Source organism: Vitis riparia, chromosome 7, assembly GCF_004353265.1.
Source record: "Vitis riparia cultivar Riparia Gloire de Montpellier isolate 1030 chromosome 7, EGFV_Vit.rip_1.0, whole genome shotgun sequence".
Lineage (NCBI taxonomy): Eukaryota > Viridiplantae > Streptophyta > Magnoliopsida > Vitales > Vitaceae > Vitis > Vitis riparia.
Genome location: NC_048437.1, coordinates 21080714 through 21152802, shown reverse-complemented (window position 1 = coordinate 21152802; position 72089 = coordinate 21080714). Strand labels below are relative to the sequence as shown.

Below are 72089 nucleotides of genomic sequence, written 5' to 3'. Positions count from 1 at the left end.
CTAATAGAGATTATAGTGCATCACCTCCTAATTTGAGGAATGGCTTGTCTTGGTCATCAGGATGAGTTTCCCATGTTGAGTGCACTAATATATGTAATGCACACTAGACAGGACCTGCAATGAATTATGACGCAAGTTTATCAATTGTCATGATTCACCAAGCTACTATACTGCATGGACTCTCAACCTTGAGAGGATATTGAGCTTATGCCAAAATCAATAGGAGACTTTGACCAATGGGTGAGACCCTAAAGTAATCATTTATCCCTATGGATTTGGTCACTATTGATGGAGGCTGGTGACAACATGTATTCTCAATGAAGGCACTATGATATCTCATGGGATTGAGACAATGTGTCTTTTGGGTGATCTAAAGGACATGTGATCATGAAATCTGTGACCACCGTGATTCCTTTAGTGGAATTTGACTTATGCTCATTGGAGTTAGGCTATGTTAGTTGATCATATAATAAGTAAGATCTGTAACTCAAGGATTTGAGAGGTAATCTTGATAGGTGATAACATTCCCTTGTTAGATTACAAACACCAATTCATAGGGAGTCTACATGTAGTGAATAGTAGCATAGGGAGTCTACATGTAGTGAATAGTAGGTTATGGACCGAACTTCGTCTCATTGTTATTTAAATAGTGTACTAAAGTGGAGTTGATTCTCTTTAGTGGAATTTTGAATCAACTTTAGAATTAGATTATGAGGGAGCTAGTACTCCTATGGGTCATAATGGTCCTCGCTCTGAGCTCATATACCATGATGACATAGTTTATGAGGGTTGGATTGACTCTAGGTTCATTCTTGTGCATAAGGGCATTTGGTTAATTTCGTAAGGTTGTATAGGGGATAACAAACAAGGTCTCTAGATTAGGCTAATTGATTAATTAGATGACCCTATGTGGTTAAATAATCAATTAGGGCCTGTTTTGGGCTAGATTAAGTGACCTAAGCCTTGATAGGCTTAAGTCACTTAAGGCCAATGGACAACCCTATAAATGTAAATATTTGGCCATTTAAAACTCAAAAATCAATATAATTAGTACTAAAAGGTTGTGAAACTTAATAATATTAGAAAGTCATAGACCAAAATTTATTTTAGGACATGGTTAGTTTCTTCTTTGCATATATCATATTTTTACTAATTTTTTTCATTAGACAAATAAATTTCAAATTAAGTAAGACCTATTGAGTTGGATTCATGAAAGAGTCTTATAATTTTTAAAAATAACTTAAAACTTAAATAATGATCCATCAATACTAAAAATTGATGGATAAAAATTGGTCTAAAATGACTCTATTATTATTATTATTATTATTTTTTACATAGAATTATTATTTTTTGATTTTGTTTCATTAGGCAAATAAACTTCAAATTAAACAAGACTTAATGCATTAGATTCATCAATGAGTCTAGTAATTTTTTAAAAAAACTTAAAAGTCAAATAGTGATCCAATCAATACTATAAATTAATGTACAAAAATTGGTGTAGAACGACTCTTATTTATCTTTTACATATAATTATTATTTTTCAATTTTTTTGCTAAGCAAATAAACTTTAAATTAAACAAAACATAATGCATTGGATTCATCAATGATTCTAGTAATTTTTAAAAATAAATTAAAACTCAAATAATAAACCCATTAATATAAAAAATTTATGGATAAAAATTGGTTTACAATGACTATTATTTCTTTTCTACAAATAATTATATTTTTATAAATTCTCTTACTAGGAAAATGAACTTCAAATTAAGTGACCCTTTATATTAAATTTATTATTAGGTTTAACAATTTTTGAAAATAATTTGGAACTCAATAAATAGATATAATGATTAAAAAATACTAATAAAACAAAATTGATAAATTATAAGTCTTGACTTTACTATTTCTCTATACACACAACTATATATATATATATATATATATATATATATATATATACTAATTTTCTCACTAGGAAAATAAATTATAAATTAAGTAAGACACAATTAATAATTTGGTTATTTAATTTTTAATAATAATTTGGAATTCAAAAAACCAATCTTGTTAATTTCAAATTAAATCAAAATATTTTATAATATTATGTTCATAATTGAATACTAAATATGTGCATATAATAAAAAAAAAACTTGGTTCATTTACATGTTAAAAAATTAAACTTTATTTGTTATTCATTTTAAATAAAATATTATTAATAATTATTATTTTAAAATTATTATTATTCACTTTTAACAAAAAATTTATAAAGATGTTAATATCCTTATGTGTCTAAAATTTACTAAATATTACTATTCACGTTTAACTAAAAACTATTTATTTATTAATTTATCTATAATTACAAAACCATTTTCGGTTTTAATAAGATTTAGAATAAAATTTAATTAATATTATATAAATTGAATTTACAATATTTTTACTATATCAAAATAGAAAAATTATTTAAAAAAAACAACTTATCCAAATAAAGTTTTTGTTTTTTATTTTTAAGAATTGTTTTTTAAAAACAACTTGTTAAACACCCTTATTTTTATAAAATATTTAAAAAAAATATTTTTTGTTCTTCAACTTAAAAACAAGTCTTTGAAAACATGGCCAAACGAACTCAAAATTTGCATATCCACAACTTACATGAGGCCTTTTCATCAAGGATATCAAGGCCATTTTGCTTTATACTTGTTTTCTCTATTAGGTTGCAAAGAAAAATTTTGGAAGTGTACTAGGCTTTTGTTTTTTGTTTTTTGTTTTTACTTATTTATGGAAGTGGTTTTGTGTAACACCCCGACCTAGAATCAGGGATATTTATGTAATTTAAAAATTAAACAAAAAATAGAGAGAAGTTAGATGTTTTTGATTCCTATAACTACTTACTATCTTTATCTTGTTATGATTTTCTCCTTTCCAATTCTTCATCCTTGTTATTAGGAACGATAAAAAAATATATATAAAGAGAATAGAGTTTTTATGATTAATCTTTCAAGGAAAGAATCTAACCTATAAATTTAATATTTTGGTTCCATTTTCATGGTAGTGTAAAATAAATAACCTCGAATCTTTTAGGTATTCTCTTAAAAAGATTTGAATTTAGGATTAATTTATTTAAGAAAAAAAGGAATATAGATAGGTTGATTTATTCATGAAGATAGAAAAATTGTATAGATCCAAATCAATTAAAAAAATAAAATAAAAATCTATTGCAACATTAGAAGAAAAAGTACAAACTTGGATGGCCTATTAGTTTATTGTAACATGTTTGAAAAAAAAAAAAAAAAAAGAGATATTTTTATGGGTTTCAAATTTTATGTCGGTGGTGTTAGGATAGAGACCTTAAAAACATGACATGATGTAATACATTTGAAATTTATTATTTATTTAATTATATTTTAGTTACACTTTTATCTATTCTTGTTCTATGCATTATATTTTATGAGTATTTTAACCTGTATTTTTTACATTTTACATAACTCGAGTGTATTAGGAGTTGCACGAAAGATCCAATTCATGTGTTTTTTGTAAGTAAATGATTTGTTCACAACTGAATTGATTCCACGTTATCAAGTTGAAGAATGAAGTCACAAGAAGTATAATAAACCTAAAATCTTCCACCCGATGACTCGAAATTTGATCTTGACATACTTCTGATGGGAATGGAAGAGAGTGTAGAAACTATGACCCCCTCTCTCTCTCTGTAGGTGGAAGACAACTCTCTCGAAAAAACTATGAAAACCTTAACCCCTAAGAAGACTATTTATAGGATTTCCCATTAGGCTTAAGTAACTTGAGCCTACTAAGGCCTAGATCACTTAATGGGTCCTAATTGATTAATTAACCTAATAGACTCTACAAATTAATCAGTTGGCCCAATCTAGAGACCTTGTTCACTTACCCTTGTACAACCTTACGTAATTACCAAAATGCCCTTATGCACAAAAGTAAACCTATAGTCAATCCAACCCTTATAACTTATGCCAACAAAGTATATAAGCTTAGAATGGGGACAATTAGGACCCATAGGAGTAGTGGCTCCCTTAAAAAATCCAATACTAAAGTTGATTTAACATCCCACTATAGAGAATCAATTGAGCTCCAATATCCTATGTAAATAACAATGAGACACTATGTGCTCGGGTCTATGAGTTGTTATCCATTGCGTTCAATCTCTTTATGAATTGGTGTCCATAGTCTAACAAGTGAAAGCTATCAATCTTTCAAGATTACCTCTACTATCTTTGAGTTATAAACCCTCCTATTGTGTGTTTAATTGACATATATTAGCTTTCCAAGAGCATGATGTCAAGTTCCACTTAAGAACTACTATGACCATAGTTTACATGAACACACCTCTTTAGGATCAACTAAGGGGCACTTTGTCTCAATCTTATGAGATATTATGATGCCTCTATTGAGAATACCTATTACTACTAGCTTTCTTCAATAGTGACCCAAACTATAGGGAATATATGATCATCTTACAATTTCACCTGTAAGTTAATTAAAACAATTGCTAACTTTAGCACAAATTTAATATTCTCTCAAGGTTGAGAGATAACACAATGAAACAACTTGGTGAAGTCATGGCTACTTGATAGCCATACACACTAGTGCAATGTGTAACCATATACACTAGTGCACTCATAATGGGAAACCCATATCGATAGCCAATGCTAGCCATCCCTCTAATAAGGAGGTGGTGCACTACAACCTTTAATGGGTTGCCTAGACCCCATGAATCGATTATGAATGGGTCATCTATTCGCAAGGAACTTGTGACTTGGATCTTCCATGCAACTCCTAATGCACCCAAGTCATGTATAATGCAAAAGATGCAGGCCAAAGTGCTTACAAGGTATAATGCATGGAAATAAGATAGTTAAAAGTGAACTAGAACTTTATTAAACAAATAATAAAATTCAAGAGTTTATTACATCATGTCATACTTTTAAAGGCTTTATCCTAACACTTAGGCCATCCATTTGAGGTTGTAGTACACTACCACTACAAGGAAAAAGCTACATGGTGATGTTTATAATGAGTCACCATAAACATAGGGTGTCACTACAACATAGCGCATCAGCTGATCCACTAACACCGTAAAGAGTACCAATTGGTGACGTACTTGGAAGTGATACCAAATTAGATAAATGGTGACACATTTAGAAGTGACACCATATATTTTTTGTGATGATTATTTTGTGTTGTGTGAGATATATAGGGTGTCACATTAAATGCATCACCTTTGAGTTATGATATCACATTAAATGTATCACCTTTAAGTTATGGTGTCACATCATTGTAAATGATTGTGGAAGATATGGTTGCTTTTGGTTGATTAACTATCTGTGGATTTTTGTAATGCTTATAATTAACAAGATTAACCCATGTATATTTTGTCCATAAATATAATAATCATATTAATACATCGCATCATCTAATAATATTTGTATATCAAATGTTCATAAAAGAGTAGTACATCAAACATATCAAACCCACCAAAATTAAAAAGGAAAAGTGAATACATACTAAAACATGATTTAGAAATGTTAAACATCCCAAAATAAATGTATACCTCCATTTCATAAGCATAAAACCGGCTAACTATAAAATGACATAAATGTTTCATTTAAAAACCTAAAATTTTCACTACTAATTAAAGTAATATTTATGTCCTACAATGTATGATATAAGAATCACATTTAAAAACCCAAAATCTTGTTGTCTCCTTTCTTTTTATTCTCCATTCCATCATCCCAAGAGTGTATACCTGCATTTCATAGTTTAATGAATTTTAGAGTTTTTATTGAAAATAAATATGAATTGATGTTATCATAAATGAATAAACCTAAGAACGATTTTTTTTCTTTCATGTTTTCAAATAGAAACATTATTAAAAGAATAGGTAATACTATACAATGCATATAAAAAAAATTCATATAGTGGCTAGGACTCACCATGCATGATCATTCTGCATCAACATGATTCACGATTAATTGTCACACAAAAATAGCCCATTCTCATATAATTTCATCAAATTCTACATGAGAATATGTTTTTTTTTTTTTTTTTTTATCACAAAATTGAAATCAAATAAGAAAATAACATTAATATAAACAACAATTGGAAGCCTAAACTATGTACAATTCACTAAATGAGTAATGCCTTCGACACAATAATTATAGGATCAACAATTATCTTTTTAATGAATCTCATAACAAAGTAGCCACATTTGATACCTCCTTCTTGTCTTGGACACTAATTGATCAATTATAAAGTAACATTAGTACTCTTATATATAAACGGTGCAAATGCATAATTTGAATATGTAAAGCAAAATTTTAGATCTCACTTGCAATAATTGCCAAGATGGCTCCCTTTTAAATGTTTTCTTCGCAAATATTCGAAGAGCCCTTTATTAAACAAGTTCAATGGGTAGTTTTTTAAAATAGGTAAATGTTACATGTTTTAATATATAGAAATAAAAATAAAATGTGTTTGATGTGAATGTCATTTAAAAAAAAAATGCATGGTTCATGAAAAACATGGGGCTATGAAGCCTTTTAGCTGAGTTGGTAGTTAATATATGGGGTGATGTCATATGGCTGGATGACTTATTGTGATGGTGGCATCACATCTAAATTTTTGTGACCATATTTTATATGAAAAGGATATTAAAAAATATTATTTTATTATTTTAAGAAAAATTAATAAATCACTTTATTCTCAAATTATCTAAACAAAAACTTAATAAAAAATATTTCATCCCAATTTTATTTTCAAAACTTTCTTATCGACAATTATCTCATATGTAAATTATTTTATTATACAAAGAAATTCTTATTCTATTTGTGAGAACAATATAGAAAAAGTCATCTTCATTATAGCGTAAAGCAAAACAACAATCTTCTACATTGAAAATTAGAGTTCAAAACAAAGCAAGAGTCTTCCATGTTTAATACACCTTTAGTGAAAGAAATTGGAAGTCTAAAATTCAAAACTCATTAGATAATAATACGAAGAATTTTTCTACTTTTAATGCTCATTTATTTATAGTTTTCTTACTTAATACTTACAATTATTATTTAAAAGTTTTATATATGATTAATGTTAAAACCTGTAGCAAGTACAAGTTTAAGGGATAGTGGATAAGTGCTATGGTAAAGGTTTTGTCAATTGAGCCAAAAAGTCAAAATTTATATGAAAACAAAAATTAAGCTTTAAAAAATAAATTAATTAACACAAATGATTTTATGTAAACTTGTTTGTTAGACATATCAAAGAAGTCTATTTTTATATTATTTTTTAAATCCTCTTATTTTCATATGAGAAATTTTCATTTATAACTAAATTACTTTTAAAAAATTAATCATTGCAAAAACATTTTATTTTTAAAATTATTTTCAACATTCTTATTTTAAAAAAAAATTATCATTTGATTATTTTCAAAAAAGATAAAGCCCTAAAAAACCATTTATAGCCCAATTGAAACTCAAAAATTATTCCCAGTATTATTATTTTTTTACTCCTAAATGCTTTTCAAGCAAAATAACAATTATTGATACATTGGTTCATTTTTAAATACTTTCACAAGAATATATTTTAACTATAAGTTATTTTAATTTATTAAAATATTTTCAGGAAATGAACTATTATCCATTTATTACTATCCTATTTTTCAGAAAATATTTTCAGTCATTTCATACACGTTTTCAACTACTAAAATGATTGTTTTTATAGAATAAACAAAGAAGCATACACTTCTCCTCCACTCACTAAGTCAACTATTACAATCGCCCTAATATTTTATTCACTTAGCAATATTTCATTTCATTTAGGTGACTCTCAACAAAATCATATCTATAATACCCTTTACTCTCTTATGATACCAAGTATTTTATTCCATTTAGGTGACTCTCAACACAAAGAAAGTGGGGAACGTCTTCTTATGTTAATTTAACAAAGACCTTTTTGTTTTTGTTTTTGTTTTTTACTTTCTAATATGTATATAAAAAAAATTATTTATTACAAGGAATGTGATAGAAAGATCATTTTATTTTTAAAGATATATTTTTTTAGAATTTCTTAAGCATTTACAAATAATAGAACCTAACAATTTTATTTTTTTTAAAAATGATCAATTAGAAAAAAAAAAAAAAAAGAATATTATTTTAAGAAAAGTTAATAAATCACTTTATTCTTGAATTATCTAAACAAAACTTACCAAAAAATACTTTATCCCAAATTTATTTTCAAAACTTTCTTATTGACAATTGTCACATACATAAATTATTTTACAATACAAACAAATTCTTATTTTATTTTCTTTAGAGAAAAACTCACTTGTTTACTAGACATCAAAGAATGTATTTTTATGTCTATATATATATATAAATTCTCTTATTTTCATACAAGAAATTTCTATTTATGCCTAAAATACTTTTAGAAAAATCATTGCCAAAAACATTTTATTTTTAAAATTATTTTTAACATTCTTATTTAAAAAAAAAAAGTTATCATTGGATGATTTTCAAAAAAAGATAGTCCTAAAAGAATTAATCATTTATAGCTTAATTTTAACTCAAAAATTATCCCCAATATTATTTTTTAATTCCTAAATTATTTTCAAACAAAATAACAATTATTGATATTTTGGTTCGTTTTTAAATACTTTCACAAAAATATATTTTAACCATAGATTATTTTAATTTATCAAAATATTTTTAGGAAATGAACTATTACCCATTTATTACTATCCTATTTTTCAAAAATATTTTCAGGCATTTCATTCATGTTTTAAAATTTCAAACACTAAAATTATTGTTTTTATAGAATAACAAAGCATGCAAATTTCAACTACTAAAATTATCGTTTTTATAGAATAAACAAAGCAACATACACTTCTCTTCCACTTACTAATTCAACTATTACAATCATCTCAAGATTTTATTCACCTACCAATATTTCATTCCACTTAGGTGACTCTAAAAAAAATCATATCTACAATACCCTTTACCACTATATGTTATCCAATATTCTATTCCATTTAGGTGACTCTCAACACAAACAAAGTGAGAAGGTTTTCTTAGGTTAACTAAAGAAAACCCTAAACAACTTAAGTGCTTTTGGATTAATTGGGCATCATCTTGTAGCACTAGCCAATATGCTGTTGTTAGACTTCATCCAAAAACTCCTAGCATGGTGGAAAAAAGTACCAAATGTAGTCAAGTCTTCAATAAAATATTTTCACATGTGAAAAATTACAACCAATACACTACAGTCAAGTCTTCAAAAAAATATTCTCAAATGTGAAAACTTACAACCAACAATTGTATCTCTCATTCTCAATTAGACAAAAATTTTAAAAATCACTCATTTTTCTTGTTTTCATTCGTTTTGGGTCTTATTAGCAATGAAACGAAAAATATGTTAGAATGTTAAACCTAGTTTTTACTTTCCTGAAACTCAATAAAAAATGTCATTCACAAAACCTACATCATAGATATACTAAATCAAGCAATATAAAACAATTATACTAATAAAGATTTTTGTAGTAATAAAAAATAAATAAAGATGATAGATAAGGGATTTTGACTTACTCGAGATTTTACAAAGCAAAGAATATCAGTTATGGGTGTGTCGACCGTGGGTGTGAGAAAAAGGAGAAGAAGACGATAGTTAGGGTTAAGATCTTTTATATTAGTTAATGTATATATGGAAACAATGGACTTTTCATAAATTGTTCCTACTCACTATTTTAAAAAAGGGCCCATTGAGTTATAAAATTAAATTTTTTTTTATTTCATATGGTGTCACTTCCAAAAATGACACCATAAATATAAAATTAGCATCATCTAACTACCCCAATTGAAGATTTTTTATATGATGTGTTGCCTTTATAAATTTTAAGCCATGTGGTGTCATTATTTTAAATGTGACACCATAAATTATTTTGTAGTAGTGTACCTCTATTGGGATTGAACTCCAGAAAGCAAAACATGATGTAACAAAGTTAGACTTAACCATCCCCTTGCTATCTTTTTGGTGTATTGACATTGATTCGAGCATTCAACTCATGTCTCTTACATTGTACATGACTTATGTGCATTAGGAGTTACACGAAAGATACAAGTCATAGGTTCCTTGTAAGTAGATAAGTTGTCTATAGTCGGTTCATGGATTTGGGCAATCTAATAGAGACTGTAGTGCATCACCTCCTAATTGGAGGGATGACTTGTCTTGGTCATCGGGATGAGTTTCCCATGGTGAGTACACTAGTATATGTGATGCACACTAGATAGGATCTACAATGAATTATGACGCAAAGTTATCAATTGTCATGATTCACCAAGCTACTATACTACATGGACTCTCAACCTTGAGAGGATATTGAGCTTGCTCCAAAAACAATAAGAGGCTTTGACCAATAGGTGAGACCCTAAAGTAGTCATTTATCCTTATGGATTGGGCCACTGTTGATGAAGGCTGGTGACAACAGATATTCTCAATAGAGACACTATGATATCTCATGAGATTGAGACAATGTGTCCTCTTGGGTGATCCAAAGGACATGTGATCATGAAATCTATGACCACTGTAATTTCTTTAGTGGAATTTGACTTATGCTCCTTGGAGTTAGGGTATGTTAGTTGATCATATAATAAGTGAGATTTATAAATCAAGGATTTGAGAGGTAATCTTGATAGATGATAACACTACCTTGTTAGATTATAGACATCAATTCATAGGAAGTCTACATGCAATGGATAGTAGGTTATGGACCGAACTTCGTCTCGTTGTTATATAATAGTGTACTAGAGTGGAGTTGATTCTATTTAGTGGAATGTTGAATCAACTTCATAATTAGATTATGAGGAAGCTAGTACTCCTATGGGTCCCAATGGTCCCCACTATGAGCTCATATCCCAAAATGATACAGTTAATGAGGTTGGATTGACTCTAGGTTCATTCTTATGTATAAGGGCATTTGGTTAATTTCGTAAGATTGCATAGGAGATAACGAACAAGATCTCTAGATTGGGCTAATTGATTAATTAGATGACCCTATGTGGTTAAATAATCAATTAAGGCTTGTTTTAGGCTAGATTAAGTGACCTAAGCCTTGATAGGCTTAAGTCACTTAAGCCCAATGGGCATCCCTATAAATACCCCTTTATCGGTTAGGGTTTCCTAATGACTTTTGGTGAGAGTTGTATTCCACCTTTAGAGAGAGCATAGTTTTCTCCCTTCCAAAACCCATACTTTAGAGTGCTAAGATCGTGGTTCAAGTCATTAGACGAAAAATCTTGGGTGTACGAGACCTCCTTGGATGAAGGGCTACAACATTGGATGTGTACAAGTCACATGCACGAGAAGCTCACAGGACATGGGACGTTCACAAGCCCCATGCACGGGAATCACACGAGACATGCACATTGATAGTAGCATGAGGAGAGAGACTCTCTAGTTTTTTCAAGCATGTTTTTCAACGGATGAATTCGATCTGGGAACATCCAGATCACAAGTATGAGTTTTGAATCTTTAGATCTTTATTCTAAAATGGTTTTAAAGCTATTATTTTTCATTTATGTTAGATCTAGAGAGCCCTAAGGATAGATGCATGCATCCTACGAGATCCTAGACATAGGGACAAAGTAATCCAGGGTTCCTAACAACCTCCTAATTTGAGGGATGATTGACCTTGACCATCGAGAAGAGGTTCCCATGGTGAGTGCATTAGTATGTATGGTTACACATTAGACAAAACCTATGGTGAGTCATGATGTAAAGCTATCAGTTTGTTATAACTTCACTAGGCTACTATGTTATATTATCTCTCAACTTCGAGAGAATATTGAGCCTGTGCTGAAGTTAGTAATGACTTTGAGCTATATATGATATCCTAAAGTGATCATATATTCCTTATTGATTGGGCCACTATTGATAAAAGTTAGTAGCAATGGGTGATTGGAGCCAAAATATGCACTCCAATCACACAAATATGACATGATTTATGTAACATAAAAAGCTCCACTTATCTAAGTTAACTCAAATTGATGCTAAGACCCTAACTATGGATCTAACTTTTATTTTGAGCCTAATTCTAGGTTTAAGGGATGAAAATAATGCTAAGTGTAAAAGTCATTTTCAACCAAGGAAATAGAAGAGGTTAAATATGCATAAATGAGAGACTTGGGACTTGTTAACTATGAAGCGTCTAAGAAATGGCATAATGAGCAAACCATAGGCATGAAATACTAGCAAGGGGTGTTATGGATTAAGATAGAGGTCAAGAAACCATAATAGAGGAGGGTTGAAGCACATGCAATCAAGTTAACATGGAAATTTAGAACTCAAAATCTAGCTACAACATATTCTTTGACTTTAAGGTAAAATTTGGAGCACTTACTAATGTCATTTTTTGGCATACTATATATCATTTTGAAGCTCGAGAAGTAAGGAGTCCAACACTTTAAATAGTGTGCAAATCAAAATTGTCATGAGGAAGTTATGCACATTAGAAACAAACTGGTAGTGGGTGAGTTCAAAATTCACAGTGAATTTTGAACTCACCATGGTATTTTGAATTTGGCACTTTTCCTCCACATATGAATTCAAAATTGATTTGGAACTCACCCCAACTTTGAACTTAGCTACTGGTGGTTGAGTTTTAAGCTCCAAAACATGTCAAAATGAGTTTCAAATTCCTTCATCTAGATTAGAATGCATGACACTCATTTAGAACTCATAATATTTTCAATCTTTTAAGTTGTTTATGACTTTTCTTTGTAATAAGTGGCCAATGGAAGTGTGCACATATTAGGTTATTGAATTTATTATATAAACTCTTTTAGTTATAGTTTTAAGGAAGAGAAAAAAGGTTAGATTGTAAAGAGGGAGATTGATCTCTCATCTTGAAATTCTTTAATATAGTTTTAGGTTTTCTTTTCTTTTCTTTCCTTTTTCAATCTTTCTTTTTATTTTCTTGGTAACCAAATATGGGTTGTGAGAAGAAATCCACCACTACGTTTAACTAGCTTGATTGATTCAGAGATGCTAACATGAAGGTGAAGAATCCAAAGGAGTGGTAAGAAATGATAATGTATTAAATGGTTTGATTATATTTTCAAGTTTTCACTAGTAGGAATAGATCCTCCATGTTAGATCACCTTAGATAAATTATATAGGACTCTTATCAAAATACTACTGATTCTTGGGAAGACCTTGATTACTAGTTACTATAGTTTGATCTTATTGTTAACGAATTTAAGGGTTGAATCTATGAAGATGGATATGGGATTTTGATTGAATAAAATTGAAAATAAAAACAAACCATCATTTCTAATTGATTTAAGATTTACAATAATGAGATTAATGACTGGTTGGGTTACAAATTATGAATATTTAGTCTCATCCTTGTAAGTTATACTAGGGAATGATATGGTAGGTTATTACTAGATACTAATGATTCCTAACAACTCTTGATCAAGTTATCTTGGTCTTCCCAATCATTACCTGCCTTAAAACAAAGCTACAAGGAGTAGGAAGGGTTACAAAGCTAAACCTTAAACTAATAATTAATCTCATTCACTTGATGTTTTAGGAATCTATTTTAAAAAGGAAAAACTAAGTTTCCAATGCAATATTGGTCTTAAGATTCAATTTGGTTGTGGATTGATTTTGATCTTAAATCCTAAATTTTATAATGTTCTTTCTCTCTCTCTAAGGAATTAACACTAGATTGTGAAACTCTCTAGAACATTCTTTCTTTTATTTGATTTATTTCATAAAATAGTTTAGGAAATTTTTATTCATGTTTATCCCTATTTATTTAAATTAAGATTTCAATATTTTTAGCAAATCATTACCCCTTTTCATCTAAAAGAAAATAAACAAATTAGAGTTGATCCTAGAAGACGACAACCCACAACACTATAGAGTCGTGGTAACTCTATCTCTAATTTTTCTTAGCTAGAGTTATCATATATTTAAGCTTAATTATTTTAATTACAATAGAGATTTGTAGTGAATGGGTATTCTTAATAGAGATACTATGATATCTCATGGACTTTAAGACAATATATGCTCTTGGGTGATCTTAAAGATACGTGTTTAGATAAACTATGGCCATAGTAGTTCCTTAAGCTCTTTATGAGATAGGACATGTCAATTGATTACATGATAGGAGGATTTGTAACTTAATTATAGTAGAGGTAATCTTATGTGGATGATAGTTTTTACCTTGTTAGATTATAGACATCAATTCATTGGGAGATTATATATAATGGATAGTAGGTCACGAACCCAAACACTTAGTGTCTTGTTATAATATGTATAGGGTATTAGAGTATAGTTATCTCAGTATAATGGGATGTTTTGTCAACTTCAGAATTGAATTATGAGAGAGCCAATACTATCCTAGAAGTTCCAATGGTCCTCGTTCAAAAATATATACCTTGATGACACAGTTTATGAAGGTTGGATTGACTTTTGGTTCACTTATATGCATAAGGATGTTTTGGTAACTACATAAGGTTGCCCAGGAATTAGCGGACAACATCTCTAGAATAGGTTAATTGATTAATTGAAGTTTTGATGGGTTAATTAATCAATTAAGACTCTTTTTTGAGATAGATTAAGTGACTCAAGTCGAAGGTAGGCTCAAGTCACTTAAGCTTAGTAGGAACCCTATAAATAGCCCTTATAAAAGATTAAGGTTTCAAGTCTTCTTTTATCATTCTCCCTATGTTCCAAAGAGAACCCTAACTTCCATCCTCATGACCCACCATTTGTGTGCTTAGTTTCAAGAAAGAGTCATTAGGTGGAACATTGGGGGTTTGTGAGATCACATTTGACTATTGTGGCATCAAATAATGATATTCACCATAAGGATTCAATCTAAACATGTGATCTAGGTCTTGTAAATAGTTTTAAATGTTATATTTTTGCTACACATAGGGTCTAGTAGCCTTAGGAGTAATTTGATGCACCTAACCTGATCCTTGGACAGGAACAAAGTAATCTAGATTTCCCATCAGTTGAAAAGAAAAATTGTTTTCATGCTTTGAAAGGTATGGTTTTCTAGGAAGCATATGACCACTGGTGTGGTGTAGTGATTATGTATGATGAAAAAAAATATATAAAAAATGAATAAAATAAAATAAAAGAATGCAGTGGGCTGCGAGGTTACATAGTAGTGATTGTGCTGTTGTTGGAAGAGATGATAATAATTTGGTGATGGTATAGATTATTGGGAGAAGTGAGAGTAGGAAAGTAAAATAAAATTATTATATAAAACAATAAACAAAAACACAATTATGCTGGGCTAATAACATGACAACGGAATCTGAAGCAAAGACATGAAGAACAATAAGAAACTAAAAACATGAACCACCTTACACACAGACACACTCAACTCCAAAACCCTTACTGGTAGAAGTTAAACTTAAACCTAAAATGAGAACCATGATCACAACAAAGTCAAGGGAAAGGAGGAGAACCAGCGCCACCACCAGGACCACCGAGTCCACCACCGGTGCCCACTCCACTGCCTATGCCGCCTAGGGTTCCGAGACCACCGGTGCCACCCAAGCCACCCAAGCTGCCGAGCCCTCCTGTCCCACCTAGTCCACCTGCACTACCGATTCCTCCGCCAACTCCGCTGACTCCACCTAGCCCACCAAATGGCAGTCCAGAATCACCTACTCCTGCAAAGCCACCGAGCCCGCCGAAGGTGACGATGTTCTTTTGGTCATCGAGACCAGCATCACTAGGCACAGTCCTTGCAGTGGTGTGAGCCACTGCTAGGGCAAGCACTGCCATGATAAACCACTTTGCCATCTCTCTCTTTTCTCACTCACTCACTCACCCTCTAATGCTTCTTTTTGAGTGTGTACTCTGTTGCACCTGAAGGGTGTTGCGGGTCTCCTTTTAAAGGCCTAAAGGGAGGTGGGGGACAGTTGCAAGTAGTAAATGAAGTTAAATGCTGATCAGTCCACAGCTATACTCTGTCGATGGAATTGAACAGGATTTGTTGCGACCATGCTCCGAGTCTCAGGGCCTCAACTTGATCGACATCTAACAAATAAAAATGAAAATCACTTGCATATCGTCATGGCTTCCATACAGATATTATGCAATATGTATGGCTGTGATGGGATTCAGAAAAATGCCCCTGCCAATATTTGCATGACAGAAAACCTGAAGTACATGAATATTAGGGGTTTGTTTTGACGTATGTAAAATTTGAATGACAGGCCACAAAAAAATGTCTCTTTCTCTGGTAATTCTTTCGCGTTTTATTTTTCATATCCTGAATTTTTCAGTTGATCTCTAAGAGAATGTATGGAAAAAATGAATACCAAATTAGATAAATTGATACCTAATACTATATTAATACCTCTCTAGGGTGCATTTAGTCTTTTTGGGCTTACCATATGAGATAGAAAGGGATGCAAAATAGCATAAAGAAAATTCTTGGAATTATTATGTTTTAAATAATTTTTTTAAAAAAAAAAAAAAAAAAAAAGAGTTATGCATGATGTTATTTATTTTGACTGGAATGGAGACTAAGTATTATATATATATATGTATTAACTTTCTTTGTTTTTTTCCATAAAATTTTACTTCAGGGTGTAGGTAAGAAGATTATCAATCCACCAAACTGCTGATAATCTTTCAATGTTATGTTGGAATCCATCCAGTGCCTGGCTTTGTGATCATTATAGATGTGTCATTGTAAGATGGAGAATTTAAGCCTTGGTTTGTATTATTTGATTCTTTTTAGTTAAAGTATTGACCAAAAAGAATTTACAAACTTTTGAGAACATTATACTCATAATGGAAAAAGAAAACAAAAATTATAGCTACACCCATTTAATCAAATTAAGAATTTTCATGTTAATTTGGAGTCATGAAAATTATTAGAATTTTTAGATAAGATGGCTAAGTACTTTATCCAAATAAAAATTAGTTAGGTCTCGTTTTTCTAGTCTGATGAACATGATGAGAATTTGGTGAGAACTGAAAGATAAAGGCCAAGGGTTGCTGAAGCTCCACTTATTGGGCAAATGCTAGAGAGAAGGAGAGTGAGGTGATCAATGGGGTAGGAAGAATCAATAACAGCTCCTCCAGCGGCCCTCGGCAGGACTAGGGCTGAGGATGCTGACCTTGGTGGAGGAGAAAGTAAATGCATTTGTGAGGAGGGTTTGTGGACTCCTATTAGTTGTTTCACCTGTTCTTAAAAATTCGTTTTATGACCTACAATTATCTCATATGCATCTTGTTAAGTAAGAGTGTATTTGACAGTAATTTTAGGAAATATTTCAAGTCTTTTAATATTTGAAAGATAAAATTTTTTAAATATTAAAAAGAGTAAAAACACTTTCTAAAATCACTGTCAAATATACTCTAAGTTATGAAATTATATTTATAGCAAAAAATTCATATTTAAAGACAATATTTATTGATGGAAAATAGGTTTTTAAAATCTTTTGCAATAAAATTTTAATTTACACCAATAAATCCCATTTATCCACAAAATTAAACTATTTGATAGAATTTTTAAAAGATATGAAATTATCAAATTGACAATAAAAATATTGTTTTTATAGGTAAAATTGGTAACACACAGTTAATATTAAGGATGATGATGGCGAAAACGGTTAAAGAATTGAACAATATTTAACAGTGGGGGATAATCGACTAAGATAATGCTCGGACAACTTGTCTATATTTGGCCACTTGTTGGCATTAGATGCTTACATCTAGTGAGATGTATGCGTTTGTATTTATAAATGTAAATATAAGATGGAACAACATATGTCCATGTATTTGTATTTTAGCTGGAGAGACTAGTACCAAACATATTGTTGTCTATTTTGCTTTCATTGGGGGGTAGGTAAGCTTGTTTACCCAAGAGGACAAAGAGAGAGAGGGTGAGAGAATCTGCAAAATCTAAGAGTCTATTCAACCATGTGAGTCAAAAAAATCTTTAAAAATTGGTAATACTGTTTGAGCATTGTTCTCTATTTACAATTTTTAAAAACAAGTGAAATAAAGAACAATTTTTTTAAAGGATAAATAAAAGTTATTTTTATCGGTTTTTAAAAACAAAAGAAAAATATAGAGAAATTTTAAAAAATCATAAAAATACAAATAAGATTGAACATCATATCATTCTTTTTCTTTGTCGATGATAATACTAATATTTTAAATATGATTTTCCTATAAATTATACTTGTTTTTCTAAATTTCTTTTAACTTCTCCAAAATTTTTCATTAAGCAAATAAATTTTAAATCAAATTATGCTTTACATATGACATTTATTAATTGTTAAAAATAATTTAACACTCAAAAACTGATATAATTAGTACTAAAAAGTCTGAACTTAATAACATTAAAAAGTCATAAACCAAAATTTATTTTATGACATAGTTAGTTTCTTCTTTACATATATCCTATTTTTACTAATTTTTTTATTAGGCAAATAAACTTCAAATTTAGTAAGGCCTATTGAGTTGGATTCATGAATGATATAATAATTTTTTAAAATAACTTAAAACTCAAATAATGTTGCAATGAAAATCTGAAAATTGATGGATAAAAATTGGTTTAGAATAACTATTATTTCTTTTCTACATAGAATCATTATTTTAATTTTTTTTTGTTGGATAAATAAACTCCAAATTAAACAAGACTTAATGCATTAGATTCATCAATGAGTCTAATAATTTTTAAAAACAACTTAAAATTCAAATAGTGATCTAATCAATACCAAAAATTGATGTACAAAAATTGGTCTAGAATGACTCTTTTAATTTTTTTTTTGTTGGATAAATAAACTCCAAATTAAACAAGACTTAATGCATTAGATTCATCAATGAGTCTAATAATTTTTAAAAACAACTTAAAATTCAAATAGTGATCTAATCAATACCAAAAATTGATGTACAAAAATTGGTCTAGAATGACTCTTATTTCCCTTCTACATAGAATTATTATTTTTCGATTTTTTTTGTTAGGCAACTAAACTTTAAATTAAACAAAACTTAATGCGTTGGATTCATCAAGGAGTCTAGTAATTTTTAAAAATAATTTGAAACTCAAATAATAAACTTGTTATCATAAAAAATTTATGGACAAAAATTGGTTTACAATGACTATTATTTTTTTTCTACACATAATTATATTTTTTTTATAAATTCTCACACTAGGAAAATGGACTTCAAATCAAGTGAAGCTTTATATTAAATTTATTAATGGGTTTAACAAATTTTAAATATAATTTTGAACTTAACAAATAGATCTAATCACTAAAAAACTAATAAATCAAAATTGATATATTATGAGTCTTAACTTTGCTATTTCTCAATGCACACAACTATATAGATTATTAGTTTGCTCGGATTAAAAACTATTTCATGAACCGATAATAACGACAAATACTCATAATTAACTTTGCTCTTTGATAATTGTTAGTTTATTGTTCATATGTGGATATAGGATAGTAATGGTTTGATAAATATTATGTTGATTTACATTATGAATGCATAACATCGTATATTGTGTTAGAGATATGATATAGGTAAAAAAAAAAGTGAAAAAACACAACAAATAAGGCAAATGTTGTCAAAATTTTGGTAGAATTTAGTATTTTATTTTTTAGAAATTTGTTTAATTTTAATAATTTATAAAATGCATACTTATGATGTCACCGGTTTAACCATGGTTTGATTTTTGGTCAAACCAGTGAACTATATATATCTGCTTATGTTCGTATAAATCTGCTTTGCATGATTGTATGTTGCATGGCTACCCTCCTTTTGCATGGTGCATGATTTGCTTATCTATCTAGGACACACATGCATCCTTCTACTTCGATTTTCATAGCTCGATCGATCATTTTCTTATATTATTTAGTTGAAAATGACCATGTCTTTGTACTATGCTTGCTCTTCAACTGAGCTAGTGACTAGGAGTGGGATTTAGATTTGGGCTTCATGGAATTTGAAAGTTGTTGTGACACCATCAGACTAGTGTCGCATCATCAACACCAATATTGTTTGCTTAGTGTTAGAGCCATCTCATTAGCATTGTCATGTCACCGTTCGATCTTCAGTGACATCTTATCACTAATATCAATGCCACGTGCTAACCATTAGAGCAGATCATGTGATGAAGGACTCAACTGATCACAGTTAAACTATGTGCCGATGGTTTGCCCATCTCCTGGGAGTCTGCAAGGCCACACATCCTTTGAATAGCCTCTCTAGGCTCGAAACCTGACACAATGAGCCAAGCCTTGGACTCATACACTCTGAGTCCAACTGAAGGGATGTCGAAAATGCGGCAAATGCTCTCCGAGCTCAGCTTGATCTCAACACCTCAAACGAATTTAGGGTTAATTCCAATCTTGGTTTTGAAACTTGATGCATAACTATCAGAGTATAAAAGGATTAACATTGAAACATAAGCATTGATGTTCAAGGGAAAACAACTTACTGTCTAGTTCTATATTTCGAGATTGAATTCTTAGAAGCAATCAAGTCATGTCTTTTGTCAAATTAGAATCACATCCAATCAATTTGTTCTAAGATTGTCGGATTTTTGTTTAATACGACATTGTTCATCTACATACAACACAACTTAACTCCCCTTTAATTATATAGACTAAACCAAAATATTGCTACATACTAGAAGATAAAAAGACAATTATGCTTGTATCTGGAACGTTCATTAAAAATAACTATTTTGGAGATTTCTCTTTGGATTTCGAGGCATTACGTTATCAACTATATATATATATATATATAGATCATTTTGTGCTCTTTGTTCTTTTATGACATAGTTTCTTCTCTAATCATAAACCCTAAACCATCGATAATATAATCTAATATTATAGTATATGTTAGAAACATAAGGATATTAACATTTTAGTAAATTTTTTGTAAAAATTAAATAATAATAATAATAATTAATATTTTATTTAAAATGAATAACAAATAAAGTTTAAGTTTTTAACATGTAAATGAGCCAAGTTTTTCATTACATGCACATATTTAGTATTCAATTACAAACATAATATTCTCAAATATTTTGATTTAATTTGAAATTAACTGAATTGGTTTTTTGAATTCCAAATTATTCTTAAAAATTAAATAATCAAATTATTATTAAAAAATTAAAATTCTTTAAAGAATTTAAATTATTAATTATGTCTTAATTTATAATTTATTTGCCTACTGATAAAATTAATACATACATACATACATATATATATATATATATATATATATATATATATATATATATAGTTGTGTGCATTGAGAAATAGCAAAGTTAAGACTCATAATATATCAATTTTGCTTTATTAGTTTTTGTTTGGTCTGTATATAGCCTATTGATACTTCAATTGATACTCAAAATATTTATCAATAAAAATATTGATATTAACACTCCTTAGCTAAACGAGCCTGCTTACTACCAACATACTTGATTTATAATTTTTCAATATTACAAATGTTTAGCTAACTGATTAAATGATTGTCCTGTCTGGGTTTCTTCATCAACTATCTTGTTTGATTGGCTAATGTGTATGCGTTCTTTACTTTCTTTCTTCACGTGTGTTTGTTTTGATGGAAAATGGAACGGAGAAGAAAAAAATGAGGTGGTCTTGCTAATTGCCAGTTGCCTAGGATCAAGATTCCTTTCTCCTTTATTTCTTCTTCATTTCTTTTCTTTTCTTTTCTTTTTGAGTTTTGGAGCACCCATTATCAATCCCACTTCCAAGCTTTCTTCTTTTAGTCATCTCAATAAAGAGAATACCTATACCTGCATCAGATTTTTGTCTTAACAGGTTTCTTCTTATAGAATTGGAAATTAATTTTTATAGAGTGTAGACCCCACATTTCGGCTCAATGTGCTTCCACTCGATGGCGAGCTCGATTTTCATTTGAAAAATGATTTATTGATTATGAAAATGACTTGGAGTCGCCACTTATTTTTGTTTTATTTTTAAAGGGTAAACAAAATAAGAAAGAAAACCCTAAGTGTGACTCCTTATTTGGAAAATGTGGTATGTGAAAAACCGGATCGGGTTCGGGGGTTAGGTTACTTATCGGGAAGGTATGGTAAAAACCATAGCACCCTTCTAAGTCCCTAGAAACGGGTCTCTACTAATAAAATGAAGCAAGTATGACGATTGATAAATAAATCAATGAATACTCAGAGTGATCATGCACATGTGAGAATCAAAACATGCATATAGGAAGACCAGAATGTGAATAGATGCGTACCTGGACGATGAGCCACAATGCGCTAACAAGAAATAGGGTTAGTACATAGTAATGAACATGAAATATGTCACTCATATCACCATTCAATCAAATTGATTTTCAAATAAAACATCCAATAATGTTGGGCCCCCACCAAAACCCGTTTTATTTTAAGTGAATCAATTTCACAAATTACATCACTTGGAATTACGAAAATAAATTCACACTTATTTTAAAACATTTTTTAAAAAAAAAAACCCTGGGAGTTATGAAAGTTACATGGCAAAAAGAAAAATGGCATCAACATTTTATTAACAAAAATGGGTTTTTGGAACCTAAAAAAAATGCTAAGGATGAAAATTTTGATGATTTGAAATTATTATTTTTTTTTAAATTAAGGAATTATTTACAAAATAAGGCTTAGGAAAATTATTTGAAAAATGGGATTTGGAAAAACTATTTTTAAAATAAAAAATGAAGAAAATGAAAATGACACGTGGCCCCAATGAGGCCATGAAAACCATATAGAAGTGGGATCCCAAGCTTTTCATCACTAATTTCCAAAGGTAGAAACTAGGTTAGGTCATACCTGCTTCAAAGATTTTTATGCCACTATCACACGAAGGAAGTATTAGGGGGGAAATGCTCAATATCAATAGAAGGGAAACCAGATTGTGCTTTTCTCATTCCCCGAAGTAAACTCTTTGCAGTTTCCTTCTCTAGGCTAGTGTAATCAAGAAGACGAGTGCAATAGATCTCTGTTTCTTTAAATCTTTTCTGGGATTTGTAGTATGTAGCAAGAAAAAGCAGAGCTTCAACCAAATTTGGCCCTTCCCTCTCTTCAGCTTCCATCATCTCCAAATTTATTTATTTTGGTAGTAAAATGCAACTTCTTCAGAACGCTTCAGATCCTTACTTAGCTTTGCTAGTTGGTGCAGAGCTATTGCCTTAGTGTCATTAAAATTTGTTGCCCTTTTGTAACACTTGATGGCATCCTCAAGCATTTGAAGCTGGTCGGTTTCATAGCATTGACCCATGGCAATCCATAACCAAGAATCATTTGGTTGCAGGAAAACTGATTTTTGAAAAGTAATGAAGAGCATAATAGGCCATGCTCATCATCTCCTATGCTTGTCCCAACCCATACCAGGCTCGATAATCACACGGATTTATATCTACAGCCCTTCGATAGGCATCAACAGCAGCTGGAGTGTTCTTCATCTCAACATACTCATGACCCATGAGTGTCCAAGCAGATAAGTAATTTTTGTTCAATTTGAGTGCCCTTATAAAATACACAACTGACTTCTCATGTTGCCCCTTCAAACTGTAATAATTCCCAATAATGCAACAAGACTCAGGTCTGTATTTATTAGTCAAGGATACCCTGCGAGAAAGGTAACTTAAAGTGGAGAAACACTCCTTTGTGTATAGCACATTGGAATACATATCCATGTCTTCACTGCTTCCCATCTCCACAAGTATTGAATGCAATAATCTAGGCAAGTAGCGAAAGAAAAATGATCCCAAACCTTTCCATCTTATTTAATCTTCTTCAACGACCTGCATGGAATTCTGGCTTTCTCACTTCTTTAATCCTTCCATAACCCTTTCTTGAAGCAAGATAAATGGAAAATATCCAAGCTCTACGCACTCCTTAAAAATCCAACTCTTGTCCGCATCTGAACAATCTCAAGTGCCGAAAACGTGAAACCCAGTCAAGGTTAGTAGTGGCGCTACTGCTGTTAGTGCTGGCTAATAGCATCGATGGCAACAAGGACAGGACATGAGGAATAACGGGTTAATTTCCACTAACGCTGACGTAATCAGGTTTGTTGTTCTTCAAAGGTGTTGGCGCACTTCCAGGCGCCATATTTCAGGCGCTCTAGAAAGCGTCACTTCAGGTGATCCAAACGGCGTGTAGACGCCGTTCCTCAGGTGTTTCAGATGCCACTGAGAAGCGCTGATTTAGGCGTTGTTGCAGGCGTTCCAGATGCCATCCAGGCGCCATTTTGGCGCCACAGGTGATGCTGCTTCCCAATGACGCCATTACAACGTCATTCCGATGGTGGCGCAGTTGTTTGGCGATGGGAAATCACCATTTCGGTGATGGCGGAGGCATTTCACCAGCGGCGGCAAGCCACCAGCATTGTTCAAGGACAACTCCTACACCGTTGATGATGCCACTGTAGGAGATGGTAGCTTTGGGCTAAAGTGCTCTCCAAAACATTCCGCTAAAGCCTCAATAGTTACAGCCTCTTCCTCGACTCCCCCAGAAAAAATGTCTTTATCAACCAGTCCAAAAAAAACTCTCCTCCTCCCTCTCGTCTCGCCCTCTTGCCAAGCTAAGCCCTCATTTTCTCCTACAGGCCAACAACCAAACTCCTCCTCTCCTCAAAGAACACTCTCTCCTAAAAAATGCTATGTTTTCTTTCAGCTTGCTTCTCAAGAATGTCTCTTTCTAAGCTCTCAAAGACTCACCTCTCTGCAACCAAAAACCTAGAAATCCTCCCTCCATAGTAGCTTCCTCATCTCTCTGAACTGAATACGTTTCTCTCTTTTCTTAGCTTGCCCCCTCAAGCTAAAAGCAAAATCCTAAAAAATATCTCCTCTCTATGGATGCCGAATGTGCTCTCTCTCTGTTTTTCCTCTCAAAACTAACCCCAAGAAAACCCGTTCGCCCCCCTCTAAACCAAATTAAAGTCTTTTTAGCCAAATATCTTCCCCCTCTATTCCTGTCTTCTCCCGCAAGCCACCACCTATTTTCCTGTGCACCCCTCAGCAATCTCCATCCTCAACCACCATCATGGGCCGACCGTTGAAGGATCACCACATGTCCATGCATGGAGCTCTATGGGAGGTGCCCCCCCTCACTCCCCATGCAGCTAGCTTTCTCAACCATGACTCGCAACATGGCTCCATGACAGCCCTCCACCTGCAAAGAAATATGTATTGTATATAAAATGAGAATAAGCCCCAAATTGGGGTCTACAATATGCCCCTCTTTGGTAGAGTTCATGAGTGTAAGGAACATGAATACTGGAGTGAAAAGTAAGTGCGAATAATGAGTAGAACAAAATGGACTCTACCGAAGAACAAGGAGACCCCCACAAGGACACCAGTGAAACCCGAACTCACTCAGACCAACAGACGAACACAAAGGCTCTGATCCTAAAAGAAAAGGTGGGTGTCTCAAAATGTCCTTGAAGCTACACTAAGGGTTTAAACTCCCTCTAAGACGTCTTCAAAAGTGACTTGAAAGACCATAGCAAAGATGAGTAACGGTCGAACTACTCTAGAGTACAGAAAGTCTACTCCTAAAGGAGACTGCCCTATATGAACTACATGAGAACGCCAAGTGCAGGGCGCCAAACAACATGACTGATGTAAGTGGCATGAACTCGAAAGACCATGTCGTGTGCGGTGGAAAAGGAAATCTGGATGAGCATTGATGAATAAGCGATAAGCACAGAGTAACGAAGTAAGGTAAGCGAGGATGAGTGCGAAACTGTGAAAGTCAGATGTGTAATGCCAGTGGATATGAATGTCAAGAACTGTGACTCTGAAAGATACGACTGAGGAGTGATGACTCTGAACGTCATAAAATACGGAAAGATGGTGACTCAAGGTGCCTGAACAAATATGTGCGATGGCTCTAAACGCTGAAATGAATGATGGCTCGGAACGCCAAAAGCTAAGAAAGATGGTAACATCAAATGCTTGAATGGATATGAAAAATGGCTCTGAACACCAAACCAAAGAGAAGAAAGGGTGACATTGAATGACAAATTGGGCAATGGCTTCGAATACCAAAAAATGACAGCACTACTTTGAACACTAAGACTAAGAAGGATGGTGACTCAAAATGCATGAACAGGTATGAAAAGCGGCTTTGAATGCCAAAACTAAAAGAAATAAGTGAGTCAAAAGGACTAAAGGAGTATGCCCAATGGCTTTGAATGTCAAAATGGAGGGACATGGTGGTGGATCTAGATGCCGAGCGAAAGATAGACATGATGAGTCTGAGTGTCGAACTAAAAACATGGTTTTGAGTACCAAATAGAAGACAAGTAATGGCTCTAAACGCGAAATGAATGATGTGGCTCTGAACGCCAAACTAAAAGACAAGTAATGGCTCTGAACGTCGAAACGAAGATGTGGCTTTGAACGCCAAACTAAAAAGAGACGGTGGCTCTGAATGCCAAACTGGAAAGGGATGGTGACTCTGAACACTAAACTTGGCAGAAATGGTGGCTCTGAACGCCAAAATAAGAAAGGATGGTGGCTCTGAACGCTGAAACTAGAGATACGGCTCTAAACACCGAAACTATGAAACGATGATGGCTCTGAACACCGAAACTGAGAATGATGGTGGCTCTAAACGTCGAAATGAAAACGCGGCTCTAAACGCCAAATGAAAAATGAACAACGGCTCTGAACGCCAAACAGAAAAAAGAAGCTTTGGATGTCGAACTAAAGACAAACAAAGACTCTGAACGCCAAACTGAAGATACGGCTCTGAACGCCAAGATAACAATGTGACTCTGAATGCCGAATGAAAAGTGAACAATGGCTCTGAACGCCAAACAAAAAAAAGCTCTGGATGTCGAACTAAAGATAAACAACGGCTCTGAACGCCAAACTAAAGATACGGCTCTGAACGCCAAGATGACAACGCGGCTCTAAACGCCGAACGCAAAATGAACAACGGCTCTAAACGCCAACCAAAAAAAACTCTATATGTCGAACTAAAGACAAACAACAACTCTGAATGCCAAGATGACAATCCGGCTCTGAACGCCGAACAAAAAATGAACAACAACTCTAAATGCTAAACAAAAAAAAAAGCTTTGGATGTCGAATTAAAGACAAACAACGGCTCTGAACGCCAAAATGAAGATACGACTCTGAACGCCAAGATGACAATGCGGATCTGAATGTCAAACGAAAAATGAACAACGACTCTGAATGCCAAACAAAAAAAAACTCTAGATGTCGAACTAAAGACAAACAACAACTCTGAATGCCAAGATGACAATGCGGCTTTGAACGCCGAACTAAAGGTGTGACTCTGAATGCCAAACTGAAGATACGACTCTGAACGCCAAGATGACAATCCGGCTCTGAACGCCGAATGAAAAATGAACAACGGCTCTGAACACCAAACAAAAAAAAAGTTGTGGATGTCGAACTAAAGACAAACAACAGCTCTGAACGCCAAACTGAAGATACACTCTGAACACCAAGATGACAATACAACTCTGAACGCCGAATGAAAAATGAACAACAGCTCCGACCACCAAACAAAAAAAAAACTCTAGATGTCGAACTAAAAACAAACAACAACTCTGAACGCCAAGATGACAATGCAGCTTTGAACGCCGAACTAAATGTGTGGCTCTGAATGCCAAATTGAAGATACGACTCTAAACGCCAAGATGACAATGTGGCTCTGAACGCCGAACAAAAAATGAATAACGACTCTGAACGCCAAACAGAAAAAAATCTCTGGATGTCGAACTAAAGACAAACAACGGCTTTGAACGACAAACAAAAAAAAAAACTCTAGATGTCGAACTAAAGACAAACAATAGCTCTGAACGCCAAGATGACAATGCGGCTTTGAACGCCGAACTAAAGGTGTGGCTCTGAACGCCAAAATGGAAACGCGGCTCCGAATGCCAAACTGAAAGAAGATGTGGCTTTGAACACCAAACGAAAAATGATATGATGACCCTGAATGTCGAACTAGAACCATGGCTTTGAATGCCAAACTGCAAAGAGATGGTGGCTCTGAATGCCAAACTGAAAGTAATAACTATGAATGTCAAGCGAGAACAATGGCTTTGAACGCCAAACTAAACTGATAACTATGAACATCAAGCTGAGAAAGACGACTCTGAACGTCGTAATCGAGAGGACATGGTGGCTTTGAACGCCAAGCTGAAACAATAGCTGTGAAAGTCAAGCTAAGAGATACGATTCTGAACGTCATAAACGAGAAGACATGGTGGCTCTGAATGCCAAGCTAAAAAGGGGTGACTCTAAATGTTGTAACCGAGAACGTAAGGTGGCTCTGAACTTCAAAACTGCAAGGAAATGATGATGGGGGAATATGCCCCAGTGTAGCATGCTGCCACAACTCTCAATCCATAGGAAAGGTCTGAAAGAGACTCCATGAGTCTCAAAAGATCCTCCGCTGACGAGTTGGAATGGTCAAAACGACTGCAAATATGGGCTCACAATCCATCTGACTAAATCACGAGACCTGGTGATGTGCATCAACAAGTCAGACGCCTCTAACTCAAATTGCCCCACTGACGAGTCGAAATGGTCAAATCGACTGCAAGTATGGCCTCACAATCCATTTGATTGAATCACGAGACCTGGTGATTTGTCTCAACAAGTTGGACGTCTCTAACTCAAATACTCTACTAGAGGAGTCCATCATCATTTGGAATGAATGATCCAATAGAGTCTCATGGGAATAGTCCGCTAAAAGACATACCACAATCTCAAAATAACAATCCACTAAAGAGTCATGACTAATAGAGTGATCAAAATCCAAACATCGTGCTCCTCTGAAAGCTCATCTCGATGAACATCATAGGAATAGTGACCAGTAAAGCAAATACGATATCTCTCGGCCAAGTGATGAAAACTGTATGAGACCTGTGAGAGAACGATCGCATCCACAGTTGGAGGAGGGAAATATGCCCCAGTGTAACATCAAATGTACCAGACCTGTCCTGATAACTCAAGAGTAACTCCATGGGGATGCGTGAAAGATCTAATACGTATCCCCTCTAAAATAATGATGTGGAAATCCATACACCTGAGATAACTCCGTCTAAGAATCACGACTACATCAGAAAGCATGAATCTGGCTGAAAGACTCAAGAGAGGCTCCTCAGAGTATCAAGACAAAAACGAAATCAAATTATCAACCTGACGTGTATATCATAACTGAGGACGATCATGTAAATCGGTGGGGATCTACAAATCTCGACCGAAATGGGGGAATATACTTCAGTGCGGCATCAAATGTGTGGTGGATCCGAAAATCAAATAAGCTCAAATCATCTGTCATCAAATACGTAACCCTAGTCATCTACATCCATGGCAAAATCAAACCCACAAATCCTAGAGGCGTCCCGAGAGTCTCCATTGAGGAATCATCATAAAAACAGCGAATAGATCATTGTCTCGGCATACATCTCGCAAGTGGGGATAAGCGTGCAACTCCATCATGATCTATAAATCTCATCCAGAATGGAAATATGCCCCAGTATGGCATCGAATGTACGATAGGTAAAAAATTAGGTGACATGAAATCATCTATCATTGAACATGTGATCTTCGTGATCCAAATCAAATCCACACATCCAGGGAACGTCTCCCAGAATAAGAAGCATGACAACAACCAAATGCCGAGGCATGAAGGTCTAGCTAAATAGATCCAAAGAGGGTCCACCGAGGCATCATGATAAGGTAACGAACATGTCAGTGTCTCAGTGCGCATCCAGTAAGTGATGATGATCGTGAAACTCCATGAGGATCCATGAATCTCGTCTGAAACAGAATATGCCCCAATATGGCATTGGATGTGTGACAAGTCAGGAAAACAGGTGACATCGAATCATCTCTCATCAAACGTATGATCCCGGTCATCCAAATCTATGACTGAATCGGGTCCAAGTGCGCAAAAGGCATCTCTCAGATGAAAGCATGGTGACATCGGAATCCCGAGAAGTGCGGGCCTAATCGGATGGCTCCGAAGAGAGACCTCACTGAGGGATCATGATAAGATAATAATAGACTATCGCCTCGACACGCATCTCGTGAGTGATGAGGGTCATGTGACTCGATAAAGAAGGGCATTGTACGCCCAAAAATGGGAGATCGTAGTCTACGACTCTAAGTCAAACCACTGAAGGGTGACTAAAATCAGGACGATCAACTCACTTAAATGATGACACAACTATCTCTGGAAATGGGGTATGCCCTAGATGAAACTCAAAGGAAAGAGATGCCACAAATGAAACCAAACTGAGAGGATGCCATAAATGAAATTAATGGTAAGGGGATGTCCTAAACAAGTTGAATGAAGAGGGATGCACTAAACAAACTAAAAAAAAATGGGGTGCCCTAAATAATCTGATAGTAGGGTGATGCCCTAAATAAACTGGTCGTAGGGTGATGCCTTAAATAAACTGGTTGTAGGGTGATGCCCTAAATAGGGGAATGCCCTAAATAAACTGATGGTAGGGGGATGCCCTAAACAAACTAACGATAGGGGGATGTCGTAAATAAACTGACAGTAGGATGATGCCCTAAATAAATTAAAAGTAGGGGGATGCCCTAAATAAGTTGACGATAGGGGGATGCCCTAAACAAACTGACGATAGAGGGATACCCTAAATAAACTGACAATAGGGGGATGCCTTAAATAAATTGAAGAAAAGGGGAAGCCCTAAATAAATTGACAGTAGGGAAATGCCCTAAACAAACTAATGATAAGGGGATGCCCTAAATAAACTGACGGTAAGGGAATGCCCTAAACAAATTGACGATAGGGGGATGCCTTAAATAAACTGACAGTAGGAGGATGCCCTAAATAAACTGAAGAAAATGGGAAGCCCTAAATAAACCAAAGGAAAGGGAGATGCCCTAAACAAAATGACAGTAGGGGGATGCTCTAAATAAACAGTAGGGGGATGCCTTAAATAAACAAACAATAGGGGGATGCCCTAAACAAGCTAAGAAATGGGGATGCCCTAAACAAAATGACAGTAGGGGGATGCCCTAAATAAGCCAAAGAAAGGGGAATGCCCTAAATAAACAAACAGTAGGAGGATGCCCTAAACAAGCTCAAGGAAGGGGGATGCCCTAAACAAGCTCAAGGAAATGGGAGAAGTATGCAATCTGCAAACGAAAAACACCTAAAGCAAAAACAAGAAACAAGGAATGTTGTCTACAACTAGAAACACCCAAAATAACCCTGAATAAGTGACTGAAATAATGAACTCAATGAAAAAAAAGGGGAATCCCCCAGTAAAAGACTCAGAAGTATCAGCAAATGGGTCGAACGACCATGAAATCAACAGAAGATATGATAAACCCAGAAAGAGGGTATGCCCTAGTATGATGACTCATAAGAATCAGGAAATAGAACAAGTAGTGAGAAAATCTGCAAAAGATCTCATGAACTCAAGGATGGGGGTATGCCCCAATGTAAAATAGTAACCAACATAAGACACAGAATGTCACTGTACAAGACACTCTAGGATATGCTCAACGATGATGTAATGAAAAAATCTAACATCGATGAATGAATGCTTAAACAAGACCATACATCATAGAAACTATGCTAACAAAGCAAAACTAAAAAAAAACGGACTAGACGAATGCTGACCAAGATTCCAAGTCTGAAGTGTAAGCAAAGTAAGACACAACATATCAATTGTCAATATGAAAACATCATGACAAATACATCAACAATCTAATAGGCCATGCCATCATGGAAGATGTTGAACCTAATGTCCAAAGGTGTGTGAAAACTCAAGACCGATCTGCATCCTCCCCCAATCAAGAGAACAGGACAAGGTCATGTAAGATGGTGAAATATGTGGGCTCAAAAGATGCGAGGCTCTGATAGGATGGATGCAAGTATAATGGTGACAAATGTAGGATGTATAGGTGTGTAACAAAAGTAAGAGGATATCCGAATCAAACTGGGCATGTTGAGAAGACTGAACCTAGGGTGTCAACAACTCTATAATCCATCAAGAATAGCAATCATAAATAAAAGGTGGAGTCTCAATGTTAAAATCAGCAAGGTGGCTATGTCCTAGTACGAATGCATCATTTCATAATGGGCAAGCCCTCAGTGTAAGATAATATCTGGGAAGCATGTGTCTGGCATACATTGTCATCTCACAAAATCCATCACCGATGAGTGGGCTATGCTTGAGTGTAAGCATCTCCAAAGCAAACATCGATGAGAGGAGTACAACCAACCATACATCATCTAATCAAAATGAATCTCCACTCCTCAAAGTCATCGTGGTGATGTGAAGAGAGTATCTGACCTCATCTAAAGAAAGAGCATGTCCCAATAAGAAAAAGATCAATCAAAGTGATATGCCTCAACAAAAATGCCCTCTCACATGATCATGCCCAAATGTAAGCTGATATCTCTAAGATCAATCACTAATGAAAGGATTATGCCCCAGCATAATGCAATCTCTGAAATGACTAAACTCCGTTGCATGCTCTTATAAGTGTCAGTGTCTTAATCCAATCATCTCAAACATCTATCAACAATGATGAAAATCCTATGCTCCTATAGACACTTCCAATCAAAGCACCTAGTCATATCTCATACCCTAATGTGAAAGGAATCTAATCACCTCCAAGGAGCAGCTATGCCTTAAAAACCATCATCGACTGAGAAATATGCCCTTATGCAAAGTACACCAGATGAAATATACCAATCATGCCTCATGCTCCAATGTGAAAGGAATCTAATCACCTCCAAGGAACAACTATGCCCCGAAAACCATCATCGATTGAAAAATATGCCCCTATGCAAAGTACACCAGATGAAATATACCAATCATGCCTCATGCTCCAATGTGAAATAGGACGTCTGATCTCCTTCGAAGAGTGGCCATGACTCAAAAAACCATCATTGACTGAGAGAAGTATGCCCTGGCATAATGGCCATCTAAAAAAAATCAAACCTCGACCAAGAAAGGGGTGCCCTAATGCGATGTATCAAACAAAATGGCCGCATACCCGATAAAAAAAAAAAAAAAAAAAAAAAAAAAAAAAACTCTTTGAGGGGGCTATGCCCTAGTATAGGGTCATACCACAACTCCTGGCCTATCATAATCAAAATGCTCTCCAAATGATCCCAAGTATCGCCACATGAGAGCTATCAAAACACGATGCATGATATCATGGCCTCAGGGTGGTCTTAAGACCCACGACGTAACGTAGGCTAAGGTAATAAGGTGAAAGAAATGAAAGGAAACAAGGCTCAAATACCCAATGATCAGAAACTCATGCCCTCATATATGAAATGCACCATGTATAGTAAATCCCGTGAGCCATAGACCTGACGATGCCTAACGCGAATATGATGTTGATGAGGAGATGAATGAAGCAAAATGAACTGATAGTGATATGTGTAATGATGACGCGAAGATAGTATCAAGCTCGAGATGGGTTCCTGTAAGAAAAGAATAAGACGTGAAGTGAAAATGATGAACCAGAAGCGAAAACGAGGATAATGACGAAACAAATAACACAAAGAGGAGTAGTGATCAACTCAAATCCGACATGGACTGAAGTCACATCAACAATGAATGTAATGATGGAAGAGACAATGACCTAGAGCTCCTAAGAGAAGGTCACTCATCTCGCTCTCAAAATATACAATAAGATGAATACAAAGCATGGAGGGTCTCAGAAAGCTCACATACGAGCTCCCATCAACAAACATACTCAATCAAGTGATCCTCGAACATCGATATACACACTCAATGATAGAAAATAATACACATGCATTTTTTTTTTTTTTATTCATTCATTCATTTTTTTTTCATCATTTTTTTTTTAACATACATACAAAATGTACATGCTTTAAACGCAAACGAAGAAGCTCCCAATATGAGGTAAAAAAATGGATAAACATACTCTCAAATGCTAATGTAACATAAACTCTCTATGATAAAGTGACCTTCTCAAGCTGAGGATCCCTGGATTAATGTCTGTGGGATAAATAGTGGAAATGATATGACTACCCTCCATGTAATGAACTGAGGAGGATCACCACTTAAGGCGAAAGGAGATGGTGCAAAACAAGCAGCAGGTAGAATAGAGAAGATGAAATGAATAATACAACCGATGAAGTGTGATGAAAATGCAGTGGTGCAGTGATAGGAAAATATAATGAGAAGAGCGTGCCCCTAGGTCCAAGGCTCATGAAACTCCCAAACAATGAATGTATATACTAAAGGGCCCCCATCCCGATGTGAAAAATGTGAGCAAGGCAATAAGAAAGAAATGCTATAATGCGCGTGCGAGGCTCAATGGGCTAGCAACATACTATATATATCAAAAGGGTGAAAGGGTACATGGCTAACCGAAATGAAGGCCACCCATCCTACAATCACAGTCTCAAACATTGTGCTCTCAAACCCTTAAATGATCGATACTAAAGATCAATGTCCATCTGATATAATCATGTCAACCCTCTAGAATCGTGCGTCAAACCATACTGCAAATGCTCTATAGTAATCTCAAAGGTAATCCTCTCAAAGCAAAGTAAATGACGATCTCATCAGGCACAACTGCTCATCACAAGCTAACTCTCATCATACAAGATCAATCTCTATATTCATGGCAGAATAAGTGATAGTCTATCAAGTAGTCGACCAATCCTCATGTCGTAAGCCACCTAAAAATCGTAAGTCATCCCTCGACATGCAAGATCAACCTCGGGCTCAAACTCCTCACACTTTAGCTGGTCGGATCAAAGAAATGATATACAAAGCTAGAACAGTTAGGGATGGAAAGGTCATGTAATGGTGTCAAGGGTGATGTTGTGTAAAGCTCACAATGGATGGATGTAGGTCGAAGCAAAGTTAAGGCGTGGGAATGAGGTACTGCTCTAATCATAAGAAGATAGGTCACAATCTCAAACTCCCTAGGTCAAATCTCTAGTCTTAGGCTAATAGGCTCAATATCCTTCATGATAGGTCAGGCCTCAAGACCACAATGTGCAAGTAAAGAGATGCCTCAAATCAAAAGTACAGCACATCATATGATATATGGTCTTGTGATAGCAATCTAAAACTAGATAAATGACAGAAACTCTAAAGTCATAAAGGTGTCCACTATCAGATGGCTACAAATGTGACTAAAAAGTCTTTATCAACAATCCAAAAAATGAATGAGATGTGAAGAACAATGGTATCATGAGATCGATACTCCATCTATAACAAAATATCCTTAATTTACTTTCAACCAGAGCTCCATAAAGAAAAATGATAAGGTGATCAAGGCAAATCTCTCAAAAAGGATGTGAATGTGAAAACATGCCTCTCACCTTCTTGTAATAAAAATATCGGGTTGAAAATAAAATTAGGCAAATCGACCAAAAAAATGAAGTACCGAGCCGATGACAGGTGAAGAATGTAAAAATATGAGCATGATCAATGAGCATATCCCAAAATATCGAGTAAAAGTGATAATAAACTGAAAGAATGGTAACTCAAGAAATGAAATCTATCTAAAACCCCTAAGAAGAAAGTGTGGCAAACTGAATGAGTGATAAGAAGAAACCAAAATCATACAACAAGGGGTGGTCCAACTGATACTCAAACTTGCACCGATATCTAAGCACTCTCAACTGGAAACCAAAAGATGGAGTATGGGATCCGAACTGCAACTAAAGAGACTCTAAAGGCCCTCAGATGCACCCATGCGTAGGGAAGAAAGTCTTGATCGAAGGATCTAAGGCTCAACCTACAAAGTCAAGGTGACTCTAAAAAGAAAATTTGTGGACTTTAAAGGATCCCTAGCAGAAATAATCATACCCTCCTGCGGTACGCAACCCTCTGCACGCCTTCGAAGAGACGGGGCACTTCTATGCAAGGTGGTCATCACCTCCACACATGCACTACCTTGGCATCCCATGGGGGTTTCCTATGGTGAAACCTCTTGAAGTCTCAACACTCAATGGTTAACTAGAGTGCACAGTGAATGGTGTGAGTGCATCCAATAACCCTATGAAGCTAAAACAGAATAGGAAACACACTGGTCGTACAAATATCCATGAAACCTAGCTCTGGGCTATACAGGTCTTCAACTATCGGACTCCAATTGACATCAAAGTGTCGGTCAACTCCAGGATGCTCCCAAACGTCGGTGTAGCCCGTCACTAGACCCTATTCCTAATCACTAGCTCGGTTGAAGAGTAAACAAAGCAACAAGTCTCATATCAAATACGAGACCATAGAAAACAAGGTCGACTGAGAGTAGGGACTTGGAGATAAGGGGATAGATGTGTGTCCCACATAGACAAGCAACATGCAATCCCGCAGAAGAAGAAAAGTCATCCAACATACAGTTAGGCAGAATACAAGATATATCACTCATGTATACATACAAGCCGTGACGATCAGAATGAATAGTGATACAGACATCATGCTTGAAGACAATCAAGAGAATATACAATATAGGTGAGTCAACATGTCAAGTCAAATGATGTACAATGGCGAGTCTATACATGTGAAATGATCAGAACGAACATGGCAAAAATCAGGATCACTATGCTAAACAAAGTAAGATAATCGATCAATACAATCAACATATTAATGTCTCAAATGAATATGGCAATGAAGCACAGAAAAAATAGTTACCTTGAGATCCCTAATCAAAATAATCGATCATCACAATTAGCATGTCAAGTGTCTCAAATAGATATAACAATGAAGCACAGAAAGAATCGCTACATCAAAAGCCTCAATCAAGATAATCAATCACCATAATCAGTACATCAACATCTCAAATAAATACAATAACCAATCATGCATCCAATAATATCCAGAAACACTCAATGTGCAATCAAGAGATAAGTACCCACTGATCGACTCATCAAATGCCACATTTGCTTCATTTTAAGTTCAAGTTCGACCCTCTAAACGATCCCTAGTGGAGTCGCCATTTTGTAGACCCCACATTTAGGCTCAATGCACTTCCACTCGATTTTCATTTGAAAAATGATTTATTGATTATGAAAATGACTTGGAGTTGCCACTTATTTTTGTTTTATTTTTAAAGGGTAAATAAAATAAGAAAGAAAACCCTAAGTGTGACTCCTTATTCGGAAAAGGTGGTCTGTGAAAAATCGGATTAGGTTCAAGGGTCAGGTTACTTATCGAGAAGGTACAGTAAAAACCGTAGCACCCCTCTAAGTCCCTAGAAATGGGTCTCTACTAATAAAATGAAGCAAGTATGGTGATTGATAAATAAATCAATGAATACTCAGAGTGATCATGCACATGTGAGAATCAAAACATGCATATAGGAAGACCAGAATGTGAATAGATGCGTACCTGGACGATGAGCCACAATGAACTAACAAGAAATAGGGTTAGTGCATAGTAACGAACATGAAATATGTCACTCATATCACCATTCAATCAAATTGATTTTCAAATAAAACATCCAATAATATGGGGCCCCCACCAAAACCCGTTTTATTTTGAGTGAATCAATTTCACAAATTCCATCACTTGGAATTACGAAAATAAATTCAAACTTATTTTAAAACATTTTTTTTAAAAAAAAAAAAACCCTGGGAGTTATGAAAGTTACATGGCAAAAAGAAAAATGGCATCAACATTTTGATTAAAAAAAATGGGTTTTTGGAACCTAAAAAAAATGCTAAGGATGAAAAATTTGATGATTTGAAATTATTTAAAAAAAAAAAAAGAAATTTGAGGAATTATTTACAAAATAGGGCTTAGGAAAATTATTTGAAAAATGGGAATTGGAAAAACTATTTTTAAAATAAAAAAAAATGAAAATGAAGATGACACGTGGCCCCAATGAGGCCATGCAAACCATATAGAAGTGGGATCCCAAGCTTTTCATCACTAATTTCCAAAGGTAGAAACTAGGTCAGGTCATACCTGCTTTAAAGATTTTTATACCACTATCACATGAAGGAAGTATCAGGGGGGCAAATGCTCAATATCAATAGAAGGGAAACCAGATTGTGCTTTTCTTATTCCCCGAAGTAAACTCTTTGCAGTTTCCTTCTCTAGGCCAGTGTAATCAAGAAGACGGGTGCAATAGATCTCTGCTTCTTTAAATCTCTTCTGGGATTTGTAGTATGTAGCAAGAAAAAACAGAGCTTCAACCAAATTTGGCCCTTCCCTCTCTTCAGCTTCCATCATCTCCAAATCTTTTTTTTTTTTTTTTTTTTTGTAGTAAAATGCAGCTTCTTCAGAACGCTTCAGATCCTTACTTAGCTTTGCTAGCTGGTGCAGAGCTATTGCCTCAGTGTCATTAAAATTTGTTGCCCTTTTGTAACACTTGATGGCATCCTCAAGCATTTGAAGCTGGTCGGTTTCATAGCACTGACCCATGGCAATCCATAACTGAGAATCATTTGGCTGTAGGAAAACTGATTTTCGAAAGTAATGAAGAGCATAATAGGGCATGCTCATCATCTCATATACTCGTCTCAACCCATACCAGGCTTGATAATCACACGGATTTATATCTATAGCCCTTCGATAGGCATCAACAACAGCTAGAGTGTTCTTCATCTCAACATACTCATGACCCATGAGTGTCCAAGCAGATAAGTAATTTTTGTTCAATTTGAGTGCCCTCCTAAAATACACAACTGACTTCTCATGCTGCCTCTTCAAACTATAATAGTTCCCAATAATGCAACAAGACTCAGGTCTATATTTATCAGTCAAGGATACCCTGTGAGCAAGGTAACTCAAAGTGGAGAAACACTCCTTTACGTATAGCACATTGGAATACATATCCATGTCTTCACTGCTTCCCATCTCCACAAGTATCGAATGCAATAATCCAGGCAACTGGCGAAAGAAAAATGATCCCAAGCCTTTCCATCTGATTTGATCTTCTTCAACGACCCGCATGGAATTCTGAATTTCTCACTTCTTTAATCCTTCCATAACCCTTTCTTGAAGCAAGATAAATGGAAAATATCCAAGCTCTACGCACTCCTTAAAAATCCAACTCTTGTCCGCATCTGAACAATCTCAAGTGCCGAAAACGTGAAACCCAGTCAAGGTTAGTAGTGGCGCTACTACTGTTAGCACTAGCTGATGGCATCAATGGCAACGAGGACAGGGCATGAGGAATAACGGGCTAATTTCCATTGACGCTGACGTAATCAAGTTTGCTGTTCTTCAAAGGTGTTGGTGCACTTCTAGGTGCCATGTCAGGCGCTATATTTCAGGCGTTCTAGAAGCGCCATTTCAGGCGATCCAAACGGTGTGCAGACGCCGTTCCTCAGGTGTTTTAGATGCCACTGAGAAACGCTGATTTGGGCGATGTTGCAGGCGTTCCAAATGCCATCCAAGCGCCGTTTTGGCGCCACGGGTGAGGTTGCTTCCCAGCGACGCCGTTACAACGTCATTCCGATGGTGGCGCCATCATTTGGCGATGGGAAATCACCATTCCAGTGATGGTGGAGGCGTTAAGCCGCCCGTCGTCATTGGAGGACAGCTCCTGCACTGCAGATGATGTCACTGCAGGAGATGGTCGCTTTGGGTTAAAGTGCTCTCCAAAACATTCCGCTAAAGCTTCAGCAGTTACAACCTCTTCGTCGACTCCCCAAAAAAAAAAACGTCTTTATCAACCAGTCCAAAAAAAACTCTTCTTCTCCCTCTCCTCTCACCCTCTTACCAAGCTAAGCCCTCATTTTCTCCTGCAAGCCAGCAACCAAACTCCTCCTCTCCTCAAAGAACACTCTCTCCTAAAAAATGCTCTGTTTTCTTTCAGCTTGATTCTCAAGAATGTCTCTCTCTAAGCTCTCAAAGACTCACCTCTCTGCAACCAAAAACCCAGAAATCCTCTCTCCGTAGTAGCTTCCTCCTCTCTCTGAACTGAATACGTTCCTCTCTTTTCCTGGCTTGCCCCCTTAAGCTAAAATCAAAATCCTAAAAAATATCTCATTTTTGTGGATGCCGAATGCGCTCTCCCTCTGTTTTTACTCTCAAAACTAACTCCAAGAAAACCCGTCCGCCCCCCTCTAAACCAAAGGAAAGTCTTTTTAGCCAAATATCTTCCCCCTCTATTCTTGTCTTCTCCCACAAACCACCACCTGCTTTCCTGTGCACCCCTCAGCAATCTCCATCCTCAACCACCGTCATGGGTCGGCTGCTGAAGGATCATCACATGTCCATGCATGGAGCTCTATGGGAGGGGCCCCCTCCCACCCCCCATGCAGCTGGCTTCCTCAACCGTGACTCGCCACATGGCTCCATGAGAGCCTTCCACCTGCAAAGAAATATATCTTGTATATAAAACGAGAACAAGCCCCAAATGGGGGTCTACATGGAGGTATTAATCTCATTATTTCTTGGGTAGGAGTGATTTTAGAAATATTCCATGCTATATTTCTCCTCATGATTCTCTTTCTTGAATTTTTTAAATTGGATTGGACAAGCCAAGTTGTTGTTTTGTCTATATTATTTAATTCTTGTTCATTTTCATCAGTATTTATTTCTTCAACTGTTTGAAAGTGGTGGGTGCATTCTCAAACCATCAGTACTAACAAATTGTACAAGGTAATGGATGGTGGTGCTGGTTATCTGTGATAACCACATATATTCAAGTTGTCAATGGATTCTATTAACTTCTTTCTTTCTATTTTCTTCACTATGAAATGTGAAGTGCTCAGCTATTTTTCTGGTAGTCAAAATTTGTTTGTTAATCAAATCAATTAATATCCGAAACTTTGAGATTTTGTACAACTGTTATGCCTTAACAACAATCTCAATAATTCATTGTTGTAAATTGGTAGAATAGAATCGACCCATAGCGAGCCAATCTACAAATAAGGGACGCAGACAGATTCTTGTAATTGAGGTTCCAGTTGAAAAGGTGAATTAATGTAGTATAATTATCTTCCTTTCAATTGAATATAAACCTTAATAGTTCCAAATTTCAATGCCAATGCTTCTAGGTTGGTTTTCTCATTAGAAGGAGATGTGCAACCATTGATCAAATACAACACACTTCTGGAGCTTTGATTGGGGTTTGTGATTTAACCACAAAAGCTTTAGTATATGTTAAGTTATTCAAATTATCTTTCCTTATCATGAGTGATATGTTATTTGTCTCATTACCTTCACTACAAGAATTTTTTTTTTAAAGTACACATTTTAAGCGTCAAGAAAGATTGTAAATGAAAATTTCATTTTGGAATGTATATATGGATTCATCATAAACCCTAAACTTGATGAGGTTTGCTCAGATTAAAAACTATTGCATGTCAACTGCAACCTAGAGTTGTTCATAATATTTAGAGCCTTAAGCTCACAACCCAGAGTAGCTTATGTCATCCACAGCTTGGAGTTGTTTATAGCATTTGGACACCTAAGCTCACAACCTAGAGCCAGTCATATAAACCATAGCCTTGAACTATTCATAGTATCTAGAACGCTAAGCTCATGACTCAGAGTTGTTCCTATCAGCCACATCCCTGAGCTATTCATAGCATTTAAACCCTTGAGCTCACAAACCTGAGTAGCTCATGTCATCCATAGTTGTTAGTTGTTCATAGCATTTAAAGCACTGAGCTCACGACCTAGAGTTGTTCATGTCAACCAATCATTGGGTGACAAGGAAAATTAAAAAAGTGGTTTAGAATCGATTGAAATCACTGAGCTCACGACCTAGAGTTGTTCATGTCAACCAATCATTGGGTGACAAGGAAAATTAAAAAAGTGGTTTAGAATTGATTGAAATCATTCACAAAGGATAATCTTGTACACCTTTATATAATTAGTACATTTTCCTTGTACAGTTAGTGTAATACTCTTATACAATGACACAAATTTCATATCCCTTCTGAGTTATGTGTCTACATAGAAGTGTTTAACCATATTTCCAATGGTTTAGTTGAGAAGATGGTGGCAAATAGATTGGAGCCAAAATATTTTGGTTTTCCAAAATATTCCCCTGGTCTATCAAAAAAGGCAAATGAGGAATTTTTATTCAATTTTTCATTTTATATGGAAAGGTTTGGAATAATAATGAACTACAAAGGGTAAAATTTTCATTGAGTATATAATTGACAAAATAGTAGATTAATAAAAGAAAATGGCAGGCAACAGAGATTGACGATATTTTGGATAAAATAAATGTGATTGATAATCGCAAATGAGAGGAGCACAAAAATAAATGGTGGTTTTTTATTAGAGGTTTGCTCGTTAATTGATGAGATGGTAGCAAAATGATCTAATGCAAGAATCTAAAAAACCCAACCTACAATGATTTTGAAATTGAGGGTTTAGCCTCATTTCTCATGTTTGTGTGACTTCTTTCTTATTTTGTAATGGTCATTCTTTATCTCCCAAACTCATGATATCCTCGTCTTACCTTTTCTTATAGTCCATGAGTCTTGACTCACTCATTTCCTCATTTAACCCCTCAATATTTCAAAATCTAAAATGGTTTCAACTTGCACAATTTACTTCTCATAAACCCGAGATATATCCTCAAAATAAAAGTTAAACTCATGAATAGGGCTTTAGCATTGATTTAGGTTAAGTTGGATGATTTGAGTGTCCTTTAGTGTACAAATTGTATCAAATATGTGTCATTAGAGCACATACTTTGGCTCAAATTAGACACCTTCATTCATGTCAAGACATAACAATTCCAATATTAGAAATCATTTAATATTGGAATTAAACCCAATATTTTCATTTATTGAGGAAGTATATTCCAAGGCGTAAACCAAAGAAGGCAATGAAGAATAGGCTACTTTAGGCAAGTCATGATGAATTACCACTCATGCTCGAGAATTTCCATCTTTTTGGGAGAGAAGATGGTCATGATGTAACTATTGTGGCTTTGCTAAGGCTTATGGGTAACTGAGACCTAAAATAAATAAAGAAATGCTTCAACTTGAACTCAACTCTATCCCACTCCTACATTAAGATACTCAATTTAAGTTGAACTCAATTTCATATTTCCAAAATTCGGGTTGAATTCAAATTGGTTTTATTAGAATTGATTTAGTTTTTTTAGATTATGTAGGCCAAAATTGAATTACGTAATAGGGTTAGGTTGGATTGCCCGCAATTTGAATAATATATGACATGATATTTCAAAATAATAAAAACAAATAAAATTGTCTTTTTTGAAAATAAATATTACATGATATAAATATAATTTAATATATTTTTTAAAAAGTTAAAGAAACAAATAAAATATATATTATTATATAGAATAATAAAATTATAAATATTATGAAAATATTTTATTAGGTTTGAATTAGGTTGAAAACCTTGGCCCAAACGCAACCAATGTCAAACACAGTCCAAATACTAAAAATAATTTCCTAAGTCCAGCTCAAAATTGTATTGGATGAAACCAATCCTCCAAATTTCACCCTAATTTTAGCTATATAAACCACTTATTTTAGTTTAAAATTATCCATCATTTCAAAAGTTTTATTTTCTTACTCTGATCGATAAACTTTCCATTAAATTTTGTTATGCAACAAGTTGAGTTGTAATTTCAAATATTTGGTCTCCATTTTGCATCTTGATATTTGCATGTGCAGAGCAAACAGAGATAGCAAAGTCTAAAGGTCCATGAGAGTTTCTGAATTGGATTGACGTTCAGAAGATGAAGTACACTTAGGGTGTGGCATGAGAAACAATGAGGCTTTCACCACCGCCCTAGGAACTTACCGACAAGCCTTAACTGACTTCACTTATGGAGGTTACACAATTCCAAAGGGATGGAAGGTATGCTATAAATATTGACAGAGTTTCACTTACGGTTAGTCTAGGTTAAGGTTAGCTAAGTTTGATACAATTCACTAACATGACTGAATCTAACATATTTTTCTCAAGTTTAAGTTGATAATAATCTGTTAACCTATATAATCTGTATGGTAAACATAATTATACAAATTTAATTTTAATCGACCTATTTAATAATTATATTAATTAATATAATTATAACCATAATTTACTTAACTCACATTTGACTCATTTTAAAATTTAATTTTAAATAAAATTACAAAAAATGTGTTGATTTCTTGCAGACACATTGGAATGTGATTTCAATGTACAGAGATCCCCAGTACATCCCCAATCCTGAGCAGTTCGATCCACTGAGGTTCGAAAGAAAGGGGCTTGCACCATACTCATTTGCGTCGTTTGGAAGAGGACCAAGGACGTGTCCAGGGAAGGAATATGCTTGATTGCAGCTACTAGTGTTCATGCATAGTGTTCAAATGGGAGAAAGTAGATCCAAATGAGAAGATTACATACACGCATACACCTATTCCTATGAATGGCTTCCCAATTCGCCTCCACCCTAATGAAAAAATATAGTCATGATTTAGCCCTTGGTAACTCTATCATGAGCATAAATGGGAGATGAATAAATGGATTATATGGATTTATATTTGCATTTTGATCTGAACAATTATGTAATAAAATGTTTGAGTATGAGCTATATTTGTGTTTACATGCGTTGATTTAGGAGATTTTTTAGTAAGTTGTTTTAGTTGTTTTAAGATAAAGACCACATTAAGTTGTCTTGTTAAAAGTCTTTGTTAATCAAATCACACATACACATGAATAAAAATAAAAAAAAGATAAGATTTTTAATGTGGTTCAACAATCAATATGATCTCTATATCCACGAAGTACACCAACACTTAACAATTCACTAATTAACACGAATGAGAAGAGTTACAATGATGAAACTCTCGAAAAACACCCACTCAATTACAACCGCACTCTCTAAGAAATAAAACTCTAAATATAAAAGGGTTAAATATATAATAGGAGCAAACTCGACCCTCAGCATTCAGAACGAAGCATAACAAAACTGATTTAGATTTCACAATCCAACCAACTTTGTGTAATCTCATTTTCTTTTTTTTTCTTGGAGGAAAAATAGAAGTTGAGAGAGAGATTGGCGCTTCAAGCACGTTGGCCTTGTCCTAGTTTTGGTGTTCACATGTCAAATAATTACCCCAAAGAAACCCAACATAGACCACAAAAATAAAAATAAAAATAAAAATTTCTTTTTGACCCAAGTGATGTTGTACTTGATTAAATCAGCTAGAGTGAATATAGAGAGAGCAACCCAACAAACACAAGCTATGGCAACTTATGATATCTTCTCCTTCATCTCTACCATCTTCCTCATCCATTCCCGATTAAAAAAATGTTGCCTAAACCCATTTATATCTATCCTATAGTTGTCTTATTGAAGGTAGGAAAGCCAATTTATATCTATACTAAGCATGCCTCATTAAAGGTGGGATGGGGTGGATCTTCTAAATTACTTGTTCCATTGTCATATCTAGGTATAGGCTTGACTCGATTCTTTGTGGTTGTACCCAAACCAAGTATCCAAGGACTAGGCTCAAGCCTTGGATTTTCTTACCAACTAGTGGATTTCTATATAGCTTCCCATAATAAAGAGAGTACACACACAAAATAATGTTTATTTTATGCTTCTAATTGTTTTATATCACCTTCTATTTTTTTATTCATGGTGCTCTTGTTTTGTGAAGCTAAATCTTAGAATTCAATTAAGCTACTTCAAGGAGGTGGAGAAGTTGCTGAGGAAGAAATTGGGTAGTGAAGAAGCCAAGAAGCTATTGATGAAAGTTGTTTACTTGTTTAGTATCGGAGGAAATGATTATAGGGCCATGGCATCCTATTTGCCTTACTCCCTTAAGATTCAATATGTTGCCACTGTCATTGTGTAGACCTTCAATTTTGTCCCTTTAGCACATGTCTTTAAAATTCGTTTTCAATGCTCCACAATAGTTCCTTGGTGGCCCATGGCTACTCATACCACTTACTTTTTTTTTTTTTTTTTTTTTTTTTTTTGAGTCACCTCGGAGACTTTGGTTGAGGGATTATTTGATCCCTTATTATGACCCTTGGCAGTCTTGATTTAGACTTAGACTTTTCTTGCTTTTTTTAGGATAACTTTTATATACACTTGGCCCATTAGGCACCACCCTAGGCCCACTTAGTCTCACCTTAGGCCCGTTTAGGTACACTAGGTCTATTAAGATTTTTTTTAGCGTGACTTATATGACTTGCGTGTTTGCATGGCTCGTGGGGCCCAATTTTTGTTAATTTGTTTATTTTTATTTATTTTATTTTTAGTTTTAGTTTTATGATTATCATTCACTTTTTATTGGTTATCTTCCTCTTTATATTATTTTCCTTAACTTATTTATTTATTTATTATTTTTACCATTTTCTAATTTTTTACTTATTTATCTATTTATTCAATTATTTAACTTCTAAAATTTCATGCTTTTTGCAAGGAAACTTACCATTGGAGTTTAAGGAAAGTGGGACTCTCCTTGGAAGGTTTTGGAGGGGAATTTGAAATTGGAAAGATTGCCTTTGAATTGGAAGATTTAAAAAAAAGGCACGCATTGGAGAAAGGAGAGGGAGAAATGAGTATTCTTTTGGGGGGGATTTCGGGATTGTCTTGAGGAGAAGCACAGAGAGAGGACACGCATTGGAGAAGGAAGAAGGAGTGACCGGGAAAAGGTGGATTTTGATTTTTCTCTGGGAGTGGTCTTCAGACGGAAGAAAAAAAAAGATAATCGGGTGCCAAGCCATTGCAGCCAAGACTGCCCAGGTGCGTTTTCAACTATTTCCTATGCTTCATCCTATTCTATTCTTGATGATTCATTGATGGTTTTGAGCATTTATTTTGCTGATTGGGCGTGAATATTGGATATACGGACATTGCTTGTTGATTGTTGCTATTTAAGTTATTGATAGACTAGATTTTACCCTGTTCACATACTGCATCTTTGGTCTTCCTTGAGATTTATCTTCAATATGATCCATCTTCATTGCGTAATGTGTGAGAATCATGTTCTTGCCCCTTGCCTCTTTCACCTGCTTTTGGCCCTTTGATTAAAACATGAAAAGGGACCTCATCCAGCAGTCTGTTTGCCTGCTTGGCTCCTCTTGGGTCATGCCTGTTCTCTGTTCGTGGGAGCCATGGGGTCAGAATTTAAAATCCATTGGGTTTGGGGGAAATTCTTGGTTTGTCTTGAGGAGAGGCACAGAGGAGGGAACCGGGCAGAAAAGTGAAAATCAAAAGAATATTTTTTTGGACGTCCATCTTGCTACTCTTGTATCCGTTTTCCTGATGGGGGGGTTTTTTTTTTATTGTGGGAGGAATTCTTTTTTTGGTGGGAGGACGCGTTGGAGAGGACGCATTGGATGATTGGGAGAAATTCTGAGGATTTTTGGGAGTGAAGAACAGAGGAAACGAAAACAGAGCAATTGCAACCAAGGCTATCCAGGTATGCTTTTCGTTACTCTTGGAATTTTTACCCATGTTCGATTTTTCAGCGTGTTTGTTTTTGAATATTTATTGTATTGTTGATTTTGTGTGAACGGAAGGGGCCACAAATTGTTTTGGTTGATATTGGTTGCTTATTTGTTTGCCTCAAACCCGTTGTGATCTTTCCCACTAGCCTGAGCCCATCTAAAAATCATGAGATGTGGCTTTATCGGCTTCCTTCTATTTTTATCATTTTGATTTTATGATGCATATTGGTTCTCTCCTCGTTTTCTCTGTTTTGGATCATTCCTCCAAGTTTCCTGGTGATTGTCTATAAGCATTCCATATGAGCCGATTCTTTTGGGAAGATAAAAATAGAGAGGACTCTGTGTTCCATCTAGCAGAAGTCATTTCAGAAACGCCTTTTATAATAACTAGAAATCGATATTGAAATTGAAGCACCGTGGTGGAGTAGAGTGGGAAAATCGGAGCCAAAGACGCCTCCCTTCATTTTAATCTCAGGGTTTTCTTGTGGGAAAAGGAGGAACAAGAGTGGCAGAAAAAAAAAAAAAACCTACGGAGCATTTTGAAAGATTAGCCAAATTAAATCCGCAGAAAGGGAACACTTTTAGATATTTGGGACATTATTATGCAAGGATATCCGTTAATACCCAGAGAGCTTTCAAGTGTTACTGGAGATCGATCACCCTTAATCCCAATGATTCCGATTCTGGGCAAACAAATGCTGAAACTCCCATGCCTACTCCGTTTGTGTTGTTCTCTTGATGTCTACTCATCTAATGTTCTGGCTCTGTTTGTGGTTCTGTCACCGATTCTTGATGTAAAAGGATCAATCTCCTGAAACATTTGCCTCCAACAAAGATCTGGTTTGTTTTCTTTTAATCTTTTAGGGTTTTGATATCTTTGAGCATCAGAAAAGTGTACTGAGCATATGAAAATATTTGGGGCGTTTGGGTCAGTGTGTGCTGCCAAGTTCTTATTTGTGCTTTGCATAGTGGTGATTTTTCATGACATTGATGTTGGGTTTTTATCTCGTTTTGCTATGAATGGTCTGGTTCGAATTTGCTGATTGAAAGCCCAACAACCCTTTAGCTGAGTTTGCATGAATTTTTAGATTACAATGATTGAAGGCCACGTTTTGTTCACTGCATTAAGCTTTGCAATTTCACTTCACTGAGCCCATTAGGGTTAATGATGGAGCTCTGTACACTTCTGTTGGTGTCCCTACTGTTTGTATCTGCAATGGGGCAGCTTCCATCACAGGACATTGTGGCACTGCTCAATTCAAGAAGGGAATCCAGCATGATCCAACTGGTTATGTGCTTAATTCATTGGAATGAGGAGTCTATAGATTTCAATGGGTGCCCTTCCCCTTGGAATGGCATTGTTGGTAATGGTGTCAATGTTGCTCGGGTGTTTCTTGATCACCAAGGTCTTTCTACTAATGTTGATTTGAGTGTATCTTTGAATCTCACAATACTGGTGAAACCTCATTGAGAAAAGGCCTCATCTAGAATTGTTGATAGGAGGCAATATCCTATGTATTACAGTCCACACTTCATTGATAGGGATACTAAGTTCCAGTCAATTACTAGAATTTGTGGTGATTCAAGATTACTTGGGAAGCAGCAATTGATGGAAGAACATGGATGGGTTCAAACAGTATTTTGGTGAACAAGCTGAGTCCCTGTCTGCGCAGAGCACTTCAACTACCTCTCAAAGATCCTGAATAATGGTTTCACCAGTAATGACAAGGTTCTCTTGGTCCACATTCCAGGTCTGGACTTCATTGATCCCTTCTTTGGGTGCCTAAGGGCAGAACTCTTACCAGTTCCAGTTCTTCCTCCGGATCTACTGCAAAGAGGTAGGCAGACACTTCTAAAGATTGAAAATATTGCCAAATTATGCAATGTATTGGCCGTTCTATCGACCATTAGGCATTATGCAGCTGGCTGTGCAGGTTCTGTGAAGAGTTTTGATCTCATATGCACAAAAATAAAATGGAAAGCCCTACAACTTCACGCAGTCTGTTACCAATTGGGAGGATGAAGATTCTGACCTAGTGCTCATAATAGCAAAATACTTTGATGGCAGAGTTCAAAACAGAATCTGGATGCATGTCGTTTAATCAGAACTTGATTAGCATGTTTGTGGATAAGGGTCATGCTTCGGAGAAAACTTCTGATCAGAGTTAGATAACAAATGACAATCCTTTACCAACATTTTTTTGAGGATGTTTCCATTGTAATCAGATTGGCGGGGTAGGGATCTTAAAAGATTAGATGAATTCCCAAGAGTGAGGGACACTGAATTTGGAACCCGAATGCTGAAGTTACCATGATTTGTAAACAGTTACAGATTGTTCATCATGCAATAATGACTAGTGCGCTAATTCAGGATAAGCTGGTTGAGCTGTGGTCTTTGTTCGATTTTATCTTCTCTAGGAATTTAGGAGTGTTGCATATATTTGAAGCAGAATTTACAGTTCCTATATCTGCTGGTGGCTATGCCAATGCTTCTCCATTACACGCATCCACCATTTACAAGTGTGCAGTAGTCCTACGTGACTTGACTATGCCATACCTCCTGCGACGTATGAAAACTGATGTGAACGCTCAGCTTTCAAACAAGTCTAACCAAGCAGTACGATGAGAAGCTCTATAAAGTTATTGTGGCAATGGGTTCTTCACGATCTAATATCCTGGGTGAGGCTAATATCAACCTTGTTGATTATTCCAATGCCCCAAAGCCTTCTACTGTTGCACTGCTTCTTCATGGGAGCAATTCTGGAACTGTATTACATGTTACTGTGCCGCTGTTAATTTCTAAAATTAGGTTCAGAGAGTTTGAGCAGCAGAGGGAATAGAGAGAGAGAGGGTTGCAGATGAACACTGTACGAAATAGGCGTTGAAACACAAAAGTTCGCTAAACAACTTGCTGTTGAGATTGCTTCAGGAGAGGTTCTTACAGAAAAGGTTTCTGTATTGAAATTAGAGTATTCAAAACTCAATGAGGACCTTGAACATCTTAGAAATTATAAGTCAATTTCTGAATTTGCTAGGAGGGAAATTATCCAGACGGATTAGGATGATAGATTTGAAGATTCACAACTGAGATGGCTAAAGGGACTTTTAAATATGGAGGACAATTAGCAGATTGGTGAGAAATCCTTTTATAACTTCTCAAAGTGTTTGGGAAGCATCTCTACTGTTTAAATGAACTGAACGTCTTCTCAAGAAATGCTCGCTTAATTCGCTAAGTTGGCTGCCTGAATTGAACTACTGTAATATCAGTAAAGGAAAAGTAATAAAGGCTCAATGAAGAAACTGTACCTTGAGGGTTCAGAATTGGAGATTAAACTTGATGTCATTCCGAATTTACAATCGAAAAGGCTTCCTATATGGCTAAAACAGAAGAAGATTCAGCAACTTGACACTGAATTGAAACAACAACCCGGTTGTGTGGATGATGATGATGATGATGAACTTAGTGAAAGTCAACTATTTGTGTAGTCTGTGATTGAAGCTTCAAAAATTGAGAATCGTGACACTCACTTGTTCCTCATAGAATTTACTTGGCATTAATTCTTTGCAATCTGGTGGATTAACCAAGTTGCATGACTCGTGAACAGGGTGTTAAATATGTTAATTATTGGAAATAGGTAATGATTACTCCTGTATTCATGAGACTTATAATTATCTACAAACCATGGAGCTTGTTTCAGATGGCCAAGGAGATGAATGTGCCTGAATTATTGAGGCATATCAGAACGTTGCAGCAGAATGGAATTAAGGAAATCATCTTCAAATTTAGCGAAGTAGTCTCAGTCACACCCCCAGACCTCACTCATACAGTGGCCATCTTGATGCACCATTCCCTTATTGCTTTGATATTTCCTTGTGATCTTACATATTTTGAATCACGTTTTTTTTAAAATCTCTTTTCCATCAAAGCTATTATTCTTTTTTTTTAATTTCATCATTGGAGGATTTCAGGTTGAGAAAATTCAGTTTTAAAAACCCTTGCTACCATATTTCATTCAAACATGCATCTTTTGGGATTTTCAACTATTTTCATGGTTTTTTCTCGATTTTCAACAAGCACAAATAAACTTCATGGTTCTAAATAATAGGACTGGTTGAATCAATTTGTGCAAAAGCAATTTGGACCTTGGTGGGGGGTCCGACATTCTTGATATCTTCTCTAATATTGATTCAAATGAGGGGATTGCTTGATATTTGGCTGGTTTTAATCATTCTTTATGATATATATGAGAAGTGTTTATACTTTTTTATTGAGCTAACCTTGTTTTCCAAAGGCGTGTGGATGCTCACTAATTAGGTACGCTCTTTCTACCCTCCAATTATAAAATTCTATGAATGTGCATGTTATCATGAGCCATGTCTGCGTTTGATGACATACTTGATTGCCTTGATGCTTGTTTGATCATCCTTGACAAAAATGCATGTTATGTGTCATATTTTCAAACTATCTTTGATGTCTTGTGATAGCGCTTAGGAAGCGGTTCAGGTACGCACCCTAACTCTACTTTATTATGATCTGATCTTGTTTAGCATGCAATTTTTTCCGAAATCACCCTAGTTTACTTAGATATCTACAATTAATCAATTAATTGCCACATTACCCTTAACTTAGTCAATAGAGACCTCTTTAGAGCTTAGAGGGGTGCTATCTCCTAGAGGTACCTTCCCAAGAAGTAACATGATCCCCGGACTTAGACTCAGGTTTCCCAAAGACATGCTTTTTCCAAAACTATGGAGTCACTTTTTAGGGTTTTTCTTTCTTGTTTTATTTTCCCTTTAAAATAAAAATAAAATAGGTGGCGACTCCAACTTTTCTAAAATTAATTTTTCACAAATAAAAAGCGAGTCTCGCCGATCGAGTGGAGACGCACGTGAAAAATACGGGTCCACAAATTGGCAACTTGACACTTGCCCTTGAGGTTAGCATTGCTCTCATCACACTCTTAAATATATAGTTTTTCTTTCTTCCTTTTTCAAAATTTTTAATCATTTTTACTAAAGATGGGAAGGAGGTAGGTTTTTTTGCGGATACCCATCATTCCTAACTTCTAATAGAAAAGTTTTAGTTTTAACTAATAAAGATAAACAGATCTAGTTTAGACTTTTTTTTAACCATGGTTAGAATCATATAATTAAAGTTTAAACAAATTAAAAAAAATGAAAGGAAAAAAACAAAGAAAAAAGAAACTCGCCTCGCTACTCTCCTCCCTTTTTAAATATTTTGCTTTGAGATAAAGATAAGAATATGTTTAAATAATAGAGGTAAGGCTTGGATGGAAGGACCCCTCCTAAATTTGTCCCATTATCATTTCTAATTTTTACTACTAAATGACCATTTGAAAAATAATAATATTATTGCCTTAAAAGTTTACCTAATATGCAAAATATAAAGGAAAATGAATAGGAATCATACTATCATATAATAAAAATTGAGTTTTAGTTTCTACGAAAATAAGTAATTTTAATAAAATAATTAATAAAAAAAACAGGATGAATATTTCATTCTCATTTTTTACTCTTTAACTCTATCATTTAAATATATATATATCTATGTATATTTGTCTACAATTTTATTCCAAAAATACTTTAAAGATTTAAATAATCTCGTAGATATTCTTGCTCAATTTAATAGCCAAACATCTAATAACCCTAATAAACCTATTGAAACCATTGAAATAAGACTCTTAGCTTTACAAGGCAACAACGCCTAATAAGCCCATTGAAGCCAATGAAGTAACCCTCTCAACTTCATAAAGCAAAGGTGTCACAATAGATGGTTGCATATTTCCATCTTCCATAGCCACCAGCCAAATCATGGCAACAACTTGGGAAAACAAGCGTGTCTTCCACCTCTTTGTCCATGTTTCTTGTTGCGAGGAGTCGACTAGAAACCCTAACTTCTAAAAGCCACCAATTCGATTTATTTTAATATCATGTATGCACCACTCAATCTTCTAAATCAACTCTTTAGAATCAAGTTACCATTCCTGATTAAATAAATTATATTCCTTAGCAATCATTCAGTCTACCATGCATCGATTACCATTGTAACCATATATATGGATGTCTTCTTTTTTTATTCTTCTTCTAACTTTCCACATTATTCCCTAATTTTTCGCTTTCACTTCCCTTTCAATCTACTACTTCCATTTTTTCTTTTTTTCTTTTTTAACCTGGTGGGAATTTAGGTTATTACTTTAGTTTTCCAAGTATTACATTACATTATGCTATCAAATATAATATTCTTTTTAAGAAAAATTCCCTCCATCTTTGAATTTGGTGTAATAAACAAATTGATTGCATTTTCTAATGGCAGTCCTCTATTCAACAAATAAGAAATTTGCTTAGAATCAAGGGTACATGAAGTTTCTAACTTTTCTTCAAAGGTTCTCTAAGCTCACAAATCTCTTGTGTTCTCTAAAAATTTGGTTGATGGTATCCTATAAGGATTTTGGTATCTCAAGTTTCTAGATTTGAGTTTGATTGAAATTCACTCAAAATACGTTTCTAAACTTGGTAGAACTGTCATGATCGCTTGAGTGGACTTAGGTTGTTTAAGTGTTCTAACCACTTGAGCGGTCCCTGTTTTTTGAAAAATCATTTTGAAAATCTTTTAGGCTAAAAAACAATACCCCCCCCCCCCCACACACACTATGCACCCCTTAGAATGTCATGGTGAATAGCGGAGTCATAAGGAGCAATAAAATAGTAGGAAGAATTCCTCCCACGGGAAACCCCCCTAGGCTACGATTTAGTGTATGTGTAGAGGTGATCACCACTTTGCATGGAAACGCCCGTCTCTTTAAAGACTTGTTGGAGGTTGCATGCTATTGGTGGTCTGGTATGATCATTCTTACTAAGGTACCTTTGATCCTACCTTTTAGAGCCATCTTTACCCTATAGAATGAGAACTAGAACTTTGGCTTAGGATACTTGCCCACATGTGGTGCATTTGTGTACAGTGATTTTCGGTGGTAGAGTTTGAGAAGTGCTTCAAATCAGGACTCATAAGATATTGGTTAAGAGAATTGCCTTCAATGTGTTGCAGATTAAAGATTCTATTTCTTTTCTTATATTTTACATTTTGATTTTTTTTCTTCTATGATTATTGAGTACACTTTTTTTTTTAATTTATTGAATACATTAATATTATTGTGCATTTTGAAAGATTTGTCCCGTATTTTAGTTTCGTGATAATGTTATTGATTAAAAACTATTTCACTCAAATTAATACAAGAAATCTTGATTTTACTTGATTTTTTTCAAGTCTTTATGAAATAAATAGGAAAGATTTATTTCATAAAGACTTGAAAAAATAAAATTTTATTATCATAAATTCTCATTAAATTGGAGCCAATTGGTGTATTTTTAAAAATTATGATTTAGGAGTTTAATTATTAACCCAAATTAAACCTATGAGAATAATCAATATAATAAAAGATCCAACAAGGAACACAGTAATTTTTACGTCCCCACTAATTGCATGTGGAGATAAAATAAAAATAAATAAATAAAACTATTTCATGTCAACTTGAATTGAGATGATATAAAGTGAAAACCTTGAGCTATGCCTTAACGTTTAGGGTTTAGGGTTTATGATGAATCCATAGCCCCGACTTCGGGTTGGGAATCCCATATAGATTATGACCTGAACCGATTCTTTTTTTAATCTCCATACGATATTCTAGTTTGAAAACAAAGCTAAGCTATCTTGTTTGATTGGAATAGGTGTGGTCTAAAGACAAAAACTAGACAACGAAATGACCAATCATATAGGTGTGCTCTATGCTGAAAATGATATTGATCTATTGTGATCGATTGGATTGAGTATCGACTATGACGAAAACCAGACATGATAATAATGTGACCGATTATATAGTTATGGTCTACACCAAAACTAAAACTGAACTATCGGGACCTTGATTTTCTCGGCTTCTCTACTCCAAGAATTTCTTTGAATTTCCCTTCAAACTGGGAAAATGAATGAAAGAGACGAAGAAAACATGGACAACTTCCTTCCAGAAACTATTGATCGTGGACGTAAGAAAAAGGCGGAAGAAGTAGACGTTCGGAGATCACAAGAGCAATTTCCCAGGCGTTCTCGTCCTTTTGTAGTTATTCTCAATCCTCTACATTTTTATTATCACTCATGCTCGAGATTAGATATATTGAGGGGTTAAACCAAGATGACAAAAATTATGAACTTACTACGAAATCTTGATTTTTCTTTTTGATAGCTTAATCTGTCTTATCTCTTCTTGAAAAACCAGAGAAAGAATAAGTTTTCTCTTCCTTCTCAAAAAATGAAAATGAAGAATGCATTTTCTTTTCTCCCTTGAAATAAACAAGAAAGAATACAATTCTTCTAAAGAAACAAAAAGTCCTTTATCTTGAAGTTATTCCTAGTTTTCTCCGTGAAATGAAGGTCAAGGCTCTTGTGCTGTGAGAAACGAATGGTTATAGTATTCGTAGTCCCATTCATGACTTGAGGCGACAAATTTGGCTAGTGAAACAACCAATCTAAACCCTAAACCCTTAACCCTAAACCCGAAGGTACTTCATAACCTTCCCTGGGTGTCACCCTACTAGACAAAAGTTATTCAATTTCACATATGTTTGAGTCAATATTTTCTTAGAAGTAGTGTACAAATATTTTTTTATTTATTATAAGTGATTTCTTTATATTAGAAACAAATAATAATGAACAAATGCAATATAATAATAATGATAAAATGATAGTTTTTTTTTTTTTTCATTTGTAACTATAATCAGCCCCTAAGAACTTAATAAGCATGGTTAAGTCATTAACTAATCTCACTTAACCTTAATCAAAGTTTAATTCATAATTAAATTGGATTAACACTAAACTAGTTTTAACATCTAATTAAGCACGTTTAAAGTTAAGTACTAATATAATCATTATTGCCTATTTAATTCATTGGTGCTAGGTATTACATATACTGTATTTGAGTATCAATTATTCAGTTTGAAAATAAAAATAAAAATCGGGGTGTGACAATCTAGGTTTGTTCTTAGTCCTTTTGGGTTCCAAACATTTGAGTATCAATTGTTCAGTTTGACAATAAAAATCGGGGAGTAAGAGAAATCATACGAGTGCATGATAAAGAAATGTTATCATACAAGTGCTCTCGTCCTTTTGTAGTTAAGTTTAAGGTATCCTAGTATCATAAGTACCTCCCGATCATAATGTCAGCTTTTGTGGAATAGGCTAACATTATACCTTCTCCGGATCATATTGAGTGATGAAGAAACCCAAACATAACAATTCCAATATTAGAAATCATTTAATCTCTCTCATAAATGTGGAATTTGGAATAAATCCTAAGTTCAAAACACACATGAAGCCAAGTGCCAGGCATGACAATACATATGTCTTGACATTACATTCCAAGGCTGAAACAATCAACAACATTTCACACCAATTTTAGTTTGATTTCACACGTACGCACATAATCAACAATAAATTTAAATATTTACTAGTTCTGTGTGAGTGAAATTTTTTTTTTTTTTAAAATAACAAACAAAAAGACAAAAAAAAAAAAAACAAGAAATCGAGTGGGTAGCACGCATACAACGGTTACAGTTACATACACACACAAAACCTTTCAATATTTAGAGGCGAATAAGGCATGGCCGATGGATTTGGTCGATACCAGTAGTTAGTAGAGCTAGAAGATGATAGATCATATCCTGGACAAGGTGTCGGATGCATGGCTGATGGGTCTGCCTGATATTGAGCGGCTGGTTGGATGGTATGGTTCCATAAAGATCCTGGCCAAGGTACTATATGACTGTCTGATGGGTTTGCCTGGTACTGAGCAACTGGCTGGATAGGATGGTTCCATAAAGATCCTGGCCAAGGTTCTATATGTCTGCTTGATGGGTTTGCCTAGTACTAAGCAGTTGGTTGGATGGGATGGCTCCCCAAGTCCGAAGGGTATATGAATAAAGATCCTAGCCAAGGTGTCAGATGCCTCCCTGATGGGTTCACCTGACCCCAAATGGATGGTTGGGTAGAAGAGTCACCATAGTTTGACGGATTTGTCGAATAAGATCCTGCAGGTTGAGATTCTGGAGGGTTTATGTAACCATAAGATGAAGGCTCTCGAAGACTATGATCTTGTATTGAGCCTACACATGTCCTAGGGTCCTACAGTAAAATTAAGAAACTGAGATGTAATGAGCATTAAGAAAAAGAATAGATGTAATGAGCTTTGTGATTGGTTAGTCAATCGCAACCTTAGTTTGTTCTTCAGTTTAAATTGCATAATTTTGTAGTAATTCAAATTTACCTTGTTGATACATTCATATACATCATCATTTAGTCAAAACATCATTAATAGTCAAGAAACAAATGTAGTTCAAATACATAGTTGATTACATAATTAGTCGATTCCCCACATGAAAATTAATACAATTTATCAACAAGGTAAATTTGAATTACTACAAAATTATGCAATAAAAACTGAAGAACAAACTATTTCCCCCAATCTGATTGGTTACGACAATTTAGTTTTCTTTTCCACACAAGCTGCACTTGTTAGATCTGTCACATCGTTGTTCTAGCTGGTTTCGTCATAGACCGCACCCGTTCTAATTGGTCCCGACAACCCAAAATCATTTTTCTGTATAGACCAGACCTATACGATGGGTCACGTTGTTGTCCTATTTGCTTTTTCTCAAAAACCATACCTGATATAATCAATCACAATAACTCATTATTGTTTTTGGCATAGACCTCACTTGTATGATTGGTCATGTCATTGTCTTGTCTGGTTTTCATGAAAGACCACACCCCATTCGATTGGTCAAGAAATCTCAATTTCATTTTCGGCTTAGACCGCACATGGAAGATCGCTCAAATCGTTGTCCTGTATAGTTTCGTCATAGACCACACTCAATCTTATAGGTCCTAATAGTTTAATATCGTTTTTTACGTAGACCAAACCTATACGATGGGTCACGTCGTTGTTCTATCATTTTTTCATCGCATACCATACCCAATTGAATCGGTCATGGTAGCTTAGTTTTGTTTTCGAAAAAGACCACATCTAAAATATCAGTTACATCATTGTCTTATCTGGTTTTTATGACAGTCGACACAAGGTTCGATCGGTCTTGATAGTTCAATATTGTTTTCAATGTAGATCACACCTATATAATATGTCACGTCATTGTCCTATCTGGTTTTCATCATAGATTGCACTCGGTCCGATCGACCACGAAAATTTAGTATCATTTTCGATGTAGACTATACTTGTACGATCATTCACGTCGTTGTCTTATCTGGTTTTTATCACAATTCTCACACGGTCAAATAGGTCCCGATAGTTCAATCTCAATTTTGGCATTGACCAAACCTATACTATTGGTCATGTCATTGTCCTATGTGGTTTTCATCAAAGACTGCACCTAGTCTGATCGAACATGGCAGTTCAGTTTAGATCTCGACGTAGACCACATCTATTTGATCGGCCATGTCGTTGTCCTTTTTGGTTTTTATGACAGATGACACTCGGTCTGATCGGTCATGACAAATCAATATCATTTTTAGTGCATACCGCACTTGTACAATCGATCACATCATTGTCCAGTCTGGCTTTCGTCATAGACTACACCTATTCCAATCAAACAAGATAGCTTAGCTTTGTTTTTTGACGTAGACCACATCTGTTTGATCTATTGATTAAAATTATACACCATTAAGGAAGTACCTTTACACCATTAAGGTAGTACCTAAGGTTCCAAATGACTAACTAATCACAACATAATAATGGCATGCTTGTGTCTGGAATGCAATTAAAGAAATTGTGTCTTGAGTAGAAAACTTCTAACAACGTTCATCTTCAAACGATGTTCTCCATCTTTAATGAATGCCAAAGCTAGGTCATATTAACAGAACTCTATGGGACATGGGCTTAAATAGAAGGAAGGGTTTTGCTCATGGTTTGTCCTCTCTGCACTTTTCACTAAGAGTTATGATGGAAAGGAAATGGAGATCCAGTATAACTAACATGAATCATCAAAACTTGCGTTCTTTACCATGTATGTATGTCATCACCTCTTCCAATTAGCTAATTATAGGGCAAGGGAACAATCACCAATATTCTACACACATTTATAGTGACATGTAGAAGAAACATATGTTACATATAAAGAACACATTGTCTATAACTGAATAAATTATTCCTTAACAAGTTATATACTTTTTGCTAACATGGCATGCTGATGCATTACCAGCATCACCATCATACAACAATCTTAAATAACAACCCATCCATGTCAACAAATAAATGCAAAATAGATTTATATCTTCCCTTCAATCAAATGATTCAAACTACTATGCAAGTGGTAAATCACTTCCAAGCATTAATCATGGTCCCATATCTAATGCTACAAAAGAAGAGGTCCAATATATTGATACAAACATATTGGCAAATTATCATAACAAAACTAAACCAGGGTTACAATGAGATTTTTATAAGTAAAACAAGTCCAATATAGGATGCCTGAAACAAGGGTGCTAACCAAGTACTCACAAGTCACAAAGTTCACGCTTTAGGGGGTGGGGTGGGGTTTGGAATAAGGGGTTGCTTACCATAGCTCAACATCTACAAAAGAAGTTCATTCTCCTAGGAAGTTTTATTTCCCTCTCACCTCACATCATAGGACAAGAGAGTTGCTATCTGGATAGGTGGCCTCCCTTTTTCCAAAACCCAACCCTGCCACCTCAAGAAAAGTTCCACCTGTGCACAAACATCATCTACTGAACCACAAAAAAAATACAAAACCAACAAAACCAAACACCATAGTTCAATAGAAAATGGTTCACTATCTCATTGTCATTTATGCACAAAGAAAATATAACATTTCCTTACCATCTGACCATTACAAAGAACCAACAATCTCCATCCCCTCCCTCTCTCCTCCTCCTCTTTGATGGATCTATAAATAGTAAAACTTCTTCAGACACCACTTGAATAGAGCTACCACCAAACCTTCTTTCTAGGATAGCTACTTCATCTTGGTCTAATTATTTTTCTAGTAATGTCACTTAAAGTCGGATCAATTATGACTATATGCATCTAGAGTAACATGACATGATGAAGGTGTAGAGATTTAACTACTCATCTTTTTATCTAGTCACCTAGCATATATAATATGAAATAATATATCAAATATTGTACACACCCTAATCTAGTCACATCAAATGCTTGACTTGAATTTCCTACACACAAGATTCATATGAACATTTCATTTTTGACAAAGTCACAGACCTCATCTTCTACTTATTCAAGTGGCATATAAAAAACAATGGAAAGTCCTCCCGTAATGTATGTAGAAGAGTTTTCAAGCACCCATCTAGTTTTACATGCACATAAAAGCATATGAGCGATAAATTCTTTCAATTTCCTAGAATCCATTACTAAAATCTTGTAGAACTTATTTGTAAATTTATTTGTATTTCTTCAATTTTTGTAGTTTACCTTCTACTAATAACTTTGGGAATCCCATATAGATTATGACTTGAATCGATTCTTTTTTTAATCTCCATACGATATTCTAGTTTAAAAACAAAGCTAAGCTATCTTGTTTGATTAGAATAGGTGTGGTTTATGACGATAACCATAGAAGGGCAAGGGCACTGGAAAGGGTGCTCTTGAGATTTTTGCACATCTTTTCCATCTACCTTTCTCTTGCCATGATCAATGCTTTTTGAATCTTCTCCTTGTTGATCTTTTTCATCCATGTTATGCTAGTCTAAAAGAGAATTTAGAGAATTTCTTGTAGGAGACAGGCTGAGAAAAGTCTTTTCTTACGCCTAGCTTAGATCTATGAAGGGAGAGATCAGATGGAAAATCATTAGATAGATGAGTTTTATGATGACCATCATGGTTTTCAACATCTTCTTCAAATGAGATTCGATTTAGGAACATTCAAATCGCAGGTATGAACTTTAATCTCTTAATTTAGATCAATCTGAATTAAGGACTAATCACTAAAAAAACTAATGAATCAAAATTGATATATTATGAGTCTTCTACAATATTAGAAATCATTTAATCTGAAGAGAATACATGAGATAATCTTGTTTGATTGAGTGATGAATAAAGGTCAATCAAACAAGGTTTGGCCTTATAATTTTTAGGCTAAAGTGCTTCCTAGAATCACTAACAATTGAATTATAAGCATTTGTTTGATTGTACTTCAACTTGAAGTGTTTTTACTGGAAGTGATTTTTTCTTTAGTGCTTCTATGAAAAACATTTCTATGAAAATTCAAAAAAGTGATTTTAATAGTTTTTTGATAATATGTTGCAAAATGTTTTTAATATTAATAAATTATAAAAAGAATTAAAAAAAATATACAATTTAATTAGAAAAAATGAAATATTGTAATAAAGTAAGAACTTTTCATTACAAAATAATATATAAATATCTATGTTAAAGAATATATAAACATTTATATTATTATAAAAATAATCATTTTCATGATTTCAAGAGAATTTTAAAAAATATTTTTAAAAAAATGGATCAATAAATAAACATCAATCATGATATAATAATTTCTCAAAATAAAACAAATTGTTTTGTTAATTAACTAGCTAAATTACTCATAATTAACCTTTAAGCTAATAACTTAATTAACTTAAATTAAGTTATTAGGTAACAAGGACCAATAATAATTTACTCAAAAAAGGAAAATTTAAGTTGTTGTCCAAATATATATTTAAAAAAAAAATAGTACTAACTTTGAATTTTTTTTACAAAGAGGATGAATTTAAAGGATTCTATTACTTAAAACACAAAAAATTAGTTATAATTTCTAAATATATAAGAAATGTCAGCATATATAGGTGGACAAATTTTTAGAATGTAATCGTATCAAACTCCAAAACAGCACCGACTAGCGAGGGTTTCATAACATAACTTCTATTTCAGCAGTATGGTTTGCGTTTCCGTCCATTTCCTACTTTAAATGTTCATAACGTTCCTATTTTGTTTTCATCACAAACCGTATTTGACAGGATAGGTCTCGATAGTCCAGTTTTAGTTTTGGTGTAGACCATAACTATATAATTAGTCACGTTATTATCATGTTTGGTTTTCGTCATAGTCGATACTCAATCCAATCGATCACAATAGATCAATATTGTTTTCGGCATAGAGCACACCTATACAATTGGTCATGTCGTTGTCTAGTTTTCGTCTTTAGACGACACCTATTCCAATCAAACAAGATAGCTTAGCTTTGTTGTCAAGAGAGAATATCGTAAGGAGATTAAAAAAAGAATCGGTTCAGGTCATAATCTATATGGGATTCCCAACCCGAAGTCGGGGCTATGATTCAACCCTAAACCCTAAACCCTAAATGTTAAGGCATGGCTCAAGGTTTTCACTTTATATTATCTCAATTCAAGTTGACATGAAATAATTTTTTTTATTATCTCCACATGCAATTAGTGGGGACGTAAAAATTATTGTGGTCTTTGATTGATCTTTTATTATATTGATTATTCTTAATATCGCATAGGTTTAATTTGGGTTAATAATTAAACTCCTAAATCATAATTTTAAAAATACACCAATTAGCTCTAATTTAATGAGAATTTATGATAATAAAATTTTATTTTTTCAAGTCTTTATGAAATAAATCTTTCCTATTTAGCACAAGATTATAATTTAAAGAAATAAATTATTTTTGGAAAAATATATGATAGATAATTCATGATTAAGATTACTTACCAAGATATTGTTTCAAATAAAATAAATTAAAATGGAAAATTTGGATTTTCTTAAAAGAATAAATTTTCATGAGTTTCATTTCCATTATTATTTATTTAAGAAATTGGTTGTTGTCATTTGGAATTTCAAATTCCTTTTAGGACTTTCCTTTATTTGGGATAGGTGGTTCTCTAGGCTCTTCCCTTTAGAGAGAAGGAGAATGACACCTAAATTGGTTCTCTAGGCTTTTCTTCCCTGAGAGAAGGAGGAAACTGTTTAGTTTGAAAAGGAAAGTTTAAGGATAAAGAATATGAAAGATATCCCTATTTGGAACAGGAGTTCTAGTTCAAGTAATAAATAAAAGTTTTGGAAATTCTCATGATAGATAATTTATTTTAAGATAATTACCAAAATTATCTTAAAGTCTCTCTTCCAAAATATTAAGTGAAAGCGGGCCATAGGTAAGCTCATAGCCTCCAAGATCGAGCCCATCTTGATTTTGGGCCCATCACCATCCTAAAGATGGGGTGGCCTAAGGAATCAAGGGATATGGACTATCCTTTATGGACAAGACTATATATGTTTGTAGTGGGAGTGACAAATCCTAAAGATGGAACTCTTCACTTGGTAACATTGATGTCAAGGATTTTGGTTACACACTTAACTTAGACATGAAGGTAGGATCTTGATAAACATAAAGGTATGTTGATCAATGCCTTAGGATAACCTTAGGAGGTTTAAGATAGGTTGATTAATTAGAGAGGGTCTCTGCCTAGTAATAAGAGTCATGACTTGCCTAAGGTAGGCTTGATTCTTATGATACTAGGATTCCTAGCATGGATATATGTAGTTCGAGAGCACTATATTTTCCTTAAATTAATTATCAACTTACTTTGAATGCTTGATTCATGCCTAATTGGTGTCTCAGCTGATTCGTGTCCAGCTGGTGCTCCTTGATGGCGGGAGTAATCAACAAAATTTATAACCTATAACACCATGAACTAAGGTAGCAAAGAAAAAGCTACTATAGCATAGTGGCTCTAGGATAGTTCACTGGGAAGGGTTTCCAAGCTGAAAATGATACCAATTCAAAGTGAATTGGTGCTGTTTCATTTTAAGATTAACTTAAGAAATAAAACACAAACTTTGGTTGAAAAAGGTTTGGACTTAGATTAACAACACAACAAGTGATGGAAATTACTTAAGAAGAAAAGCATTCCTTGGAGATTCAGGTTTACAGGGGAGGTTCCTCATGCAATAGCATAGCTCCGGTCAGTTGGTTCAATTCCTCGCATTAGAGAATTAACATAAAGTCACTTCTCTAACAAGTGCTGCACAAATGCATCCCTCAATCGGATTTCAGCTTTAATTCTCTCACTGATGCAACTTGCAATGGTTCGAGCCTCTCACTTAGCCTTTACCATTCAAGGTGATCTTTAACCTTGGACTTTCCTTCAAAAGCTCGCAAGAGATAACTAATGGATGTCTCCTTAGAGTCCAAAATCTTACCAAGTGTTGGCAATTCTAGACAATCCTACCTTCAAGTCACCTCCCAGAGGCTCGCAAGGGGTAAACTAGTGCATCTCCATGGTTAGAGATCACTTGCCTTACCAAGTGTTGGCCCAGGTGACTCCAAGGCGTTTTAAGTTAACTAAAAACGTAGAAACCATTCATGGGACACACTTTCTCTTCATTCATAGCTGAAACCACAAAGCTTCTGATTCTTGCACTTGGAACCTTTCCCGGCAACCTTAACTTCAAGGAACTAAAAGGTTTAGTTACTCATTCTCTGGGGAAAACTCCTCAGAGAGTGCATAACTTAGTAAATGAAAAATACAATCAAAGTGAGAAGGTAAGGTAGAGCTCAAGCTCTGTATATTACTTTCTTTCAAACTTTTACAAAAGGTTCAACACACTTAGAACAGGCTCCTCGGGTTATATTTATATCAAAATTACATTAACAGCTATTACATGGATATTTAGCCATTTTCCTAACTTAAAAGCTAAGGAATCCTATAATTGGTGGCTTACAAGGAGAATTTGGGGATTTAGACAACAAAAATCTAATGAAAAATATCTCCAAGTGTCGGTTTCAAATATCGGGAAGCACTAAGGACCATTTCGCAGGTGAAAAAGAGGTCTGCGAAATTTCGCAGACAAACAAAAAGGGCTGCGAAATTACTTCGCATCAAAAGGCTGGTTCCGTAGCGCTGCGAAGTTGGCTTTCATCTTGTGGTATTTGGCTTCCATTGCGTCGTGAAACTTCAGGGGAAATCCATAGCACTGTGCAAAAAGGCTGCGAAATCATTCCGCAACAAAATGGTGATTTCGCAGCACTTTGCTGAATCCTTCCTTCAACTTGGAGCAGTTGTCTTCCAAAGACTGTAACTTCCTCATTTCAACTCCAAATCGAACACTGTTTGAAGCATTGGATTTTTGACTTCCTAAGCTTTCAAATGACATATAGCATCCATAAATTGGACATCAGGAAGTGCTCCAAAAGTGGCTGAAATGACTGTCATCAAGAATGCTTCATGACAGATTTCTCTTTGCTTCCCCTCCTTGCATTTCAACTTTGCTTATGGCAAAGGGCTTCAAAGCTTGGGTTCTTCATACCTCTGAGCTATTCATTGCTTTGCCAAGGATTCCAAATAACTCTCCTCAATCTCATATTGCTTTGGTGATCAAAAAGCTATCAAAACACCAAAACTTAAGACAATTTGATTAGAATTGATTGCAAAGGGTCCTTAACATGTTAATTGGGTTAAAAGGCAATAACTACTACTCAAAAGTGTTTAAAAGGATTAATTACAAGCTATCAAATAGCACTTTTTGAGTAGTAATCAATGCTCAGTTTCTTATTAATGCATGAAATTATTATATTTGTTACAGATATCATGTCTTTAACCTGTCACCCATTATCTTTTGTTTAAATTGAACCTAATTATATACCGAAAATAATTTGGATATAGTATTAATTGCATAGATTCCAATTTTGGTAGAGTTTGTTATCTCCTTTGAACACACCTATCATAAAGTAAGAGAAACATATCAAAGGTGGCATAAAACAAACCAAAAGACTAAGTCTCTCATACTTGGGTCTTTAGATAATGTGTTGTAAAAGCAACATATGTCTATTGCCATAGTCTATGATATTTTCTTTAAAGTTACAAGGGTTATTTGGTGATAAGGGCAAGTCAACTAGACAAGTTGCCCTTAAGACTATTATGAACACTAGGGTTCAAGTTATCTTAGAGATCTTACCAGATTCTTTTGGGATGGGTAAGAAGATTCTCAAAGAGTAAAAGGGTGTACATATGGAAGTCAAGGTTCTTTAGGTTTTTATAACAAGAAGAAGAACAATAACACCAAATAAGGGAAGTTCAAGAAAATGAATGAGAGAACAAACTCATGGGCAATGATTCTTTTGTGACCTTTCAAGACACTAGAAAAGGAATGCTTAGAGTACCTAGGATAGAAAAGCACACATCATATTCTCATTGTTAAATAAATAGTAGTGGATTTCACCAATTGTGGTGGATAGATTCTAGACCCACTATTTATAGTTCTTTATAGGGTTTTCAACAAGTGAGAAGGTGACATGATGGGATTGTACTTACCTTAACTTCAGTTGCAAGATAAATTGTGCAAGTTAGTTGGAGGTATTACATTTTTTTGTGTAAGACTCCATTATCACTTTGCCAAGTAATGAGAACAGTCAGTTCTCACTAAAAGAAAGAATCTAGCACTAATCAAACATTTGGCTTCTAATGCCTAGATCATATTAATCTATATAGGATCCAAAGACTAATTAAGTCTAGACCATTTTATTCTAGAAGATCTTTTAGTATACAAATCCTATATATAAGGTAAAATGACGAAGAGGCACCTTTATTTTTAAAGGGCATGGAACCAAGGAATGTTTGGAGTTAGTGCATACTCACGTGTATGAAATTTTTTGTGTTTCTATATGGAAAGTATGGCTATTTGATCATTTTATTAATAAATACTCTAGTTTTGGATATGTAGATATAAAATCTAATGCCTTGGATAAACTCATTGAATTTAAGGCAAAATCGGATAACCTATTGGGTAAACATATCAAGGCACTTCGATTAGATTGAGGTGGTTAGTCTAGTAGGTTTGATTATTTCCAAATGGAGCATGAGATCATATCCTAGTTGTGTGCACCAAGGACTCCATTGCAAAATGGAGTAATGGAAAGAAGATATTGAACTTTGATAGATATAGTGAGATCGGTGATTAGTTTCTCATTACTTCCCATATTCTTTGGGAATATATTTTAAAGAATGTATAATACCTCTTTTTATAAAGAGGTGTATCACTTTATAAGATATCTAAGAGGATTTAGGGATTATTACTTTATAGTCAGGATTATTAGAAGGTGTTTGTTGTTACAAATACCAGGTAATCGATGAATACTATATGATATGTAATAAGACAAACTATGATATATATTGAGAATATTAGAAGATAGTCCCACTATACACAAGATACTATGGATCCAATACCAATCATTCCCATTTTTAGTATATTGATGCCTTGTCGTAGTGGGAGGGTTGTTAAACAACTAGACCGATTAATGTATGTGGGAAAGTCTTTCGAGGCCATTCTAAAGGAACATGAGATCGATCCCATAGATTACGATAAAGTAATGAGAGATGTGGATGCACATCTTTAGCAAAAATCTATGGAGACAGAGTTAGAATCCTTGTGATTCTAATATAGTCTGGGTTCCTGTAGAAACACCTGAAGGGATAAAACCTATAGGTGTAAGTTGGTCTACAAGAGGAATAAAGGAGTAGATGGAAGAAGTTGAGTTTTATGTGGCTAGGTTGTAGTTAAAGGTTATAGTTCGAAACATTGTTTCGAATATAAGAAACCTTTTCACTAGTAGTTATATTCAGATCCATCAAAGTACTCCTACCCATTGCGATGTATCTTATTTATGAGATATTACAATAGAATGTCAAGATAGTGTTCTTAAACGATTATCTTGATATTAGCATCTATAAGATGTAATAAGATATTTTCATAGCAAAGGGCCTTATGTGTGCAATAGGGTGCAGAGAAGCATGGTGGTCTTTATGATCTTGTATGGTAATGACATTCTACTCATTGGTAATTGATTACTACTCAAAAAGTGCTATTTGATAGCTTCTAATTAATCCTTTTAAACACTTTTGAGTAGTTGTTAGTGCCTTTTAACCCAATTAGCATGTTAAGGCCCCTTTTAATGAATTTTAATCAAATTGTGTAAGTCTTGGTGTTTTTGTTAGTATTTTGATCACCAAAGCATTATGAGATTGAGGAGAGTTTTATGGAATCCTTGGAAAGCAATGGGAAGCTCAGAGGCATGAAGAATCAAAGCCTTGAAGCTCTTTTGCCATAAGCAAAGTGGAAATGCAAAGGGGAAGCAAAGAGAAATCAGCCATGGAGCATTCTTGATGACAGTCACTGCAGCCACTTTTGGAGCACTTCCTGAAGTCCAAATTATGCATACAATATGTCATTTGAAAGCTTAGGAAGTCAACAATCCAATGCTTCAAATCGTGTGCAATTTGGAGTTGAAATGAGGAAGTTACAGCCTTTGGAAGACAACTGCTCCAAGCTGAAGGAAGGCTTCAGAAAAAGTGCTGCGGAATCCGATTTTGTTGCGAAGTGATTTCGCAGCCTTTTTGCACAGTGCTATGGAACTCCCCTGAAGCTTCACGCCGCGATGGAAGCCAAACACCACAAGATGGAAGTCCACTTTGCAAAGGTGTTGAATCAGCTGGTTGCTATGAAGAAATTTCGCAGCCCTTCTTGTGCACCTGCGAAATCTCGCAGACCTCACTTGTCACCTGCGAAGTGGTCCTTAGTGCTTCCCGATATTTGTAACCGACACCAGGAGATATTTTTCATTAGATTTTTGTTGCCTAAATGCCCAAATTCTCCTTGTAAACCACCAGTGATAGAATTCCTTAGTTTTTAAGTTAGGAATTTGGCAAAAATATCATGTAATAGCTGTAAGTGTAATTTTTGGTTTAAAAGGGAGCCCGAGGAGCCTGTTCTAAGGGGTTTCCATATAATCCATCATATAATATATGTGAAATTGACGAACAGAGCACTTGCTCTGTTTCTTCTATATATTTTTGTTTTCTCATTCTTTTTCTTTCTAGCCAATCAAACTTTGAGGATTTTTCCTTAGAGGATGAGAGGCTAAGCTCTTTGTCTCTTGGAGCTAAGGTAACCGGGTAAGTTTCCACATGCATAAATTGGAAGTTTTGTTGTTTTAGTTTTTAATGAAGAGAAAGTGTGACCCGTTAATGGTTTTTATCTTTTTAGTTAACTTAAAACTCCTTTTAATCACCTGGGCCAACACTTGGTAAGGCAAGTGATCTCCATCCATGGAGATGCACTAGTTTACCCCTTGCGAGCCTTTGGGAGGTGGTTTGAAGGTAGGATTTTCTAGAATAGCCAACACTTGGTAAGCTTTTGGACTCCAAGGAGACATCCATTAGTTATCTCTTGCGAGCTTTTGACGGGTAATCCAAGGTTAAAGATCACCTTGAATGGCAAGTGCTAGGTGAGAGGTATGACCATTGCAAGGTGCATCAGTGAGAGGATTTAGTGTTTGAACCCATTAATGGGAAGCATCTGTACAACACCGGTTGGAGAAGGAACTATATGTTAATTCTCTAATGCGAGGAAAAGAAACAAGTGACCAGAATTCTCCTTTTTGTATGAGGAATCTGAGCCTAGTGATCTGAAACTCCAAGAAACACTTTTCTTTATAAGTAAAATCAGTTACTACTTTTGGTTAGCTTAAACCAATCCTTTTTCATTCAAACGTCTTTATGTTTCTTTTAAAGCTAACCTTGAAATGAAAAGGCACCAATTCAGCTTTAAATTAATATCATTTGTGAAGTGAAAACCCATCCCAGTGAACGATCCTAGAGCCACTATGCTATAGTAGCTTTGTCTTTGCTACCCTAGTATATGGTGTAATAGTTATAAATTTTGTTGATTAATCCTCAATCAAGGAGCACCAGCTGGACACGAATCAGCTGAGACACCAATAGCATGAATCAAATGCGCCGTTGCCGGGGATGGTGCCACTTTGCAGTGATATGATCTTTTGAGAACACTTGTGATCTTCATCACAAGTTTGGTGACTTTTCTTTTCCTTTACTAACTCTTTTTTAATTGCTATTTTCTTTATTTGTGTTTTAGTTAACCTTTCAGCTAGTTTTAGTTAGTCTTAAGTTTTTGAATTGTTTTTCTTTTGTTTCTCTGTTCTTAATTCACAAATTGCTAGTTGTGCATGCCATATTGAATACGAGATAGCAGAGGAAGCCATGAACTTCATCAGTTATGTGGCTGAATTTTCAAGAAATGGGGTGAACCAAATGCTAGAGATATGGGAAGAATATGTCTCAACCTAAAGCTAGGGGTGAGATGTATATTTTGAAATGACGGCATGGACATGAAGGCAGAGATTGCAGCTATGGAAAGGAGATTGGATGAGCTAGAAATGAAGAATATGCAACCAGTGCAAGCCATCTCTCAGACACCATTGCAAGCTATGCCTTGTGCCATTTGTCTATCTTATGAGCACTTGGTTGAAGAGTGTCCTATCATTCCAACAGAGAGGGAAATGTTTGGTGATTGCAACACCTACAATTCCAATTGGAGGGACCATCCAACATTCTTTTGGAAATCACAGCCACCTCAGTACCAGCAACCTGCTCAAGCACCTCAGCAAGCCTCAAACCTTGACCAAGCTATGATGAATCTTAACAAGGTCATGGAAGACTTTGTTGAAGCTAACAAATCCATCAATGCTCAGCTCAGTCAAAGAAATGACTGTGTAGAGAAAAGATGGATGAAGTGCAAAATTATCTATCTCAGAGGATAGATAATCTCCAAGATTCAATCTCAAGGTTTGCTAACCTCAACACAGTGCAAGAGAAAGAAAACTCTCCTTCTCAACCTTATCAAAATTCCATGAGTATCCATGAAATGGAGGCTAAGGAGGGAGAATCTTCACAAAAGAGGGAAGTCAAAGAAGTGATCACTTTGAGTGGTAAAGAGGTTGATCTGCCCACATGCAAGTTAGAGCATGAGGTTGAGAGTGAAACAGAGAAAGAAAAGAGGGAGAAATCAAAGGAAAGAGAAAGGGGAAAAGTACAGAGAAAGATGGCTATGATCTTGAATTAAATGAAGAACCACAGAGGATAGTCATCAAGGAAGAAATGAAGAAACACATGCATCCGCTTTTTCTCCAAGCTTTGTATGGCAAAAAGGAATTGGTTTTTTGCCATCATACTCAGCAAGCCTCAAGTGAGAGATGCAAACTTCATATGGATCCGGGCAAGCTGAATCAGGATCAAATTTTTTGATGGACTTAGTCTTTCTTAAGACTAACTAGTCCATAGCTTTTTGTTTTACTTTTTACTTGTTTAATTTTGATTTCAATTTTAATTTTGATTTCAATGCTTTAATTTTGATTTTAATGCTTTAATTCTACTTTGTTTTGATGTAATATAGGTTTTGGATGATCAAAATCAGGAGAAATGCAAAGGAAGAAATCGGAAGAAATCGGAGCGAAAACAGAGCAAAAACAGAGCAAAAACAGGAGAAAACAGGGTCTGCGAATTTCGCAGCCTCTGCGAAATCGGCCTTTTGCTGCGAAATCACTTCGCAACACTTTTAGCCCTCTGCGAACGGTTCGCAGCTGCGAAACCAGTGTTGGCACACGAGTGCCACTCCGCAGCACAGGAGCCCCCATTTCGCAGCTGCGAAGTGGGCTGCGAAGCTCCAAAGCATGAAATCTCCATTTCGCAGGGAAAGCTCCATTTGGTAAGGGTGTTTGAAGCTGCGAAACCGGTGTTTGGCACACGAGTGC

The 72089-nt window shown here is 34.8% G+C and overlaps 2 protein-coding genes and 1 pseudogene across 2 annotated transcripts; all 3 read right to left on the bottom strand.

Annotated features, from left to right (window-relative positions):
* Positions 1 to 15266: 15266 nt before the first annotated feature.
* Positions 15267 to 15867, bottom strand: LOC117919039 (glycine-rich protein 5-like). Its single transcript, XM_034836083.1, has one exon. The coding sequence runs from the start codon at positions 15838 to 15840 to the stop codon at positions 15481 to 15483; it is 360 nt and encodes a 119-aa protein (XP_034691974.1). The 5' UTR covers positions 15841 to 15867; the 3' UTR covers positions 15267 to 15480.
* Positions 15868 to 22890: 7023 nt separating this feature from the next.
* Positions 22891 to 23748, bottom strand: LOC117918151 (annotated as a pseudogene).
* Positions 23749 to 38024: 14276 nt separating this feature from the next.
* Positions 38025 to 38972, bottom strand: LOC117918150 (anaphase-promoting complex subunit 8-like). The gene has a single exon (XM_034834667.1). It carries the CDS (start codon positions 38970 to 38972, stop codon positions 38025 to 38027), a length of 948 nt encoding a protein of 315 aa, XP_034690558.1.
* Between the last annotated feature and the right edge of the window lie 33117 nt (positions 38973 to 72089).

Bases quoted from the DNA above. Each gene is read 5' to 3' on its own strand.
- LOC117919039 (XM_034836083.1), bottom strand. From the start codon at position 15,840: ATGGCAAAGTGGTTTATCATGGCAGTGCTTGCCCTAGCAGTGGCTCAC.
- LOC117918150 (XM_034834667.1), bottom strand. From the start codon at position 38,972: ATGCGGGTCGTTGAAGAAGATCAAATCAGATGGAAAGGCTTGGGATCA.